The sequence below is a fragment of the Solanum verrucosum genome, unplaced genomic scaffold (assembly GCF_900185275.1).
Source record: "Solanum verrucosum unplaced genomic scaffold, falcon-dt-bn FXZP01000199.1, whole genome shotgun sequence".
In the NCBI taxonomy this organism is placed as follows: domain Eukaryota; kingdom Viridiplantae; phylum Streptophyta; class Magnoliopsida; order Solanales; family Solanaceae; genus Solanum; species Solanum verrucosum.
Genome location: NW_026020049.1, coordinates 944,302 through 1,014,974, shown reverse-complemented (window position 1 = coordinate 1,014,974; position 70,673 = coordinate 944,302). Strand labels below are relative to the sequence as shown.

At 34.0% G+C, this 70,673-nt stretch overlaps 6 protein-coding genes across 8 annotated transcripts; 3 read left to right on the top strand and 3 right to left on the bottom strand.

Annotated features, from left to right (window-relative positions):
- Positions 1 to 8,376: 8,376 nt before the first annotated feature.
- LOC125823111 (uncharacterized) lies at positions 8,377 to 9,683 on the bottom strand. Its single transcript, XM_049502535.1, has 2 exons — positions 8,762 to 9,683; positions 8,377 to 8,411 (listed from the first exon to the last, which is right to left on the bottom strand). Exons 1-2 carry the CDS (start codon positions 9,681 to 9,683, stop codon positions 8,377 to 8,379), a joined length of 957 nt encoding a protein of 318 aa, XP_049358492.1.
- Positions 9,684 to 15,500: 5,817 nt separating this feature from the next.
- LOC125823110 (uncharacterized) lies at positions 15,501 to 16,467 on the top strand. Its single transcript, XM_049502534.1, has 3 exons — positions 15,501 to 15,887; positions 16,122 to 16,352; positions 16,432 to 16,467. The coding sequence occupies exons 1-3, from the start codon at positions 15,501 to 15,503 to the stop codon at positions 16,465 to 16,467; spliced, it is 654 nt and encodes a 217-aa protein (XP_049358491.1).
- Positions 16,468 to 23,168: 6,701 nt separating this feature from the next.
- On the top strand, positions 23,169 to 26,385 carry LOC125823184 (acid phosphatase 1-like). The gene is made up of 3 exons (XM_049502604.1): positions 23,169 to 23,645; positions 23,881 to 24,090; positions 26,099 to 26,385. Exons 1-3 carry the CDS (start codon positions 23,242 to 23,244, stop codon positions 26,274 to 26,276), a joined length of 792 nt encoding a protein of 263 aa, XP_049358561.1. The 5' UTR covers positions 23,169 to 23,241; the 3' UTR covers positions 26,277 to 26,385.
- A 7,865-nt stretch (positions 26,386 to 34,250) lies between these two features.
- LOC125823183 (putative kinase-like protein TMKL1) lies at positions 34,251 to 36,585 on the top strand. The gene is made up of 2 exons (XM_049502603.1): positions 34,251 to 34,858; positions 35,717 to 36,585. Exons 1-2 carry the CDS (start codon positions 34,372 to 34,374, stop codon positions 36,307 to 36,309), a joined length of 1,080 nt encoding a protein of 359 aa, XP_049358560.1. The 5' UTR covers positions 34,251 to 34,371; the 3' UTR covers positions 36,310 to 36,585.
- A 12,697-nt stretch (positions 36,586 to 49,282) lies between these two features.
- LOC125823146 (U-box domain-containing protein 35-like) lies at positions 49,283 to 56,085 on the bottom strand. Its single transcript, XM_049502567.1, has 9 exons — positions 55,849 to 56,085; positions 54,614 to 54,735; positions 54,422 to 54,543; positions 53,529 to 53,719; positions 51,608 to 51,933; positions 51,314 to 51,415; positions 50,795 to 51,223; positions 49,879 to 50,628; positions 49,283 to 49,730 (listed from the first exon to the last, which is right to left on the bottom strand). The coding sequence occupies exons 1-9, from the start codon at positions 56,042 to 56,044 to the stop codon at positions 49,554 to 49,556; spliced, it is 2,415 nt and encodes an 804-aa protein (XP_049358524.1). The 5' UTR covers positions 56,045 to 56,085; the 3' UTR covers positions 49,283 to 49,553.
- Positions 56,086 to 63,154: 7,069 nt separating this feature from the next.
- On the bottom strand, positions 63,155 to 69,802 carry LOC125823151 (probable isoaspartyl peptidase/L-asparaginase 3). 3 transcript variants are annotated; one of them, XM_049502573.1, is made up of 7 exons: positions 69,686 to 69,802; positions 69,422 to 69,593; positions 67,897 to 67,961; positions 67,414 to 67,797; positions 67,272 to 67,330; positions 65,991 to 66,095; positions 63,155 to 63,556 (listed from the first exon to the last, which is right to left on the bottom strand). In XM_049502573.1, exons 1-7 carry the CDS (start codon positions 69,728 to 69,730, stop codon positions 63,334 to 63,336), a joined length of 1,053 nt encoding a protein of 350 aa, XP_049358530.1. In that variant the 5' UTR covers positions 69,731 to 69,802; the 3' UTR covers positions 63,155 to 63,333. The 3 variants fall into 3 exon arrangements, with proteins under 3 accessions (XP_049358530.1, XP_049358532.1, XP_049358531.1); XM_049502575.1 differs by lacking the exon at positions 69,686 to 69,802 and having other exon boundaries at positions 67,414 to 67,807; positions 69,422 to 69,555; XM_049502574.1 differs by lacking the exons at positions 69,422 to 69,593; positions 69,686 to 69,802 and adding an exon at positions 68,056 to 68,406.
- Positions 69,803 to 70,673: the final 871 nt, after the last annotated feature.

The following is a 70,673-nucleotide window of genomic DNA, read 5'->3' as shown; positions in this document are numbered from 1 at the left end:
GCATTGGGATGGAAGGCATAATATCATTCGTTTGATACAATAAACTCATTGTTTTAAAATTACTCATTTTGTCTTAGATTTACTTGTTAAATGACTTTCTATATCTATCAAAGAAAATAATATCCCCTTTATTTCAATTTATATGACTTACTTTTTTTTTCCGTCATTTTAAAAAAAATGACACATTTCTAGTAAGAATTTAACTTTAACATGTCTATTTTATCCGTAATGAAATAATTTATAGTCACACAAACAACTATGACTTATTTTATGGTAGGGGTGTACATGGCTGGGTTGGTTCGAATTTTTCAAATATCAAACCTAACTATTTGTGTTGAATTTTTAAATCTATAAACCAAACCAATAAAACTCGGATTTTTCAACTTCGGGTTTTTCCGGATTTTTTCGGGTTTTTCTGGTAAAGTATTCATACAAATATATAATCAGTGGCGGAGCCACCTTACTATTAAGGGGTTCATCCGAACCCCCTTCGGCAATGAACCCCCTTTGGCGGAAAATTATATAATATATACATGATTAAAATAACTTTTTAGGTATATATAGTAGATGTCAAACCCCCTTTGGCTACTTCATGTATCTATTTTCTCAGATTTTGAACCCCCTTACTGAAAATCCTGGCTCCGCCACTGCATATAATTTACTTGTACTTCAAATATTTCTTTAGTCCTACTAAAATACAACTATCTAAGATGTTTCTTAAGAAAATAGCACAAAATATTATATGAGTAATTAGGGGTGTACAAGTCAAACCGAACCGACGAACCAAATCAAACCGAAAAAAAAAAAAACGATTTGTGGTTTGGTTTGGCGGTTGAAAAAAAAACCGACCACTCTTGGTTTGGTTTGGTATTAAAAGAAAAAAAGTCAAATTGAATATATAAATAATTTTATTTTATTTATAGATAAAAAATATCATTTATAATCTACTTTGTTAATATATTTTTAGTTAGTTTATAGTTTTCAATGTTTATATATTTTATTTCAAATTTGGGCTTGTAAAATTTTGTAAATATTATATATATAATTTTATTTTATTTATAGATAAAAAATATTATTTATAATCTACTTTGTTAATATATTTTTAGTTAGTTTATAGTTTTCAATGTTTAGATATTTTATTTTAAATTTGGGCTTGTAAAATTTTGTAAATATTATATATATAATTTTATTTTATTTATAGATAAAAAAATATTATTTATAATCTACTTTGTTAATATATTTTTAGTTAGTTTATAGTTTTCAATGTTTATATATTTTATTTCAAATTTGGGCTTGTAAAATTTGTAAATATTTTATTTTGTATTAAGATCCGAAGTTACAATTATATTGTTATAGTTTTTCAAATTCAATGTTAACAATTTACTTTGTAAATAGTTCGTTTCGTATTCAGTTTGACTGTATCCTTTAATCTTATTAATTTAACCTAATGAACATTGATATTTCAAAAAAAAAATATTTTGCACTCATGTGAATTTTATTGTGTTTACGAAAATTTATATTCATTTAACATTTCTTAAGTTTAGCTTTTCACACAGGTAAGTGAAAATATATTTGATCTCTTTTTCAAACACCGTATAGTTGTAAAAAACCAAAAAAACTGAAAAACCGAAAAAACCCAAAAGAACCTACTAAAACCGAAAAACCGACTTTGCGTGATTTGATTTGGTTTTTAGATTTAATAAACCGACATAATTGATTTAGGTTTTTTTTAATGAAAAACCAAACCAAACCGACCTATGTACACCCCTATGAGTAATGATACTAAAATATCCAACAAAAAAATAATAATAATGAAATCGCATAAAACAAATATTGCAAATTAACAAGTCATAATGAAAATGATCATAATTTAAAAGTACTAAATCATGCTAAAATAAGTTTAATAAGTATTAGTTATATGACTAAATATTAAAAGAAATTAAAATTAGATTATGTATTTGAATAAACCAATGTAAAACCATCGAACAAATATTTAATATTATGGTCATTCTTAGTGTTGAATTGATTTTCTTTTTTGCATTAGTATTAATTTGATTTTGATTTTGATTTAAGTTTTATTATAATTACCAACATCTGCGGACTATAATCTTTATTGAACCATTTAGAATTCTAAGTTACAAACTTGAAATAATAAAAGATAAAAACTATGAAAAAGTATAAGAAATATTTAAAAATTATATCAAAGTAAATATTTTTATGTATAAAATAAAATTTTAAAATTATATATATAATGTCGGATTGGTTTGGTCTCGGGTTGTTTTTTTTAGTTAAAACCAAACCAACCCTCGGTTTTTTTTTTCCAATACCAAACCTAGTCAAACCAACCACTAGTCGGGTTTTTTTCTCGGTTTGACTCGATTTGCGGTCTGGTTCGATTTTCGATTCGGTTTTGTAAACCCCTATTTTATGGCATAAGTTTGAAAAGTCTTTTACATTTTTCAAAATAATTAATTGATGGTATAATAGTTTAAAAAAGTTATTTTTTGTTGATTTGTCAAAATGGACAAATAAAAAAGGAAAATTAAACAAGTAATTAGGGACAAACTGGAAGAACTAATAAAACAGGTAACATAGAACATTCAGTTACTGACAATGGGGAGAAGCACAGATCTTAACTTTTCTGGAAAGACCTGGGCAGAGATGGTAAATATATTAGGATCATACAAGTCTAAAATATACTACCATATTGTTCAATGATGGATCAAGTGAAATGTAATACTGATGAAGCTAGCAAAGGAAATCTTGGAGAGAGTGCTATTGGGATGTGCTTCAGGGACATGAATGGAGATATTATTTATGCTCAAGCTAAAAAAATAGGATTTGCCACTAATATAGAAGCAGAGGTGAAAGCAATCCAAGAAGCTCTAAAAATCAGCTCTAGGAAGGGGTTTCGAAATCTTTTGATTCCCTTACTCTAAGGAACATCATACAGAGGACTTGGAGAAATTATGGAAGATATAATGAAGGAGATGGGGACACAGAAGGTTTCATCAAACATATTTTTAGGGAAGGCAATCAACTAGCAGATTATTTAGCTAACCTAGCTATTAATCAAACAGAAATACAAGAGTTCAATGATTTTACAGAGCTACCAACAGCAGGCAAACGCATCACAAACATGGACAAAACACAGATTCCATCCATCAGAATAAGAAACAAGCAAATAAGGTAACATGATGACACAAGATCAGACATATAGACAGACAGGGGAGGGGAGCATCAAAGTGTATTACATAGAAGCAAATCTTAGAAAGGGGATTATTACAACTACTAAAATAATTGGTTTGCTAATCTACATTAGCACAAAAAAATAGTTGACAACAAAGCTTGAAAGCAGCATCATGGAAGACACTCAAGCAAGGAGGTCAACACAGTGTCCAAGCAGACATGAAAATGCAGCACAATATCAGCTGACACAGAATACGGAGGAGTCAGGAAAGAAGGGATAGGAAAGAACCTGGAGCTGAGCTGCATCCAAAAGAGAAGGCGAGGAACATCTGGGAGATTGAGATGGAAAGATCGAAAGGGGCGGTGGTTCTGTCCACTTTCCTAATTAAGGTTAGGTAAAGATGGGCTCTTTGGCCAGACAGATGTTTCTAAAAGAACTTTATTAATAAAATGGCCTTCAGGTTGGAAAAAAAAAAAATTAGCGACAAAAAGAGTAGTACAGTAGAAATTTATTTTGGTTCAGCTTTCTCCAAAAGACGGGAGTTAGATGATTGGACGACTCCCTTTGTTTTGGAAAAGAAAAAGAGTAGAATTATAGGGAATATAAGAGGAATGTGATTGGCCCTGCCAACACTCACGTCTCCTGCGCCTTATGACATATTCTCCATTGACTCCGTTACTTTCTTCCTTCCTCTTTTCTCATCTTTCTCTCTATCTTCTTCCCTTTTCTCCATCTGCATCGAAAATCGCAGCTCAACCATTATCTACACATTTCATTTTACTTTCTCAAAGGGCAGAAGAAAAGCAAAGAATCTCTGCAAAACTCCAAACCCCATCAAGCATCTCTTCCTATTACTTCTTTTCTTTCTGTAAATATACTCTTTTAAGCACAACCCCCTAATCCTACATGGAGGACTTTTTCTTGGAGAACTTCAAATGAGGATTTTGGGAATTTCTATTTTCTTGATTCTGTTTACTTTTGCTTTTGCAAATGAAGATTTTAATTCCCATGTGGTTGATAGGCCATTGATTGTTGAGTTTTTTTGAAAATAATGAACCCTTTTTGAAGAGAACGCTTCATTTAGAGTGTACAAGTTGGAGGTTTGCTGTGGAGGCTAATAATTTAAGCCCATGGAAGATAATTCCACAGGAATGTGCTGATTATGTGAGACAATATATTACTGGTGGGGCTTATAAGATGGAGATTGATAGAGTTTCAAGTGAAGCTGGAGCCTTTGCTGAAAGCATGAAATTGGGGGATAAATGACCAAACGTTCCAGGTGTAGAGGAAGGTGTTGGTTGCTCTAGAAAGGAAAGAGTAGGTCGTTGTAGAGAGGGATGTCTCCGGTCACGGATAAAAAGAGACGTGAATAATCACAGAATAGAGCCCATATGGTCGCCGAAGAGATAAGCGACATTAGGTTGCTTGAAAAGAAAGGAAAAGAAGAAGAAGCTAGTTTTATGCTTTGCGGTAGCTATTTTTTAGTCTCTACTAAGACTGTAGGGGTTTTGGTACTATGCGAAAAAGTATAGAAGAAGAATTCTCCCATGGGTTTAGTTGAAGTGGCAAAGGTTGAGGGACTCGTGACTTGAGTCGCACCTTTGAGCCTGTGCATGCAAGGTAAGCCTAGTATTTAAATGGAGAAGGTATTGAGCGAGTCCGTTATCCCCGAGTTTCAAAAGCTAGGGTTGGTTCTGGATGTATTTCTCAGTCATCCAAAAAGAAGTATAACGAAGAATTCTTGTGGACTTCGTTAATAGTGTTCAGGAATAGATGTTGGGGTTGCATACTGACAAAACCAGCAGCATAAGCTGCAAAACAATATACTTCCTCCATTAATGGAGGTTGAGCTTTCACCAACAATCAGAGAAGAAGAAGAGAAAAGATATTATTGAGAATGTGAAAACTAAACTGTAACCAATACAATGTATGTGTATATATACACACTGATATAGTTCTCTAACAAACTCAACTAACTATGAATTGTAAACTTGTGACTCCTAACTAACTAACTAACTAACTAATTCTGTGAATTGAACAGTACACTAAAACTAACTAATCTTATCACCCCCCCTCAAGTTGGAGGTGAATTACATACAGACAACTTGCTCAATAAATTAGTATGCTTGACTCCAGTTAAGGCTTTAGTAAAGACATCAGCTAATTGCGCATCTGTGGGAATGTATTGGAGTGTGATCAATCCTTGCTGCAGCTTATTTCTGACAAAGTGACAATCCACTTCTATATGTTTAGTTCTCTCATGGAAAACTGGATTCTTAGCAATGTGCACTGCTGCTTGACTATCACAAAAAACATGTATAGGTAAAGAACATTTTACTGATAGCTCATCAAGTAATCTTTCCAGCCATACTATTTCACCCACAACTTGTCTCACAGCTCTATACTCTGCTTCTGCTGAGGATAGTGACACTGTGGGCTGTTTCTTAGACTTCCAACTAATGGGACTATCACCCATGAGAACCAAATAGCCACTCACTGACTTCCTTGAGTCAGGACAAGAGGCCCAATCTGAGTCACAATAAGCACTGATGGTGAGGTCAGGCTTATTAGAGATGAAAACTCCTAATGTAGGGTCCTGTTGTAGATATCTGAGCACATGATAGGCTGCCTTCAAATGGGGCTCTCTAGGAGATTGCATGAACTGACTGAGGTGCTGCACACTATATGCTATATCCATCCTTGTGTTGGTGAGAAAGTCAAGTTTCCCCACTAGTTTTCTATAGTGAGTAGGATCTGATAGTGGTGTGCCTTCTGTAAGTCTCAGCTTTTCATTAGAATCCAATGGGGAAGTAGTAGTTTTGTAACCCAGAGAATCAAATTCTTTCAAGAGATCAAGAGTAAACTTCCTTTGGGATATAAGAATACCATCCTGTCTGTACAAAATTTCCAGACCAAGAAAATAATGCAGCCTGCCCAAATCTTTTATTCTGAACTGATCATGTAAGAACACCTTTAAAGAAGTGATCTCATCTATATCAGTCCCAGTTAGAATGATATCGTCAACATATACTGCAACAAAGACCAGGGAGCACCCATTCTTTCGATAAAACAATGAATAATCACTGTTAGAATGAGTGTAACCTTTTGAGTAGAGGCTGCTGGCCAGCTTGTCATACCACTGTCTGCTGGCCTGCTTTAAGCCATACAATGACTTCTTCAATTTACAAACCATATTACTACTGTCCACTGCCAGTCCCTGTGGTAATGCCATGTAAACTTCCTCATTTAAATCACCATGAAGGAAAGCGTTGTTAACATCCAATTGATACATGTTCCAGCCTCTCTTGACTGCTAAAGAAATCAGAGTCCGAACAGTGGTCATCTTTACCACAGGTGAGAATGTCTCATTATAATCTACTCCAGCCTGCTGAGTGTACCCCTTTACCACCAATCTGGCCTTGAACCTCTCTACACTACCATCTGCCTTGTGTTTAATCTTGTACACCCATCTACACCCAATAACATTCTTCCCTTTAGGCAAACCAACTAGTTCCCAAGTGTCATTTGCATACAAGGCATCAAATTCCTGTGTCATTGCCACTTGCCAGGCAGGATTCAAAATTGCCTCTTCATAAGAAGAAGGTTCAATATCATGTGAAACATTATTGATCAACTGCTGACTACTAGGACACAGACTAGTGAAACATACATGATCAGGGTAAGAAATGAAAGATGTGAGTGAGTCGTGTGGATCAGAAGTGGAAGAAGACAAGTTAGGTATTGTATAAGTGTAGTCTTTCAGGTAACTTGGGGTGTGAAGGTGCCTAGTTGATCTTCTAGGTGCAAGTGGAGCATCAACAAGGGTAGAGGTGTTAGTGATAGGTCTAGGTGGAGACATAAGGACTGTAGGTTCAGTAGTTTGTGCATTAGTATTTGTGGAGACATGGTTAGTAGTGACTTCAACTAATGTGTCATCATTCAACACTTCATCATTAACAAAATTATTTGCTTTACTAGGCATGCAAGGTAATGTATCAGAATGGCTTACAAGGGATTTCAAGACAGAACTAAAAGTGGAACCAACAGGAGCAGTAACAAAAGGAAAAACAGCTTCATGAAAAATAACATCTCTGGACACATGAATTCTCTTGGTAGCCAAGTCGAGGACCTTGTAGCCTTTTGTATTGAAAGGGTATCCAATGAAGACATGTGGTGTTGCCCTTGGTTCAAACTTGTCCTTATGAGTTTTCAAGGTAGTTGGAAAGCAAAGGCATCCAAAACTTCTAAGGTGGGAGTAAGTTGGTGTTCTTTGATATAGTAGTTCATATGGGGACTTGTTTTGTAAGAGTTTAGTAGGTAGCCTATTAATAAGATATGTGGCTGTCAGGACACACTCTCCCCAATATTTCATAGGCAGTTTTGATTGGAATAGAAGTGCCCTTGCTGTTTCAAGGAGATATTTGTGCTTCCTTTCAACCACACCATTTTGTTGTGGTGTATAAGGACATGATCTTTGGTGTATTATACCTTTTTCTTGAAAGAAATTAGTTGCTTCAGTACTTGTAAATTCCAGACCATTGTCAGATCTGATAATTTTCAATTTGGTATGGAACTGATTTTCTATAAGGGAAATGAAGGCTTTTATGGTCTGCAATGCATTACTTTTGCATCTTAGCAGTTGTGTCCAGGTTGACCTACTATAGTCATCCACCATAGTTAAGAAATAATGGTGACCATCATGGGTAGGTGTGTGGTATGGTCCCCATAAGTCAATGTGAAGCAGTTCAAAGATTGTACTGGTTGTGGTTGTACTTTCTGGGAAGGGCATCCTAGTTTGTCTAGCCATAGGACATATTGTGCAAGTGAAGGGTTGTTTACTGGAAAAGTTCAGAGGTATGGTGGAGATAGTTTTCATTTTTACAAAAGGTACATGTCCCAATCTAGCATGCCATAAAAATTCAGTGTCATGAACGTGAGTAAAGTCAGTACCAGAAGAGGAATTAACAGCAGAACATAAAATATGATCAACAACACAAGCTTCTTTATTGATGGTATGAAAGTATTTTACATTTTCAGATGGACTTTGACATTTATTTCCAACAGAAGCTATCTTACAGTAGTTAAAAGAAGAAACGGGTTGACATCTGACATGAGAACCAATATTGCCATCTGCAGGTGGACAATTGTGACATTTTGGACAGAAAAAATACAGACCATTCTTGGCCTTACCAAGTGCCAGAGGGCTCTTCAGAGAAGGGCCCTGCAGTAAACAAGAAGAGCTGTTAAAGCTAACTATTCCCTTGAGTTGAAGAGCTAAACAGTGAACAGATATCAAATTGAACTTGAAGCTAGGTATAAACAAAACTTTGTACAAAGTCAGTGTAGAAGTCAAACAAACATCACCAATTTCAGTCACTTTAACCTTGTATCCATTTGGTAATGTAATGAGGAAAGGATAGGGTAGTGTTCTAAGGTTTGTAAGGGCATCTTTTGTGTAAGTCATGTGGTGTGATGCTCCTGAATCTATGATCCAAGAGCCAGCAGTTAATCTAATACATTTACATGACAAATCACCTATCTCATTTATAGAAGAATAGCAAGCAAGTATACCTGCTAGGTTCACTGATCCACCTGCCATGCTTCCTGAGCAATCAGATCCAACTTGCAGAGTTCCAAGTAGATTAAGTAGCCGCTCATACTGACTTTTGGACAGGTTCAATGGAATTTGTCTTTCCTGCTCAGTAGTTTCCTCACACTGGCCTCTATCATCCTCAGAGGCATGCACATTTGCTGCAGATCCTGAGCCCTTTCCTCTTGGAGCTTTTGTGTTGGTTGGATAACCATGAAGCTTATAGCACCTATCCTTAGTGTGTCCAATTCGTTTGCAGTACTCACAGAACAAATTTGACCTGTTCCCAGTACTGGAATTTCCCCTGAAAGTATTAGAACTGCTGTTATTGGAACTGCTTGCACCTCTGCCTGTACCTCCTCTATTGTAGTTCGTATTAAAGCCTTTGGATCCTGCATTGTATTGTGGTGACACAGATGCATTTAGAGAGGTGGATTCCAAGGCCATGTGACTAGGAGGCTTCATTTCCCTTTGCCTTTCCTCCTGTGACAAAATGGCAAATGCTTGTGCCATAGTTGGTAGATCAGACATCATGAGGATGTTTCCACGTACAGCAGTATACATCTCATTTAGGCCCATCAAAAAATGTATAAGTCTTCTATCTTGCTCAGCCTTATGCATCTTAGTTTTTCCACCACAAATACACACACAAGTGCATTGAGAATTGATATCAAGAGTGTTCATTTCTTCCCATAACTTCTTCATCTTAGTATAGTAACCAGTGACATCCAAATTACCTTGCACAAGGTCATTTATCTCCTTCTGTAGTTGATAGAGTTTGCAGCCATTAGTTTGGTCATATCTATCCTCCAACTCCTCCCAAAGCTCCTTAGCATTATTGACATATTGCAAGCTATCTCGCAGATCTGGTGATAGAGAATTTAAAATCCAAGAGGTCACCATGTCATCACACCTTTCCCACTGCATGAAGATTGGATCTGCAGAGTTTGGCTTCACGATTTTTCCATTTATAAAAACGACACATAATCAATTTTATGCCTAATAAGCTAAGTAAAGTTATGTAGTTAAATACATCATATCTTAACATATCCTATAGCATATCTTGTTATATTTTCTTACTCAACAATGAATCTTGATATACAGACTTAGGGATATGTTCTGTTAAAGTTCTACAACTTTTGATCCTTTGTTGCTTGTGTATGTGGGTTAGGGTGGCTGGGGGATTCATAAGAATCTCCTGTTTGTTACAAATTTAACTGAAACAGAGGTTTATCGTAAATGTCAGAGTAGGTACTTTAGTTGGGTGATGTCAGTGGTTATTTGTTTCTTCCAGCATTGTTTGTCTTAATTTTGATTTATGATTTTGCTGGATGCAAGTTGCTCTGCATACAAGCAAAAATTGAAAATGTGATTGGTCATATAAGGTGTAAAAAGTGTGTTGTACTCAATAAAGGTTGTATGAGCAGAAGTAAGGTTCTTGTAGCTGTACAGATGAAAGTGCCATAAGAATTTCCAACTGTTTTGTAGTTCCCTTATTCGACTGACATTCTGTGTTTCATTAGGTTCTTTTAAAACCGATAGTGTTGCAGCTTGTAACAGACCCACCAGTTGCGCTGATGCAATACCCCAATGTGCCATCAGTGGAAGAAGTTGATGATTTATTAGTTGCATGTGTTGGTCGGATGGCTGTAACTGCTGGTTCTGACCTCCTCTGGAAGCCGCTAAACCATGAGGTGACTACTAAATTTACTTTTACAATGTTTATTGCTTACTATTATCTATTTTCAGTTTTATGATCACAGTGGATAAATTCCTGGGATTAAATATGTTTCATGTATATTTATCTATATAAACTCCTACCATAATGACTCCCTCGGAATCTCTCTGTTGAGGAGAATGAGACGAACTATAGATTCTGTTTATGATTTCTTGTTGTCCTCTCCAGCTGATATCTAAGATCAATTCGGTACTTCTCTTAATGAACTCTGCTGAGCTAAGTGGGTTGTATCATGTCAGTTGGGCCGCTATAAGATACAAAAAATTTTCTTCTATGCAATTCGTTTGAACTAATGGCATCCAAAATCTTATTCTTCAGTTGGTTAGTTCATTTATCGCATTTGAGAATAGTACTAAATACAATATGAAGGGCAAGGTAAACCCATGCTTCTATGTTGTGGGAGTTACCAAATAAATTTGAGTCTGCTTGCTCATCCTGGCAATATTTTAGGTATAGTTTCTCAATTCTGTTTAATCATCAAATTCTCCTCTTCATTGCAATTTGCACCTGATTCATTACTAGTTGTGACCTTGCCAAATTGGATAAATGCATGAAGTGGTAGTTGTTTATTTTTTGGCGTTTACACGCCTTCTACCCTACCTGTGTCTCTTCCTACTTAGATTATTCATTTGTTCTTTTGATGTGCTTCAAAAACCATGTAGTTTTTCAAAAAAGAGATTTCGACTGCTCACATTATCTATACAGGTGCTGATGCAAACTCGTAGTGAGAAGTTGCGCTCTCGAATTCTGGGTTTGAGAATTGTTAAGTATATGGTGGAGAATCTGAAAAAAGAATATGTAGCAACCCTTTCGAAAGGATACTACCACTTAAACAAGAAATCTAATTAAATACTTGCGACATTTAAAAGAGGTTAACTATGGCCATATTGATTTTAATCTAGTAGAGGGATTAGATGCATAATGACCTCCGAAAAGTAATTTGAGCAAATAACCGACGAGCTTTTCATGTATATATATTATCCTCACACTCAAGGATGAAATAACAAGAATATTACAAGCTTCCGAGTACCGAAATCAGCCTGCTCATCCTTCACACAAGCATTCATAAAGTACTAGTACATTTAGGATATTACAAGTGGGTTTACACATCCAAAAAGAACAAAACATATAGCCATATTTATATTACAACTCATGGTGACATGATCAAATTATCCCTCAAAATCCCATGTAAATATACAACACATAGAATATGTACAAGTCCCAAGGTTTATACAAAATATAGATGTCTATATGCAAATGCGATCTTCCTTAAGGCTCTCAAAACATCCATCTCCAATGGCCAGCTTCAAGCATCATCTCGAACAACCCCTACGATAGAAACAACTATCGCTAAGCATATAGCTTAGTGGTGTAAAAACTATAGGTTTGGAGCCCTCAAATTCAGCAAGTTATCATTCTCAAGTCAAGGGCAGTATAATTGAACATAATAAATAAATTAAGTAAACAATATATAAAGAGTATCAAGTTTTATATTTAAAGATCCAAATGTCAAGAACGCTCATAGCACAGTTTTCCAAGAGATTCAACAACAAGGCTCGCCCAATATATACATCATGTCGTCACACCAAGCAGAAGCAGGTATCAAGAAGGGTCAAAACCCAATAATCAAGAGAACCAAGAACCATATTAAAAATGGCTTTCTAGTTCGTACTTAAAAATGGACAACTTCCATTCTTAAGACGGACTAAAAATCCAGAGTCAAGATGGCAAATGATCCGAATCAAGAGGCATGCCAATAGTGACAAAGTCATAGCCACAAGAAGGACAAGGTTCCAACAAGAGTGCCAAGTGATCAAACAATCCGTATAAGTGGGCCAGTTACACAAGAGTCTTTAACATCTTAAAGGATACCAACACGACAATGCAAAGTGACAAGAGGTAACCAAGGTACCAAGATCAACTTTCAGATATACCAATAGTTAAAAGAGTGCAAGTACAAGTTTATACGCAAACCTCAGTTCTTTAGCACAAAAACAGTCCAACACAACTTCACGAGTTCAAATCGTAGACCAACTAGCGTATCAAAGTCTTCAACTCGTACACGAGGATATACAACCTTAAAAAATGAATTCAATAACTTATTTACTTTCTAGTAGCTCAATAATGATGGCGTAACACAGGGTTATCATCACAAGTAAGTCTAGCCTGTACAAATACGACTATACTCCAAAAACAACAATTCTACCCAATAAAAGCATTTCATGTCGCAACTTAGATTTGAAACAGAAAACGGCCAAAATGGAATTTATATCCTTCATAAAAGATGTAGGTACATCTCTTAAGCTTGCAAATAATCAAGAATCACCGCAAAATACACTTTGTACAAAAAGATATAATCAAAACACTAACAGTTAAACATATAGGATTTCAAATTCCAGAATATGGACAGAACATGTCATATGTTGCGACCCTTATTTCGCAGTCATAAAAGCTAAATTAGAGTTTACCATAAACAGAAGAGTTGTAGGTATAGGAATCAGCTTTCCAAATCATATTTATTCACCGAAAAAGGAGTTATACAGAACGAGAAATTCTAAAAGTACTAAACATGACTCAGATAAAAAAAAAAAAAGATTACTCACCAAAAGGTAGGATGTCTCGACTTCCAGCTAGAAGGACCAAGGTTTTCTCTTGTGATTTTGATGAACAACTGGTTAGAAAATGTTCTTAGGTTCTTGGACTTCAGTTCCAAACGAAAATCACAAGAGGAGGTGTGATAATATAGTCTTAAGAGTGATGCTTAGTCACATATACAACTGTCACTAAAAGGTGCTGCCCCAAATTATTGTGTGCTGCCCAAAATGTATACATATACACCTATATGTATATAATTGATACCAACACTTTCAATTCATATGAAATTTTAATTAGAAAAATTACGTAAATACCCCCATACAATACCTTAAATTATGAGCACAATTTATTTTAAGCAAGGTTGCAAATATCACAAAATTTCAAGTTCCCAAATTAAGTAGGCGTTTGGCCATGCGATACCATATCATGATATGGTATCGTGAGATGGAATCAGCGTTTGGACATGCGATTTTACGCTGATTTCATCTCGTGATTCCATATTATCCAAAAACCATGATATGGAATTATATGGTAATTCTATATCATGATTTGAGATATTTAATACAAAAATTGATCCACGAGTTTATATTTTGTTAAAACAACTCCACATTTATATCTACTAACCATTTATTTCATATGTAAATAAATTTATAATCACATCATTACTTTTTAAAATTTATTATTCTCACCGGCATAAAATTTATTATTCTCACCAACATATAGTCACTTTAACTCACACCAACCGATTGTTAAAGTGATGAAATATTTATGGTCTATAAGCATGAAAATATAGTTGCGGATGATATTGACCAACAAATGGCTCAAAGTAACAATGTTGGTTCGTCTTCTCGATCACATGATTGAGAAATGCAAGTTCAACGTGAGAAAATTATCCATACTATATGAGAGGATTATATTAAAGACTAGTACACTACAATTTATGTTCAGTTTTAAAAAAAAAATTAAAGTTAGATGAAACAATTACTTAAGTGGAGAACAAATAGCTTTGTAATAATTTATTATGCGATTTTATAAATTTTTGTTTATTTGATAAGATTGAATAAACAATTGAGGCTATTTTAATAGTTTTACAACTTATAAGATTTTTATGTTTGTGAGAAAATATACAACACAAAAATTTCATATCGCATGTCCAAATAAACCTTTAATTTCATCTCATGATTCCATATCATGATACCATATCGTATGGCCAAACGGGCCCTAAGAGTAAAACATATTGTAATAATTAAGAAATGATGCATCGACATGCAAGAGTTGGTCTAGTATTTTAGAGGTGTTACAGAATATCTGATCTTATTGGCCGAAACCATTCCCTTCCTTGGGGAGTTGCTTGAAGATGTTGAGCTTCCTGTCAAGTCAATTCTCAAGGAGATGGAATCGATGAGTGGTGAAAGCTTACGGCAATATCTCTGAGCTTAATTGTGAAAATCTATAGAAGCCTCTTCCTCAAGGGTGTGTAGCACAGGAATTTTGCCTTGTGACGCCTTGTTGTTTTGAAAGGTGTTCGTTTGTTAGCATTTTAATATTAATATTTTATTATATTAATTTGCACCTCTGTCCGTTTGGCAGAATCTATACTTACTATGTGAGGTGAGCATGTGGCATGCATTTTAGGAGTTACAATCCTCGCTCCTAATGTGACATTTCATCTACTGTCAGTTAGGCTTTATTGCCATTCTTCATTAGTGATTAATGTTGTAGATAACGTTGGGAAGTTATGGTCTTTGTGTAGCATCTTCCTTTTGTCCGTTGAGTCTTTGCACGTTGGTGGCCTTTAGTTGCCCACTTTACTTCACTCTTTATTCCCCATTATTCTTTGTAACATATGTAACTCCTAAGACCATTATCTTCACTATTTACTACACCATTATCTTCTTATTCATGGCTAGGAAGACTTCTTCTAGTATAAATAGTGGTGGTCTTCATTTGGTTTGAAAAATACAATACAACAAGAAAATATAGAGTGTATAAGGTTTGTCAAAAAGAGAGTTCTTATTAGTTGAAGGGAGGTGTTCTTTTTTGTGGAGCTTTGGACTCAACTCTTGTCCAGATTTGTTGAGTTATACTTTGTGAAGGCTGTTGTATCCTGGAGGGGACAAGTCAAGAGGACTACTGCTGGACCGGTGAAAACATTTGCTGCAGTGGGCTTGAATCTCCTTAAAGAGAGCGAGATATCCGCGCCTCAGCCTGAAGAGATTTATTTCTTCATTTTTTATTTTCAATTGTAATCTTGTATTTTTGTTATCTTGTAAGTTTTCACTAACAATTTTAAGGAGATTCATCATGGCTACAATTGAAAAAACCACGGATGTCAAGATGGGAGACCTTAACAAGCCATTTCGGTTCAATGGTAACCATTTTAAGACATGGAAGGAACTTACTCTAGTGCAAAGAAAATTTGGAAAGCGTTGCAGAGTAAGTATGATACCGAAGAGGCTGGAGCGAAAAAATATGCGGCTAGTAGATTTTTTCGTTTCCAAATGGTGGACAACAAATCAGTGGTAGACCAAGCTCAAGCCTTTATAATGATTGTTGGAGAGCTAAGGTCCGAGGAGGTAAAAATTGGAGATAACCTTATTGTTTGTGGCATAGTAGATAAACTTCCACCTTCTTGGAAGGAATTTCAAAAAACTATGCGCCACAAACAAAAGGAAACCTCTTTTGAAACCTTGATAATGAAAATTCGCATGGAAGAAGAGGTAAGGGGCCAAGATGCACTTTTACAAACAGAAGAGAACAACATCACAACGAAGGTAAATTTAATTACTTCAAATAATGCTACTCCTGAAACTCACAAAAATACTTCTTTGAAGCCTAAGAAGAAAAAATTCAAGAAAAATAATGGTAGACCTCCCAAGAAAAATAATGGTGAAAATAACCAAGCACAAAATCAACAAGTTCAAGACAAAGGACCGTGCTTTGTTTGTGGCAAGAGTGGGCATATTGCTCGATTTTGCAGATTTCGGAAACGTGGTCCTAACCCTCAGGCAAACGTTACCGAAGAACCTTTTGTGGCGGTGATTACCGACATAAACATGGTTGAGAATGTTGATGGATGGTGGGCTGATTCTGGTGCAAACCGTCATGTCTGTTATGACAAAGACTGGTTTAAGAAATATACTCATTTTGAGGAGCCCAAAACCATCATGCTTGGTGATGCTCACACTACTCAAGTGCTTGGAAAGGGAGATGTTGAATTGTGTTTTACTTCTGGAAGGGTATTAACTTTGAAAGATGTACTTTATACTCCTTCTATGAGGAAAAAATTGATGTCTAGTTTTCTTCTTAATAAAGCAGGCTTTAAACAGATTATTGAACCTGATCAATATATAATAGTGAAGAAGGGTATTTTTGTGGGAAAGGGGCATGCATGTGATGGGATGTTCAAATTGAATGTTGAAATAAATAAAACTTCTACTTCTGTTTACATGCTTTCTTCTACCAATTTTTGGCATGCTCGTTTGTGTCATATTAATGACCATTATGTTGGAATCATGAGTAGTTTAGGATTAATACCAATGATTAAAAAGAATTTTGAAAAGTGTGAGGCTTGTAGTAAAGCCAAGATCACTAAAAGGCCTCATTTTCAAGTTGAAAGAAAAACTGATTTGTTAGAATTAGTTCATACTGATATTTGTGAACTTGATGGAATTTTAACTCGTGGAGGTAATAGATATTTTATCACTTTCATAGATGATTTTTCTAAGTTTACATATGTTTACTTGATGAAAAATAAAAGTGATGCTTTTGAAAATTTCAAAACTTACCTCCATGAGGTTGAAAATCAGTTTGGAAGAAAAATAAAAAGAATTAGAAGTGATAGAGGCCGTGAATATGAGTCAAATGAGTTTAATTCTTTTGTTAGATCATTGGGAATAATTCATGAAACTACTCCTCCTTACTCTCCTTCATCTAATGGAGTAGCGGAAAGGAAAAATAGAACTTTGGTTGAATTGACTAATGTCATGCTTATTGAGTCATATGCACCTTTAAATTTTTGGAGTGAAGCTATTTTAACTGCTTGTTATGTGTTAAATCGTGTGCCTCATAAAAAGTCTAAATTGACACCTTTTGAATTGTGAAAAGGTTACAAGCCAAGTTTGGGATATCTAAGAGTTTGGGGTTGTCTAGCCTTTGTGAGGCTAATGGATCCCAAGATTACAAAGTTGGGTAAGAAAGTTACTACTTGTGCGTTCTTGGTTATGCTTCAAATAGTACAACCTATAGATTTTTTAATCTTGAAGATAATATTGTGATAGAATCGGGTGATGTTATTTTTCATGAGAATAAATTTCCTTTTGATTCTAAAAATAGTGAGGGTTAAAGGATTGAACAAAATATTTTGTCACTACCTAGTTCTTCTACTTCTACTTTGAAAAATAAAGACGTTGATGATTTTGAGTTAAGAAGAAGTAAAAGAGCTAGAGTAGAAAAAGATTTTGGTCATGATTTTTATGTGTTTAATGTTGGAGATGACCCTCTCACTTTGAAAGAAGCATTATCTTCACATGATTCTATATTTTGGAAAGAGGCTGTAAATGTTGAAATGGAATCACTAATTTCTAATAAAACTTGGAAACTAGTTGATTTACCACCGGGTTGTAAAACAATTGGTTGCAAATGTGTCTTAAGAAAAAAGTTGAAACCGGATGGTTCTATTGATAAATATAAGGCTAGACTAGTTGCAAAAGGTTTTAAACAACTAGAAGGCCTAAAATTTTTTGATACTTTTTCACCGGTAACAAGAATTACATCCATAAGACTTTTAATTGCTATGGCTGCAATTTTTGATTTGCAAATTCATCAAATGGATGTAAAAACTGCTTTTTTAAATGGAGACCTAAATGAGGAAATTTATATGGATCAACCCGAGTCTTTTGTTGAAGCAGGCCAAGAAAGCAAAGTATGTAAACTTACTAAATCCCTATATGGCTTGAAACAGGCACCTAAGCAATGGCATGAAAAATTTGATTCCTGCATGATTGAAAATGGTTTTAAAACAAATGAGTGTGATAAGTGCATATATCATAAGTCTTGAAATAATTCACATGTGATTATTTGCCTATATGTTGATGATTTATTGATCTTTAGCTCTAACATGAATGTTATTGATGAAGCTAAGAATATTCTTAGAAGTCATTTTGATATGAAAGATCTTGGTGAGGCAAATTTTATTCTTGGAATAAAAATAACAAGAACATGTAATGGAATTTTCCTTGACCAGTCAGATTATGTTGAGAAATTTTTGAAAAGATATAACTTTCTTGATTGCAAGCATAGTGCTACTCCTTTTGATTCAAGTGTTCACTTATTTCCTGTTGAAAGTGAAAATGATGTAATAAATCAAAAGGAATATGCTAGCATAATCGGAAGTTTGAGGTATGTGACTGATTGCACTAGGCCTGATATTGCATATGCAGTAGGAGTACTTGGTAGGTTTACAAGCAAGCCAGGTAATGAACATTGGCATGCTGTAACAAGAGTTATGAGATATTTAATTGGAACGAAAAATTGTGGTTTGTTCTATAAAAAATATCCTGCTGTACTTGAAGGCTTTTGTGATGCAGATTGGAACACTTTATTAGGTGATTCATGTTCTACCACTGGTTATGTCTTTACTTTAGGTGGTGGTGCTATTTGTTGGAGATCAAAAAAGCAAACTATAATTGCTAACTCTACCATGGAGGCTGAACTAATTGCTTTAGCTTCAGCTAGTGAGGAAGCGAATTGGTTAAGAGATTTATTATTTCAAACACCTTATTTTGAAAAACTAATTCCTTCTATTTTAATTCATTGTGATAGCACCGCTACGATTGGTAGAGTTCAAAATCGTTATTACAACGGTAAATCCAGACCTATGAGGAGGAAACACAGTAATGTAAGATCATATTTGACAAATGGTACCATTAATGTTGATTATGTCAAATCTTGTGATAATCTTGCAGATCCTCTTACTAAGGCCTTAACAAGAGAAAAAGTCTGGAGCACATCGAGGGGGATGGGATTGAAGCCTACAAATCCTTGAGTCATATATGAGGAAACCCAACCTGGGGACTAGAGATCCTATAACCAGGTTCAAAGGGAAAAACTAATCATATGATGACTTGTTGTGAAAAATACACTATCTTTTTATTTCCTCCCTATGATGTGAGTGCATTGTTTCCTGTAGTATGTGAAGGTTGAGTTGATAAAACTCTTAATGAATATCTGTAGCCCATATGGGTGGAGTGTTAAACTTACAGGAGCACTCTCGACAGATTTCACCTATGTGATGTGTGGAAGTAGGTCGCTTCCTATGAGAATTTGGCTTATTCTCGAAAGCACTCATGAAATCGGGATAGCACATGGCCATAACGTGTTGGCTTTAAAGCTCATGTCAACACCTTGATTATTATGTGTGAGCAATGATATTTTATTTCCCTTAAGCAGTCATAGTTCAAGTCTGAGACCACTACGACTCTGGAGTAAAAGTTATTGTTTCACTAAGTGGGGGTTCAATGCAGAGCACACCTTCATTATGCATAGTAGTCTTCCTTCAGCTGATAGACTCTCTAATATAATATTAAAATGAGTGGGGGATTGTTGGTTTGTTAGCATTTTAATATTAATATTTTATTATATTAATTTGCACCTCTGTCCGTTTGGCAGAATCTATACTTACTATGTGAGGTGAGCATGTGGCATGCATTTTAGGAGTTACAATCCTCGCTCCTAATGTGACATTTCATCTACTGTCAGTTAGGCTTTATTGCCATTCTTCATTAGTGATTAATGTTGTAGATAACGTTGGGAAGTTATGGTCTTTGTGTAGCATCTTCCTTTTGTCCGTTGAGTCTTTGCACGTTGGTGGCCTTTAGTTGCCCACTTTACTTCACTCTTTATTCCCCATTATTCTTTGTAACATATGTAACTCCTAAGACCATTATCTTCACTATTTACTACACCATTATCTTCTTATTCATGGCTAGGAAGACTTCTTCTAGTATAAATAGTGGTGGTCTTCATTTGGTTTGAAAAATACAATACAACAAGAAAATATAGAGTGTATAAGGTTTGTCAAAAAGAGAGTTCTTATTAGTTGAAGGGATGTGTTCTTTTTTGTGGAGCTTTGGACTCAACTCTTGTCCAGATTTGTTGAGTTATACTTTGTGAATGCTGTTGTATCCTGGAGGGGACAAGTCAAGAGGACTACTGCTGGACCGGTGAAAACATTTGCTGCAGTGGGCTTGAATCTCCTTAAAGAGAGCGAGATATCCGCGCCTCAGCCTGAAGAGACTTATTTCTTCATTTTTTATTTTCAATTGTAATCTTGTATTTTTGTTATCTTGTAAGTTTTCACTAACAAAAGGTAATGAGCACCTTGCAGCATTCTGCCGTTCCTAGCCCTCTATACGGAGATATCAGGGCACATATACAGCATTTGGCAGGACCGGACACTCATTGTGGGACGATACCATGTTTTCCCTACTTAAGAGTTGTGCACAGAGCTCGGAAATCTGAGAGTATTGGCGATAGTTTTGTAGCTGAGTATTTAAGGACCTTTGTAGCATAGAAAGAATAGCCTCTTGTTGAGATGTATATACATGGTGTGGCCTTACCTCTTTTTGTCCTGTAGATGGGAGGCAATTTTGTTGAAAAGGAAAGAGAAACGAGTATACTGCTATTGTCAACAGTTTAAAAGTATTTTTCTAAGCTCTCACAGTAGGAGAAGTCGTTATTGTTTTGCTACCCCAAAGTTGTCGCCTTTTATGTTTAAACCATAATTTGATGTTAAGTTAAATGAATGACTACAAATTCTCATTATATATTTACTGTTTTTGATGTTGCTAATGCTATCTCTAGTGTATTCACAATCTCTACGTTCTACCAAATTAATAATTCATAAATGAGAAGGGTGTTGTTACTAATTAACCTTTTTAATACACTCTGGATATGTTTATCCATCAGTAACAAAGATTAATAATGTAGGAATATTTGTGGAACGTTATAGTATTTGTACTTTTAAAAAGAATTGATTCAAGGGTAAAATAATTTTTTTAAAATTAATTCTATCTTTATTTGTAAATTGACAAGTAACATTGGGATGGAAGGCTTAACATTTTTTTAATTACATTTTTCATTCATTTTTACTTGTTCAATATTGTTTTGAAGAGCAATTAATAGAAGCATTCGTTTAATATAATAAACTCAATGTTTTAAAATTACTCAATTTGTCTAGATTTACTTGTTAAATTTTGACTTGCTATATTTATCAAAGGAAATAATATTCACTCTGCTCCAACTTATATGACTTATTTTTCTTTTTTGTCATTTAAAAAAAAATGACACATTTCTTCATTTGGTAAGAATTTAGCTTTAAAATGTCTATGTTACCCTCAATGAAGTGATTTACAGTCACACAAACAACTTGACTAATTATTGTGTGACTATAAATCACTTAAAGTATCATTCTTAGCAGAAAACATCCTTCAAGTATTTAAAAGTGAACAATTTTCATCCTTCTTTTTTAATTTATCAGAAAACTAACAGATCCCACAAAAATCAAGTCATTCCTTCCTAATTATTGTTCTTAGATACGCCAAAAATATTGTCGAGAACTTTTTTGATAATTGAGTTTAGTATTATGCAAAATCTTAATTTGAATGTTTTTTCATTTATTTTTCATGTATTTTGATATTTAAAATATTATTAGTTGAAATATGTTTCTTCTCAATTGAATATGCTAGAAGCGCCGTTTGTTGGAGACTTCCGCTTCTAATAATGTAGAAAGAACTCAAATGCGAGACATAATCAATATTTTGATCACTTCACTATCAGATTGGCCCAAAAAATTATTGATCTAAATACAGTTTGGCCATGAAAAAGGTAAAGATAATTAAGCTCCAGCTTCTTTCTGTTACTAAATGAGAAAAATAGCAGATCATGTACCCTCACACCTTCCAAACATTTTTTTATTTTCTTAAGCAATAATTTTTAAGATTTTAAATATTTTTTTTAGGAACTTCTTATAACAAGTAATGAAATTATGTAGGAAAACTTTTGTTGATAGTCACGTGAACTACTCATGTTTTTGTAGGTTCCCTTAGTTTTTTGACGATATCTAACAGAGGGATGAAAATTACTCACTTTTAAATACCTGAAGAATGTTTTCTGCTAAAAATGATACTTTAAGGATGTAACTTAAGTTTGAGGTATAATTGAAGGATGTTTTTGGCCAAAAACTCTATTTTCTGGCATAAGTTTTAGAAATCTTTTTTTCTTAAATTTCGTGTCAAATCAAACATAAGTCATAAATTGGGAGATAGTGAGTAATAAATATAGTGAGTTTACTATTTTATTCTTATTAATTGATATTCCATTTGTCCCTAATTACATATCCACTTTTGAATTGACACACTTATTAAGAAAACAATGATTGATATAGTGAGTTTACCATTTTACCTTTATTAATAATGAAGTGGATGAATTAAAATTTTAAAATTTTCAAGAAGCTCTATATTTTTCAAAGTAATTAATTAAGAATATAATAGTTATAATTTTTTTTGTCCTTTCATAATTTATTAAAATGAATAAATAAAAAATGAAAATTGGACAAGTAATTAGAAACAAAGGGACAATATAGTAGAATTATTTTTATTCTTTCTTGCTTTGTCAAAAATGAGAAATAAATATAGAAATCAAATTAAAATGAGTAAATTCGAAGATGATTTGAGGACTCCCTCTGTTTTGGAAAAGAAAAAGAGTAGAATTATAGGCAACATAAGAATGAGCGCGCCCAATCCAACAGAATGAAGTAATGTGATTGGCCCCGCCAACACTCACGTCTCCTGTGCCTTGTGACATATTCTCCATTGACTCCATTACTTTCTTCCTTCCTCTTCTCTCATTTTCTCTCTATCTTCTTCCCTTTTCTCCATCTGCATCGAAAATCGCAGCTGAACTATTATCTACATATTTCATTTTACTTTCTCAAAGGGAAAAAGAAAAGCAAAGAATCTCTGCAAAAACCCGAAACCCCATCAAGCATCTCTTCCTATTCCTTCTTTTTATCTCTTTAAGAACAACCCCTTAATCCTATAGGGAGGATTTTGTCTTGCAGAACTTTAAATGAGAATTTTGGGAATTTCCATTTTCTTGATTCTGTTTACTTTTGCTTTTGCAAATGAAGATTTGAATACCCATGTGGTTGATAGGCCATTGATTGTTGAGTTTTTTGAAAATAATGAACCCCATTTGAAGAGAACGCTTCATTTAGAGTGTACAAGTTGGAGGTTTGCTGTGGAGGCTAATAATTTAAGCCCATGGAAGATAATTCCACAGGAATGTGCTGATTATGTGAGACAGTATATTACTGGTGGGGCTTATAAGATGGAGATTGATAGAGTTTCCAGTGAAGCTGGAGCCTTTGCTGAAAGCATGAAATTGGGGGAAGATGGAAAAGATGTCTGGATTTTTGATGTTGATGAGACTTTGCTTTCCAATCTTCCTTATTATTCCCAACATGGTTATGGGTACGAGTCTCATTAATATTTCCATGTTTGGGCTCACCTCGACTAATTAAACACCTGGTTCAATCCACAAACACAAATGTTGAATTGGGTTGTCTTTTTACAATCAGAAATGGAACTTTGTTTATTATACTTGAAGTTATATTTCAGTTTTTTTGAGCATTGTTCAATGTGTTCTTGTATGCTACTGATCATTTTTGTTGATTTTCTGATAAGGTATTTTGGGGGTTATTTGTAGGTCGGAGGTTTTTGATAGTGTGGAATTCGATAAATGGGTTGAGAAGGGAGTGGCACCAGCAATTGGATCAAGTTTGAAGCTTTATCAAGATGTTATGAGGCTAGGATTCAAAGTTTTCTTGTTGACTGGGCGTAGCGAAAGACACAGAATTGTTACAGTGGAGAATTTGATGAATGCTGGGTTTCAGGATTGGGACAAACTCATATTGAGGTGAGTTATAAGTTATAACTGCTTCAGATTTTATATCAATGGAAATGAGTTATGAAATTTTGAAAATGGAAAATTAGCTATGAAATGAGTCATTTATAACTTGAAATTTTGAAAATGGAATTAGCTATGAGATATGAGACATCAAGACTGAATTTTGAATCTTCCCCGTTGGCATGGTATATGGTCTGTTTTGGTAATGCTTCCCATCTAGGTCATAGCCAATCGATGTCTCAATCCCAAAATAGTTAAAGATCAATTGGATGAATGATCTGCATCTATTCGGTTCCATTTGATTCTTTTTAGTTTTGTATGGGAAATCAGAGATACTTCAAAATTAGCACCCTTATTTAAGTGGTGATCTTTCTAACTTAGGAAGAATCAAACAGTTTCTCCTTAAGAATAAATTTAGTTAGAGGGAAGTTTGATGAGTACTTCATCATTTACTCAAAACAGTAGTTGCTTTTGCATTATTGCTATGCTTAGTTGGTCTTAAGTTATTGCTTTGCATATATTATACTCTCTGATCTTAATCCGGGGATTGGAGTTGAAATTTATTTGTCAGTAAAATTTTATCCAAGAATTCGACATGGCAATAATTTTCCAGGAACTTGATTAACTTTACTTGGTCTATAGAAGGTAGCTTTAAAGGCATGTTGAGGAACCAAAACTCCTGAAAGTAACAATTATAGGTCTAATAATTCCTACTTTGGAAAAATATCCACATGACAACCTCCCCACATATGTAGCCTTACCTAGATGATATAGAGGTGCTAAGATTATAAGAGTTCACGTTCAAATTGCACCAATATTCCATTTCCATCTTAAATGTCGGTATTCTCCATACTTAGTAAACTAAAGAATGCCATTTATTTTCTAGTTGGTGATATTAATATTTGATATATCTCCTTTATCAAGGACAGCAAAACATGTCTTTCGCTTGACCAAAATGAAAACAGAAATAGATAACTCCAGAACTCAAGAAGAAATAGGAACAATTCTAGCGATAATAATCCATGGAGGGTAAGGTTTTAAACAAATAAAATCAGATAGTTTTAGAGCTTGAGTAGCATGTGCAGAAGAGCTTTGCTTCTTGATACACCTAAATCATTGCTGTTAGTGTGTCTCTCTTTCCATCTCTCTCTGCATATGGAAATTCTTTTCCAGGTAGAAGTATTTGAGTATAAAAGTATTAGGGTCAAGTATTTAAAATCTGCATGAGGCCCCTTTAAGGGAGTAAGAAGTGGAGTATTTGCCTTATAATGTAATGACAGTTATCAACTAGATAGGCAAATCCATCAGAATGGTTATTGGAAGGAATATGATGAAATAAAACCAGAAAAAGTAGAAAAGTAAAAAAAACTCTTATTCATTCTATAGTTCTGAGATCTTTTGATATCTGCAACTAGTCCCCATGACTTCAAAACGGAAAAGAGACTCCAGATTTCTCAATCAAATTGCATATTATTCATCTAGGTGAACCTATAGCAAATATATTTAGTTTTGTGTTTTAATTGACAAGTTTACCATATCGCATACTACTTCATTGACAATCTGCAGATTGCAAAGGGGCAGGGCGGGGGCGAAGCAAGGCAGAGAAAAACTCAACTTACTCTAACAGAACTAGGACAGTCAACTCCAACTGTCCTTAGACCTTATAGATAGGCAAAAGTCACCCCCTCTCCTTAGAGTCAAGTGGCTTTCACTCCTTCAAATCCATTTCTGAAAATTTTAAATGGGGCAGTGCAGGTGGCATGTCATCTAGTCCATTTGTAATTTTCTTAATCAAATTTATTACTCCTAGTAGTTTATTGTTGTCCCTCAGGTTTGTGCCGTAATACAAGAAATATTTCTACCAGTTTTTTGGGCTTCACTTTACTATCTCACCTCTAAAATTCTACTGGTTTTGTTTTACGCTTGTTGATTAGTTATATAAGAAGCTTCCCTTACCTATATTTGTTAATGTAGGGTGACAACATGTTAAAATTCTGGATTAATGTTTGTTATACAGGGGATCAGAGGATCATGGCAAATCAGCCACAATTTATAAATCAGAGAAAAGGAATGAGATGGTAGAAGAGGGGTTGAGAATAGCGGGCAACTCTGGAGATCAGTGGAGTGATCTGTTAGGCTCCTCTGCATCAATTCGTTCTTTCAAGCTTCCTAACCCAATGTACTACATTCCTTGACATCCCCAATAATTTTTCTGCTGCAAATAATGGAAACATACTTCTTTGAACAAGAAAATCCATGAATTAACTAATGTAACCATGTCATAATGGGTGCAGTTGTGCACAATCCTCATCTCTCTCTGATTGCTTTATACTTCTACTAACATATATAGATTGACAAGAACAAAATATAACTTCCTCTATTGTGAAAGTTGATCCTTTTTTTAAAAAAGAAGTGAGAGACCCAAACTTGTGACTACCTTAACCCCTAATGGGAACTGGAACTAAATTGTGCCATAAAATTTTTTACTCCCTTCGTTTCAATTTGTTTGTCTGGTGTTTGACAAGTAAGCATAAATTATTGTATGAAAAACGTTTTGTATAATCTAGACAAACACTATATGAGAGTAAAGATAAAGGGTATGAATATGGGGGCAAGGATAAAGGTGGGGTGTGTTGGACACACAAAAGAGACAATTAATGTGAAATGCTATTTATTGAATTTGTTTACCTACTTTCATTACACAAGTCATTTTTACTCATATGTAAAAAACTTATTTACCTTAAAAAATATATTTTTTTCAACCAAATATGAACAAAATTTGAAAACTATTTTCCGTATTACAAAACACATCGCAAGAGTTGGTTAGATAGTATTTATTGAAATTAATTAGTGTGACAATAGGGTTATTGGTCTGGTACGTAGTGAACAAACATTGATCATATATGTCCTTTGTTTGTGCTTTCATATTCACTACCATCTTCAAATTATTTATGGTTCGTTTGATAGGATGTATTAATGATATTATTCAATTTTTTGTTCGATAAAATATATAATGTATTTATTAGTTATACATCTTGTTTAATAATATGGGGTGTATAATTAATACACTATAAATTATGATATTAGTAATATATAATGGTAATTAATACATGGATTAGTATGGTTAAATATATGACTGTTTAATACACCAAATCAAATAAGAAGAAAAAATATTTCAGTATAACTAATCAATATTATTAAAAAAGCTCTATTCAGTACTATTCTTATTCATTCTCACAAACAACCGTTTAAAATTTCTCCCATATTTCTTAATTAATTCTTTTGTGCTGCCCAATGAAGGAATCTCCGAGTTTATTTTTCAAGTTGAGGGTATCAATATCATGCCTCTTGAGAAAAAGTAAAGCTAATATAGGCTCTTAAAATTCTATTTGAGAAAGTCTTATTATTAATTATTATATGCCTTATGTACTAAACATCAAAGAAGCGTCAAACAGTTGACACTCAATTACATTACATTAATTGAATGTCGGTGTCTTTGAGTAAGGATTAAGTCAGCACCAAAAAAATAATACTAATTTATCGATGCCCAAATTTTGTGATGTAGTTGTGAAACTGCTTCATCTTTAATTAGAGGTTTTCGATTTAAACTTTGGATACAAAGAAAATTTTATTGGGAGCGTCATCCCCAAATGAACCCAATAGTACACAATTCAAATTTCGTCGAGACTCCAATATAAATTTCGAACACGGAGGAAAAAAAAAGTCAGCACCCAAAATTCTTTGAAGTCAGAGCTCAGCTCTGTTTACATTTTAATTTCAACGCTACCCAACCCATCATTTTCTCTACTATTTTTTTATCACTCTACTTCTCCAGCCAATGCACTTCATCATTATTGGCTTATTGCCAAACAATTTAATAGTAAATTACAGAGGGTAAAGAGTCAGATATATACTCGACTTTATTACTACTATTTAGATTTTATTAGTTATAAAAATGGTTTATACGTATTTTTACTATTACATATCTAACGTAAGTGAAAAAGATTAATTTTAAAATTTTATTTTAAAAAATAAAATCCATGTAAGTATATTTGATCTTTTGCAAAGTTAAGGCCTTTAAGGGTACATTTGATCCTTCTCAGTTTTCACACAATGAAATTATTTTTCTTACCTTCTTTAGTTTAACGAATAATTTGAGTTTATTATCTTGATAATCAGATTTATTTTTCACTCTTCTTCTTATGAAAATTGTTATAGATATACCAATTTTTCTTTTGCAGATACAAAAATAAAAAATTACAATATAACCACAAAAAAATAATCTTAAATTTTTCTTGCTCTTTTTTTATTTTTTTCATTCACACTTTTTTCTTTTTATTTCTCATATTTTCACACTTACAATAAAATATAAAACTCTAATATTAAAAATATGCTTCAATAATATTCATATGAATTTTCCACAAGAACTAAATTGTGTTTTAGTATGAGTATTTAAAGAAGAACAAAAGAAAATAGTCATCGCAACTCATTGTCCTTCTACTTGCTCCAACATTTGACTTTATTTTTATTCTCATTAACACTAATTATTCCAACATAAATCACTTCCATAATATAAAAAAAATAGTTATGTTATTTATAAACTTAAATTTGTTTTCTATTATTTTCTTTTTTTATTATCTTATTCAAAAATCAAATGATCCCTGAGTTCAACAATATCTCACAATAAATGTTTGTAGCATAAGCAATTATCTAGCTAGGTCAACAACATTTGCTTCCTGCTTTAAATCTAACCATAGATATATTTATTAGCCGTTTAATCATGAATGAAAATGGAAATATTTAAAAAATATTTTAAATAAGTAATTATTTATTAAATCGGCTCATTTATTTCAATTTCAAAATTCAAATTTGAAAAATACATTAAGGAGTTCTTTTTAAGTTTTTTCAATTTTTTTCCTCACATAGCTATAACTCTTGTTTTCATATTTTTAAATACAAATGACAAACTCTTAATAATCCTTTTTCAACTTGGCTAGTAGCTAGTACTTGTTTTTAAAAATAAATAAATAAATATAAGCCCATTCTTGTTCAAGTTTGATTTATATTTCCTAACAAACTCATCCTAAATCAAAATAATGTTACTTAATTAATTACTTTGATCACCTTACTAATTAGTCATCTACTGCATCCACCAAATTAATGTAGAAGTCTCTCAACAGTATGGTTCCAAATTTGGCAGGACCAGAAAAGTTGCCCAAAAAAAAAAAGTTGTAAGCTATTGGAAATAAAATAATCATCAGCTCTAAAACTTTTTTGTAAGTTAATTGTTACTAACTTCTAAGACGAAAATTATATCCCTTTTTTCTCTTGCTAGATGGTTGTGTTTTTTCTAATAATGTCTTAAATTTAATGCACTTTTAAGTCGTTAATTAATTAAGTACGTTTGTAATAAAAAACTTTTATATGTGAAAATAACAGTGTCACCATGCACAATAAATTAATTAATTACAAAAATCTTTAAGGGAAAGAATAATTATTTCACTTTTTTTTTCTGAGTTGAATTCCGAATAATATATTTTATCATAAAATTTTAAAATTCAACTTCAGAATATTCAAGAATTTGAAAAATAACAAAAACATGTTTCCATTTTTGTCACTCCAATTTACTCACAAAAAATAAAAAAATAAAAACTTCAATTTGTAAATATCACTTTTTCACTTTAAATTTTTTAATTTTTTTTTCCGATGAAACATGCCAAAACGTCCACTGGAAAGAGATTAGGTGCACCTTTCCTACGACGTACGGGGCCGGATATTAATAACTTGAGAGACCAATCCAACCAAATTGATTATCGATCAAAAAACAGCTGTACATTATTAAGGTTCAATGAGGTAGTTGTTGCAATTCATGATTTGTAATTGTAGGAGTAATTCAAGTAGTACTAGCAAAGGTTTGATCAGGAGCTCAAATTCGAATTTTGAAAATAAATTTATTTTTAGTAAAAACTGTTTTACTTCAAAAGGAAATTTTTAATCGTATTCAAATTAATTAAAGCTTGAAACGAGTGTCAAATATCAAACGAAAAATTAAAAATTAAATTGTAGGAGTAATACACAGGGGTAAAATAAAAGGATTAGGCACTATAAAGTGTTAGAAATATTTGCCTATTAAATAACCACGAAATGCTATAATTCTTACGTATAATTTCTGAATTTATACCAAAATAATTTACGAGATCAAGAATTCTCGAACAACAAACGACCCGTTCAGGCTTTTGGGTTTGCAATCATCCTCACGTGGTAGGATGGGGCCAAATCCTCTTGATTATGCTAGAAAAAGAGAATTACCAAAAAAGAAAAAAAAGCAAGATTAATAGTGGGGACAGTAACATATGATTATGAATAATAATTAAGACAAGGAACTACCACCAAATTTTAAATGAAAAAATTGACAAGTCAAATGTAGCATTCTTTCTCATAAATAACATCAAAATACATTGATATAAGGAAAATTGAGAAACTAAGACCTTGAAAAGAGAAGGTGAAGATGTCACAAATCTTTAATATTTTGAATTACATATTTTGTAACACATTTAAAATTACTAGATCATTTATTTTATTTTTTTCTACTTACAAGTTGATTAGATATCCATTGTCCAATCCAATCAAGAGTGACAACGTGGGTTATCAACTTATCATAATCATGAAAGTTCAAGGTTACCAGAAAATATTAGGTGATTCATATATATCTAAATTTTAGTGTATAAAATTATTCGATGTATTATAGGTATCATATGAAATAATCAAGATATAATAAATAAATACTAATGTTATTTATATTTATTGAATTCAACTGAACTTGAATTTAGTATTTCAACAAATATTTAAATTCGTTTACTGAATTTCTAAAAAATTTAATTATTAAATCTAAAACTATTTTGGTAACAATAGTCATGATTCTACTTCCACTTCTGAAAAGGCAATCTCAAAAAAAAAAAAATTTAAAAAAACTAGAAGTTATAGTGGCACTAAAAACATATGGTCAAAATTCAAAAATGAATAGGAAGTACCAAAAAAGTGAAAGAAGCAATAGGGAAGCATGCCACCTTGTTTCTTTGTCTCTTTGTAATGGCATTTTATACTAACCTTCTTTTTCTCCACTTTTCAAGAAACTTTTATACAACAGACAAATAATTTTGTCACTCACTACATACTATCCAATATGTAAAATGGACCATATAACATCTACTCCCTTTAATTTCCATTAGACTTCCATCACTTTTTTCCCTACAACGATATATTGCTGAACTTCATCAAAAAATTACATAGTAAATATTAAATTTTCTTGTTATATTTTATATTTTCTTATCGAGAATCCTATCTTTGTTATAACGATAACTCGTTCCTCTTAGCTACATGTATATAATTTGTTTCTTTTGGTTTAGGTATATGTTGTTGGTTGGGATTTGTCACTTGTCAAGGAAATGGTCCAAAGAGGCAAAGGATACTTCGTGGAGTCCTCTTTCGTTTTAGAAGTGTTATTCCAATTTGTGGGGGTCTTTATTCCCAACGTGCAACCACCAACAAATGCTTTAGGTATTTTTCAACAAGAAAATCCCATTAAAACATTACCCTCTTCTATATCTTTACCCTTTTCAAAGATAGGTTGAGTAACAAGTAGGTTGGGTGTTGGGCCCGAGCTTGAGTTGAGTTCGAGTTAACTCTTTAATATTTAGTTATACGTAGTGTTACACTAATAAAAAAATTTAGATTTATAATAAGTTAGTCGATCAAGAGAAATATAAGTATTAGTAGTTTAATTTGGTGATTACATATATATAGAGTCTGAAGTAGATCTTAAATTAAATGATGTTTACTTTATACTGAACAAAATAATCAATAATAAATTGTACAATATTGAATTTATTTAATTTCTGAATTCTTCAATTTAGAATATTAATTGTTTTGCACCATCCATAAAATAGTATTAAGTAACGATGTCTATAAAGAGTTTAATTACATTAAATCAAGGAAAAATGGTCAAAAATGTCCTTAAACTATGTGAAAAGAACAAAAATGCCCTCCGTTTATAATTTGGCTAAAAAATGTCCTTGCAGTCGATACTTTGGTCCATAAAATGCCCCTATAGTTACAAAATGGGTCAAAATGCCCTTTTCCGAATAAATATTTTTTTTTTCTTTTTAAACACACATCTTCTTCCTAATAAAATATTATTAAAGAACACTATTCTTGTTTTCTTTCTTCTATAATTACTTTAACCAAATAAAAATGTCGGAAATATTTTTTTTCTTCTTAATCTCATTTTATCAATATAAATAGAATAACTTCATGTACCCTTTCGACAAATATTATATGTCATATATATAAGATCATAGTATATCCATCATTAATTTATATTTATATAACGATAAAAAATAATGATAATAAAATTAGAAATATTTTCATTTTTTATTTTTTTTGAATTGAAGTAAGATAAACATTTGCTAATTTTTAAAAAAACATTATTAGAAAAAGAAATGCTTTAAAATAAAAGGGAAAAAAGACAAATTTACCCCGAACTATCGTAAATGGTATGTAGATACCTCCGTCATACTTTTGGAATATTGACGCCCCTGCCCTCCAAAAACTAGAGCATATATGCCCTTCACTCTAACGAAAGACTAAACAGGGACACGTGACACAATCTTATCCATTGATCCAATATTTAATAAATGTCGGATTGGTGGATAAGATTATGACACGTTTATGTCCTTTAGTTTAAAGGGTATATATGCTCTAGTTTTTGGACGGCAGAGACACCAATGTCCCAAAAGTATGACAGGGGTATCTACATACCATTTATGATAGTTCGAGGGTATATTTGTCCTTTTTTCCAAAAGAAAATAATAATATATTTATTTGAAAAATGAGTATTTTTGACCCATTAAATAACAATAAGAGTACTTTTTTACCAATGTATTGACGGCAAGAGCATTTTTCGACCAAACTAAAAAGGGAGGACATTTTTCGTCCTTTCGCATAGTTTAAGGACATTTTTGAACCAAAGTATTGACGGTAAAAACATTTTTTAGCCAAACTATAAACTGAAAGCATTTTTATTCCTTACACATAGTTTAAGGACATTTTGACCCTTTTCCCTTAAATCAATTAAAGAAGTACACAATTATAAATTACTAATTTTTAATAAATAATTATTATTGAATTGATGTTTTGCTAACTTAATTAAGATTAATGAATGATTTTTAAAGTAATCATTACATGACCAAAACGAGCCCCTTTTTCTCCTCTCTTCCATTTCTCCCTCTCTTTTTTATTTGACAGAGACAGAGAATATCACTCTATCAATAACAAGAAAAAAAAAGTAACTTTACCTAATCAAGTTGACTCGAGCTAAATTTTGATCAAAACTGAATTGAGCTGGGTCGAACCCAGAGTCGGCTCTGCTCGTTGCACATGCATGTATATGTAATACTTCATATGTTTTATTGTGTGTCTTAGTTTAATCAGATATGAAGTATAAGAAAGTATAAAAAACTTTTAAATTTCACGATAATAAATTAAAGATATATATAAAATATACTTCCTCCGTCCCATTTTATATGTCATCCTTTTCTATAAATAGTTGAACCACAATACTTGTCATTTTATAAAATTTATGCATAAATTACCATATTTTGCCTATTATACTCTTGATGGAGTAGTTAATAAATTTTGAAAATGTATGCATCATTTATTATAAAGTTGACTTAAGAAATCATTAAATAAGAATAGAAAGGTAAAGTTATATCATTTCTTAATGCAAGTGCAAAGTAAAAATGTGACATATAAAATGGGACGGAGAGAGTATTTTTTAAATTTTGTGCTTCTAAACCTACCACTATTTTGGTGAGGATGGAAGGAATGGGATGGAGAGGCAATTAATACAAAGAAAAATAGAGCATAAACATGAGATGAAATGAATTCCTTCCATATAAACGGCACATGCCACCATCTGTTCTCTCTTTCTCTTGCCAACTCCCTTCTCCCTCTCTCTAATCTTGACTTGTTCTCTCTCTCTCTCTCCTTTTCCCTCTCTCTGCGGCAACTTTCTTCACAAAGCCAAAGTCCTCTTCAAGATTTTGTTTTGCCACAATCTCCGCAAAAACCCCATTTCCCCTTTACACATTTCACTCCTTCCATTTCCATAAAAAATGATTGCATTTTCAAGACTTACCCTTTTCTAACCAGATCTTGAATCTTCGTTTTTTCCATTAAAATGTCATAAAGTTTCAATCTTTTTAACACCCAAGTGTCAGTTTTTTCAAGAAAATGGAACACAAGCATATGCTCATACTTATTATAGTACCATGTTCAGTAACTGCTTTAATTGTTTTGTTGTTAGTGATCTATTTATGTACAAGGAAAAGAGGGGAAATTGTTTCTAGGGATGTTGAAGCTAATTTTGAGGTAAAAGAAAGAGATGGGGTTGAAAAAGATTTGTTGATCAAGTTTCAAGATGGTGAAGATCTTACTGTGTATGAAATCTTGGATGCCCCTGGTGAAGTTATTGGGAAATCAAGTTATGGAACTTTATACAGGGCTAGTTTGCTGAGTATTGATAGACTTACATTGTTGAGGTTCTTGAGACCAGCTTGTACTGTCACAATGAAAGAAGTTGTGCCTGTAATGGAGCTTTTGGGGTCTTTAAGGCATCCTAATTTGGTGCCTTTGTGTGCATTTTATGCAGGGCAAAGAGGAGAGAAACTGATGGTACATCCTTTTTATCGTCATGGTACTTTAGCTCAATTGATTAGAGGTATGTGCTCTTGCTGTTTTTTTTAATATACAAGTATTAAAATTGTTCGTGTGGACTATACTGGATATGTTATAAGTATTAGAATTGTGTTACCATAATTTTAAAACACAATGACTTGAGTGCTAACAAATCTTTAAGCCTATGGTGTGGTGTTTATTCAAAAAAGTTTGTCTTGGAAATAGAATAAGAAAAAACAAGAGTGGTCATTTTAATGATTTGTAGCATCTGGCAGGAGATGTTGATTTTCACAATAATTTTCTGTTTTCTTCTATTGGTTAGTAATACAAAATTTTCATGACAAAAAATGGGATCTTGATTTTGCCATTTGGTGCCTTGAAAAAAGTCTCATTCAATCATTTTCTCACAACTGTAAGGGACTTCAATAATTAGATATCTATATGCAGTTTGAATTTTTAGGTCCTTTGATTGTTCCCTTTTCTTTTTCACTTTTTTTTTGGTGACATCTCAACATCACTGTTTCTGAATCTGGAAAGCACAGATGAACTTTACTTTCTTCCATTTTTTTCGAATATTTTTTGATATTATATTTCTCCATATTTTGTGTTGAAAAAGTTTGTTTTCTGGATTTAAATGGATTTTGTTTTCTTCTGCTTATTTAAAAACCTACACATGTGCAGTGCTATAGTTTAACATATCTTGCCTCAAATTTCAGTTAGTTTTCTTGTCAATTTAGAACCTAATAGTAGGTACTTTGTCAAAATTATAGTTTCATTAATAACTAATCCGTGTTAAGTTGAACCACTCTCAAGTCTAAAGTATACACATGTATTAGTTTTCAATATATGTCTCAAGTATACAAATGTATTTGTTTTAAGAACATTGTGTCTAATGATACAGACGGGAACGGTGAGGCTCATAAATGGCACATCATATGTAGGATCTCCATTGGCATTGCTCAAGGACTAGACTATCTTCACACAGACTTAGAAATTCCCATAATCCATGGAAATCTCAAGTCGAATAATATACTTTTGGATCGACACTTCATGCCATATGTGTCCGATTTTGGATTGCATCTTCTCTTGAATCCAACTGCAGGCCAAGAAATGCTTGAAGCTTCAGCAGCTCAGGGGTATAAAGCCCCTGAATTGATCAAGATGAGAGAAGTTAGCGAAGAAACTGATATTTACAGCCTTGGGGTTATCTTGTTAGAGTTATTAACAGGGAAAGAAACATTCTACAGGAAACCAAATTTTGATAAGGATATTTATTTGCCTAATGCCATTCAAAGTGCGATTCTTGATCATAGAGTTGCGGATTTTTATCATCCACAAATTCTAGTTAGCCAAACTGATGATGGCCAAAGGGTGGTTAATGAAGATCATGTCTATGAATTCCTTCAGCTTGCTGTGGCTTGTTGTTCTCCCTCACCTGCTCTTAGGCCTAATATAAAGCAGGTCCTCAGCAAGCTTGAAGAAATTGGAAAGTAAAATGGACAATCTTTATGCTTCTGCTCGAAGCATGACGTGTTTCTGACTGACTTGATCAAATCGATCGATATCAACATACTTTAGGTCATGATAAGCATGCTGATACAACACACTGACTTTTTGTGAGGAAACTGTTTTTTGAGGACATGTCTCAACTCCCTAAGTGCAATCACAGCAAGAGAATGTGGTGAAGCTTATATCAATTGGCAAGAACTATGAAGTTGGTGTTCAGTTTTTTGGCAAAGCAGAAGTTTTCACCTCAAGAATCAGAAGCAAGTTTCTGGATCCTGAAGATTAGCTTCCAATGTCATCCTCAAGATTCAAAAAAGTTGTATTTTGTGACTCACACAACTGACACTAGTCGAGTGAGACTCATTTTTGTCTCACAAAAAAATAAACCCAAAAGTGTAAGATTTGAGTCTACTTTTTCGTGAGACAAAAAGAAGCCTCACACAACTAGTATCAGTGTTGTCATAAAGAAAGGGGTTGATGGATTAGGAAGTACACATCGCGATATGACCAAGATATATTTGTAAAATACAGTCAAAGATTAGAGAGTGACATTTAATTAGTTTATCCTGTGATAGAAGAGATAACAAGCAGTGGACTTGCCTTAATTTCAGAGAAAATCTGGTTACAGTTGGAAGTTCCAAAGATATGATTACCAACAACCAGTTGTGAAGTGTTTTGTTGTTTTTGGTTAAAAGCTTTAACATTAGTTAGAAAAGACACACTGTTTCAGCAACAAGACAAAGAAGAGCCATTTCCCATTATTGAAATTATTGATCTGCCAGTTTTGTCATTGTGTGACAAAGTCTAACACCATAAGATTTATAAGCTTACTACATATAGATTTGATTACTGTATTCTCCTTTCTCTTACGTATGCATTATATCAAGATGCTCTCTCTGTTTCCCAATGCACGTGCACATACCATCACACAAAAAAATATGTAAGATAATTTCTTCTCATATGCTTAATTTCTTTATTGATCGAGAGTGTATCGTAAGGGACAGGTAAGATATGAGTTGAATTAATCAAAAGAAAAGCGGAGACTTGCCATTTGCTAACATTGTGGTTGGCAGAGTGATAAAAAACAATCAAATTCAATAGAACAAGAAATTGAACTCATACATAAAATCCTTAATTATGAACTCAAAAGAGGTTCAATTGAAGAGATACATACAATGATTCTTCCTCGAAACTCCTTCAATGAAAGGTTGATTCCATCTCATGATTACTATCTTGTGAGTAATCATCACAATTCAAAGAGTTATCTAATACATATACAAGTCAACAAATTAGTCTGTATGTGAAAATTGACTCGAATGCTATTGTTATAAACCAAATAAAAAAAAAAGACATCCCATGTAAAGGTTAGCTGGCTCTAGTTTGGTGTTTTGTGACGGGGAGAAACATTTTGATTAAACAGGTGTTAGTGTGTATTATAACCAACTCCATAAATATCTTCAAATTGCTTGTATGTCCCAATTATATATACATAAATGTTGTTTGGCTTTATGTCACGCCCCGAGCCTACACCCTGGGCGGGACCGGCACCCGGAGACCATTTCTAGCCCCAAGCGAACCCTTGGCCTGGCTTTCTTAACTCAGCGGAAACCTCAACAGAATAACTCAATGCAATGCAATATTACAAAACAACTTAACTTATAAAATATGGCCATAAAGGCAACTCGAATCTCAAAATAGAATATTTACATATATATAGATGAGAGACTCAAAACTAACTGACTGACTGTCTGTCTATGAAGCCTCTAAAATACTGAGATGGATGTTGGGACAGACCCCGCAACATCCTAATAAAACAAAAACTAAGAACACAAAATAATTGAGTCCTCCGGAATGCAAGGAGGCTCACCACTGACTCTGGAGTGCTCAGCTGGATCAACGACGTGCAGGATGCTGATCCGGGGTACCTGAATCTGCATCATCAAACGATGCAGGCCAACTGGCATCAGTACATGGAATGTACGAGTATGCATGCTGGAAAACTAAGCAACAAAGGCTAGAAGGAAAACTGGAAGAAACTGAATAGCTTACCTGGCTCAACTTAACTCAACCTGACTGACTTCTTTCAATATAAGGCAATTTAAAACAAGTGCGATATAAAGAAAGATTGCTTAAAACATGCTATGAACTCTGTGTGTATACAAGGATACAATAAGCCTGAAATGTGTATAAAAATACAATGAACTGATGTATATAAAAAATACAATAATCTCTGTGTATGAAAAAATACAATAACTGCTGTGGGAGTTTCTCTAACCGACAACCATCACATAAGAGCTATAGTGATGATACAACGATCGACCTCACGCTGCCAGAGCATCTTATACCCGGCCAAAGGTATAAGACCTGAACTGCCTAATGGATCCACTAGTCTAATCTGAAAAGGATTCATCTAAAAAGTATGATCTTTTTCTACCCATGGTGGCTAACATGGTTCTATGGGGGCTGTGGGTTCTTTGAACGCTCCCCCAATTCGGTGCTCGATACTACTCCCAAAAATGTACTGGCTCTTATGTTTTTAAAACATATTTCTTCCTGCTGATATGAGATAATTACTCAAAAACTAGCCCGAAGGCTTTTTGGAAATCTCAGTTTCCAACCTTGTTTAAATGTAAAAACATTTCTTTAAAACTTCTTTGGGAATACATAGTTCCCTAATAACTTTGAGAAAAGAACTCAACTTTAAACTCTTTACTTTACTTGAACTCTTGGCTTGATGTGAAACTCTTAACTTAACATGAAACTCTTAACTTTTGACTTGACTTGAAACTCAATACTTAACTTGGAACTTGAGCCTTAGAATGAAGTTAAAACGCTCAATGAAGACTCTTGGAAAACCTTAAAGACTTGCTTTGACTTACTTACTTCTAAGCTTGACTTCACTTGACTTGGAAACTAACTTCACTTGAATTGGAAACTAACTTCACTTGACTTGGAAACTAACTTCACTTGACTTGTAGTTTTACTTGACTTTTGGAAGTACCTTGGAGTGTTGGAAACAACTAGGAAACATAGGTATAATACCTAGGAACATGTATAAAAAAAGAAATGGTGAATGAAAGGGAAGGATTGGTGTCCTTGGCACTAGGAGAGGTGCAATAGCCCAGCCCCTTTTTCCCCAAAAATCCGACTTTTTCCCCTTGTTTCTTTCCAATTCTAAACCCTCTCAACCTCAAGGTTTCAACAGCAACACTTAGAATCATAAAGACCCTTATTATACAATAGATTCAACTCAAAAATCACAGCCAGAAATCTGTACTAAATCAGCAAGAACTTCAACACAACACCACTACAACTTCAACAACCAATAAATCTTCTCTTGGAATTAAAAACGAGTTGGTGTGTGGGGGTATGAACCAACCAACACTAAGGATCATAAAATCCCTCAATATACAATAGGTCACAACTCAAATACACAGCCCAATCCTGTCCCACAACCAACAATAACTTCAACAACACAACTAACAACATCAACAACAACTAACAACTTCAACAACTTCAACAACAAATCCAATCTCTTCTCAAATCATAAAAACGAGCTTGGTATGTGGGGGGAAAGGATAAACCCACACTAAAGACTCACATACCTTGATAGGGATCACCCCCGACGAAAATCCACAATGATCTTGACAAATCTTGTTGATCTCCTCTTTCTTCTCTTCTTCTTCTCCTTCTTCTCTTTTTCTTCTCTTGAACCCTAACTCTTTCTCTTTCAAAATGGGACAAAATGATCCAAATATCAGCCTAATACAACAATATAAGCTGAAAAGAAATTATTTGTGAAAAGACCAAAATGCCCTTAAATTTCCGGAACGGAATCCCTGCCAACTGCCCAACTTTCAAAGATCATAACTCGCTCATACGAACTCGGAATTGAGCAAACTCAGTGGAGTTGGAAAGATCGTTCCACAAGCTTCGAAACCATAACTGGAACTACTCCTAACTCATCCTGAGCTAGTAGTTATGACTGCTCAAAGTTGGCCAAAAACTCACTGATTTCCACACTTAGCCAAATTTTCCAGATTTTAAATTTTTCCAAAAATGACTATTTCCAAATTTCAAGCTTCTTCATATTCATTTTTAAATTGTCGGATGTTACAATATCTCTCCCTTGGGAACATTCGTCCTCGAATGAAGTAACTCTTACAAAGCTAAGGGTGTAACATCAACTCAACACCCAACAAACAACCATGCAAACACAACAACAATAACGACATGCTCATTATAATTTATAGAGCACTAAGAAGGAAATTAATACCTTAATCTGCGGATTCAAAGAGATATGAATATCTCTTCTTCATGTCTTCTTCGGCTTCCCAAGTTGCTTCCTCAACAAATTGGTTCCTCCATAGGACCTTAACTGAGGCTACATCTTTCGTTCTCAACCTACGAACTTGACGATCCAAAATTTGAACAGGAATCTCCTCATAAGATAAGTTATCCTTGATCTTGATACTTTCAGTCGGTAGGATCAATGAAGGATCGCCTATGCACTTCTTCAACATGGAGATGTGAAATACCGGATGAACCGCTGCTAGTTCCTGTGGTAACTCCAACTCATAAGCAACATTGCCAATCCTCTTGGCTATGCGGTAAGGTCCAATATACCGGGGACTAAGTTTCCCCTTCTTACCAAACCTCATAACGCCTTTCATGGGTGAAACCTTCAAATATACCCAATCGTCTATTTCAAATTCTAACGCCCTTCTCCTAACATCGGTGTAGGATTTCTGACGACTCTGTGCCGTTTTCAACCTCTCTTGAATCACTTTCACCTTCTCCATAGCTTGGTGAACTAAATCTGGTCCTATCAACTGTGCTTCACCAACTTCAAACCATCCAATAGGAGATCTACATCTTCTCCCATAAAGAGCTTCATATGGAGCCATCTGGATGCTAGAGTGATAACTGTTGTTGTAGGCAAACTCAATGAGAGGTAGGTGATCATCCCAACTCCCTTTGAAATCGATCACACAAGCCCTCAACATATCCTCTAAAGTCTGAATAGTGCGCTCTGCTTGCCCATCCGTCTGAGGGTGAAAGGCAGTACTTAAGTTCACCTTTGAACCCAAGCCCTTCTGAAAAGATTTCCAGAACTGTGCAGTAAACTGTGCACCTCTATCTGAAATAATGGAGATTGGGACTCCATGAAGTCTCACTATCTCTTGAACATACAACTTGGCATAATCTTCTGCTGTATTGGTAGTCTTTACCGGTAGAAAATGAGCTGACTTTGTCATTCTGTCGACAATCACCCAAATAGAATCATGTTGTCTGCGAGACCTTGGCAACCCTGTGATGAAATCCATATTGATCATCTCCCACTTCCACTCTGGAAGTTCTATCCTCTGAGCCAAACCACCGGGCCTTTGGTGTTCAACTTTCACTTGTTGGCAATTTGGACACTTAGCAACAAACTCAGCAATGCCCTTCTTCATGCCATTCCACCAATAAACTTCACGCAAATCACGATACATCTTGGTGGAACCCGGATGAATAGAATATCTGGAGCTGTGAGCTTCATCCATAATCTTCTCTTGGAGTCCATCTACCATAGGTACGCACAATCTACCTTGAAATCTCAAAACACCATCTCCCCCTTGTTCAAAAGCTAATACTCTTTGCTTTTGAACATTTTCCTTCAACTCGAGCAAAATGGGATCTTGATCTTGCTTCTCTTTCACTTCTGACATTAATGATGACTCGGCCCTGCTCGTCACCGTTATTCCTCCTTCTATGGAATCTGTAAATCTGACTCCCAGGCATGCCAGTCTGTGCACATCTTTTGCTAACTCTTTCCTTCCTTCTTCAATATGGGCGGTGCTACCCATAGACAACCTGCTCAAAGAATCAGCAACAACATTAGCCTTACCTGGGTGGTAAAGAATACTCAGGTCATAATCCTTGAGTAACTCTAACCACCTCCTCTGTCTGAGATTAAGCTCTTTCTGAGTAAGCACATATTGAAGGCTCTTGTGATCAGTGAATATGTCGACATGCACACCATACAAGTAATGACGCCATATCTTCAAAGCAAATACTACAGCAGCTAGCTCTAAGTCATGGGTTGGGTAGTTCTTCTCATGAACCTTTAACTGTCTGGAGGCATAAGCTATAACCTTGCCATTCTGCATTAAGACACAACCCAAACCAACTCTAGATGCATCACAATACATCACAAAACCTTGAGTACCTTCTGGTAGCGTCAAAACTGGAGCTGTAGTCAATCTCTTTTTCAATTCTTGAAAGTTTTTCTCACAAGCTTCAGACCATTGAAATTTCACTGTCTTCTGAGTCAACTTTGTCAAAGGAGATGCAATAGTCGAGAACCCTTCAACAAACCTTCTATAATAGCCAGCTAATCCCAAGAAACTCCTAATTTCAGTTGGAGATGTGGGTCTAGGCCAATTCTGCACTGCCTCAATTTTCCGAGTATCAACTTTAATTCCATCACCGGACACAATGTGGCCTAGGAATGCCACAGACTTAAGCCAAAACTCACACTTAGAGAACTTAGCATACAACTCCTTGTCTTTCAAAGTCTGAAGAACTGTTCTGAGATGACTAGCATGATCTTCTTCATTCCTTGAATAGACTAGTATATCATCAATAAAGACAATAACAAACATATCTAAATAAGGTTTGAAGACTCTATTCATCAAATCCATGAAAGCTGCAGGCGCATTAGTCAAACCAAAGGACATGACCAAAAACTCATAATGACCATACCTGGTTCTGAAAGCTGTCTTTGGGATATCACTTTCCTTTACCCTTAACTGATGATAGCCGGATCGGAGGTCAATCTTTGAAAAACAAGTGGCACCCTGAAGCTGATCGAAAAGATCATCAATCCTCGGAAGAGGGTACTTGTTCTTGATGGTAACCTTGTTCAACTGGCGGTAATCTATACACATTCTAAGGGAACCATCTTTCTTCTTCACAAACAAAACCGGAGCACCCCAAGGTGAGACACTCGGTCGAATGAAACCCTTTTCTAGGAGATCTTTCAACTGCTCTTTCAACTCTTTCAACTCTGCTGGTGCCATTCTATATGGCGGAATAGAGATAGGACGAGTATCTGGAATGAGATCTATGCCGAAATCTATCTCTCTCTCAGGAGGAATTCCGGGTAGATCATCAGGAAACACTTCTGGAAACTCTCTTACTATAGGAACTGACTGGAAATGAGGTATCTCAACACTAGAATCATGAACTCGGACTAAGTGATAGATACAACCCTTCGAAACTAACTTTCTTGCCTTAAGGTACGAAATAAAACGACCCTTAGGCACTGCTGAACTGCTACTCCACTCTATGACTGGCTCATTCGGAAACTGAAACTTGACTGCTCGAGTTCTACAATCTATCGATGCATAACAAGCATGAAGCCAATCCATACCTAGAATGACATCAAAATCTACCATGTCTAACTCAACCAAATCAACCATGGTGCTCTTGTGATTGATAGAAACAGGACAATCACGATAAACTCTTTCCGCTAGAATAGACTCCCCAATAGGTGTAGAAACACAAAAGGGTTCACAAAGTCTTTCAGGAAGAACCTCAAACTGATTTGCAACATAAGGAGTTACAAAAGATAAACTCGCTCCTGGGTCTAGCAAAACATACACATCAAAAGCAAAGACTTTGATCATACCAGTGACAACATTCGGAGAATTCTCTTGCTCATGGCGACTGGTGATAGCATAAAGGCGGTTTGCTCCTCCACCTACACTAGAAGTAGCTCCTCTAGGTGCCGTCCTGTCTGGTGGAACAACTGAAGAAGACTGTGCTTTATTGCTTCCATTACCCTGCCTATTCTTTGGACACTCTCGCATGAAATGTCCATTCTGACCACACCTGAAACAACCAATGGAGCCATCTCGACAAATACCTGAGTGGTTCCTACCACATTTGGCGCAAACAGGAGGCTTACTACTCCCTTGCGCCACACTACCCGAAGATTGTGCTGGTCTAGCCCTGAAGTCCTTCGAATTCTGAACATTAAATTCACCTCTGTATCTGGGTGCAGGTGCTCTAGCAAATGATGGAGCAGGTCCCTTTTGCCTTTGCTGAAAGGAGGAACGGTTTGAATTACCTCTCTGCTGCCCGGACTCGTTCCCGATCTTAGCTCTCTTATTTCTGAACTCTTCTCTGTCCCTCAGCTTCTCTTCCTCAACCTGCTGCACATAAACCATCAACCTTGATATGTCCATGTCCCCGATAAGCATTGCAGCCCTACCTTCCTTGCTCGACAACCGAGACAACCCAGCAACAAACAAGCTCATTCTATTCCTCATGTCCGCAACCATCTCCGGAGCATAGCGGGATAATTGTGTGAACTTCAAACTGTACTCATGAACACTCAAGGACTCCTGCTTAAGTGTGAGGAACTCACGTACCTTGGCCTCTCTCAATTCTCGAGGAAAGAAATGCCCCAAGAAAGCTTCCTCAAAATCGGCCCAACTTGTAGGTGGTGCATTCTCAGCTCTGCCCCCTTTCCACTGGTCGAACCAAGTTCTAGCAACATCCTTCAATTGATAAGCAGCTAGTTCAACCCGCTCAATATCTGCCACATGCATCACATCAAAAATCTTCTTCAACTCCTCAATGAAATCCTCTGGATCCTCAGTAGTGCTCAAACCCATGAAACTCGGAGGATTCATCCCCAAGAACTCACGAATCCTTGAAGTGTCAGCTCCTTCATGTCGAGCTCCTCTTTGCTGACCAATCTGATTTGCTACAGCTTGACTCAACATTCTAATTGCCTCTCTGAACTCGGCATTAGAAACTTCCCCTTGATCTTGCACTCCCGGTGCATAGGGTAACTCTTGCTCATCAACATAACGTCTAGGAAGACGCCCTCTACCAACTCTTCGTGGAGGCATGACTATCTGAAACACGCGCAAGCATGGATTAGAAAGAAACTTTTTAGAGATCAACTCTAACGCATGAAATGAGTGTGAAAGAAATGAGAAATCTTCCTAAATGTTGCAGCCTCCCAATTATAGATGTGGCGCGCTTCACACCGATAACTAGGACTCTACAGACACGGCTTCATAGACTCCCTAGGACTCCTGAACTCTGTGCTCTGATACCAAGTTTGTCACGCCCCGAGCCTACACCCTGGGCGGGACCGGCACCCGGAGACCATTTCTAGCCCCAAGCGAACCCTTGGCCTGGCTTTCTTAACTCAGCGGAAACCTCAACAGAATAACTCAATGCAATGCAATATTACAAAACAACTTAACTTATAAAATATGGCCATAAAGGCAACTCGAATCTCAAAATAGAATATTTACATATATATAGATGAGAGACTCAAAACTAACTGACTGACTGTCTGTCTATGAAGCCTCTAAAATACTGAGATGGATGTTGGGACAGACCCCGCAACATCCTAATAAAACAAAAACTAAGAACACAAAATAATTGAGTCCTCCGGAATGCAAGGAGGCTCACCACTGACTCTGGAGTGCTCAGCTGGATCAACGACGTGCAGGATGCTGATCCGGGGTACCTGAATCTGCATCATCAAACGATGCAGGCCAACTGGCATCAGTACATGGAATGTACGAGTATGCAAGCTGGAAAACTAAGCAACAAAGGCTAGAAGGAAAACTGGAAGAAACTGAATAGCTTACCTGGCTCAACTTAACTCAACCTGACTGACTTCTTTCAATATAAGGCAATTTAAAACAAGTGCGATATAAAGAAAGATTGCTTAAAACATGCTATGAACTCTGTGTGTATACAAGGATACAATAAGCCTGAAATGTGTATAAAAATACAATGAACTGATGTATATAAAAAATACAATAATCTCTGTGTATGAAAAAATACAATAACTGCTGTGGGAGTTTCTCTAACCGACAACCATCACATAAGAGCTATAGTGATGATACAACGATCGACCTCACGCTGCCAGAGCATCTTATACCCGGCCAAAGGTATAAGACCTGAACTGCCTAATGGATCCACTAGTCTAATCTGAAAAGGATTCATCTAAAAAGTATGATCTTTTTCTACCCATGGTGGCTAACATGGTTCTATGGGGGCTGTGGGTTCTTTGAACGCTCCCCCAATTCGGTGCTCGATACTACTCCCAAAAATGTACTGGCTCTTATGTTTTTAAAACATATTTCTTCCTGCTGATATGAGATAATTACTCAAAAACTAGCCCGAAGGCTTTTTGGAAATCTCAGTTTCCAACCTTGTTTAAATGTAAAAACATTTCTTTAAAACTTCTTTGGGAATACATAGTTCCCTAATAACTTTGAGAAAAGAACTCAACTTTAAACTCTTTACTTTACTTGAACTCTTGGCTTGATGTGAAACTCTTAACTTAACATGAAACTCTTAACTTTTGACTTGACTTGAAACTCAATACTTAACTTGGAACTTGAGCCTTAGAATGAAGTTAAAACGCTCAATGAAGACTCTTGGAAAACCTTAAAGACTTGCTTTGACTTACTTACTTCTAAGCTTGACTTCACTTGACTTGGAAACTAACTTCACTTGAATTGGAAACTAACTTCACTTGACTTGTAGTTTTACTTGACTTTTGGAAGTACCTTGGAGTGTTGGAAACAACTAGGAAACATAGGTATAATACCTAGGAACATGTATAAAAAAGAAATGGTGAATGAAAGGGAAGGATTGGTGTCCTTGGCACTAGGAGAGGTGCAACAGCCCAGCCCCTTTTTCCCCAAAAATCCGACTTTTTCCCCTTGTTTCTTTCCAATTCTAAACCCTCTCAACCTCAAGGTTTCAGCAGCAACACTTAGAATCATAAAGACCCTTATTATACAATAGATTCAACTCAAAAATCACAGCCAGAAATCTGTACTAAATCAGCAAGAACTTCAACACAACACCACTACAACTTCAACAACCAATAAATCTTCTCTTGGAATTAAAAACGAGTTGGTGTGTGGGGGTATGAACCAACCAACACTAAGGATCATAAAATCCCTCAATATACAATAGGTCACAACTCAAATACACAGCCCAATCCTGTCCCACAACCAACAATAACTTCAACAACACAACTAACAACATCAACAACTAACAACTTCAACAACTTCAACAACAAATCCAATCTCTTCTCAAATCATAAAAACGAGCTTGGTATGTGGGGGGGAAGGATAAACCCACACTAAAGACTCACATACCTTGATAGGGATCACCCCCGACGAAAATCCACAATGATCTTGACAAATCTTGTTGATCTCCTCTTTCTTCTCTTCTTCTTCTCCTTCTTCTCTTCTTCTTCTCTTGAACCCTAACTCTTTCTCTTTAAAAATGGGACAAAATGATCCAAATATCAGCCTAATACAACAATATAAGCTGAAAAGAAATTATTTGTGAAAAGACCAAAATGCCCTTAAATTTCCGGAACGGAATCCCTGCCAACTGCCCAACTTTCAAAGATCATAACTCGCTCATACGAACTCGGAATTGAGCAAACTCAGTGGCGTTGGAAAGATCGTTCCACAAGCTTCGAAACCATAACTGGAACTACTCCTAACTCATCCTGAGCTAGGAGTTATGACTGCTCAAAGTTGGCCAAAAACTCACTGATTTCCACACTTAGCCAAATTTTCCAGATTTTAAATTTTTCCAAAAATGACTATTTCCAAATTTCAAGCTTCTTCATATTCATTTTTAAATTGTCGGATGTTACACTTTATCTTAAAATAAGTTGATTATAATCCCCACTTTTTCCTTAAGCACTTTTCAGGCCAAGTGGAAATGCATGCTTAATGCCCAAACCAAAGAATAAAGGAAACTTTTCCACTTACAAATTTACTTAAACTATTAAAAGAGAGGAGAATTATATAATACTTAATTACTTATTGAAGAAGGATTATTATATTTAAAATGGCAAAAATGGAGATGTCCAATAAAGCACATTCAATGTAAACCCCACCATTCACCTGGCCATATTGCATAAGGCTCTTTTTCATGAACTTATCTCTTTATTTATTAATTAATATGTATATTTTCCCCATTACCTGAAAAGTTTAGATAGATTATGGATGCTAATCTACAAACCAAACAAGATAGTGGTGATCTGTTTTATTAAAAAAATAATTAAGGCCACTAATTAATTATGAAGTGAAGAAATATTATATATAAGAGGATTTTGTTGAATAAAGTGTAGATATAGAGAAAACGACATATAATGAAAATCAGAACAAAATCATGTTTTGTATGTCTAATAAATCTTCGTATTGCTCAACTTGACGTTTGAAAAAAAAAAATTTGTGCCTGACACAACTAACACTAATTTTTTCATACTCTTCTTATTATTTATTCAAGCATGTTGTCGTTAGTGACAAATTTTACATTATGGAAAATTAACCGTAATCACAAATAAAATACGAAAAAGTTAATTTATTGGTAGAGTCTTTGTTAGTATAACTTTGCGTATTAACAGCGGCTTTCCTAATGTCCTCTCTCTTGTTTAATTAACTTGAAAATGTCTTCTCTCTTGCTTGATTCTAATTGCCCCGTGTGAGTCATCTAGCCTATCGTAAAAGCAGTATATAATAAGATTGAAGTATTTAATTGGCCTTCAAAACATGTCATCTTCAACACTTGACGACCTCTTAACCCACACATAACATTATTTTACTGGCTTTGGATTTGATTGATATGTTAATGTTATTGAAATACGCTTGAACTTTATATGAAGTAAACCTTCAACTTGAAACTAACAAAAATAGACTTTTAGAGCCTGTTTGGATTGACTTTTGGCTTATGACTTATAAGCCAAAAACCATAAATTTGAGTTTATAACTTATGACTTATTTTTGTTGAGGGAATCCCAATATCTCCTGTAGATATAGGAGGCCAAGTTGGTTCTTGTGGGATTAGAATTCCCAAATCTTTTTCCATAAAATGCCAAATCTTCATACAGATTGCAAAGATCACACTGTTTAATAATTTGACCATTGCAACTCAAGTGATGACAACAGGAGTTCAAGATTGATACATAGTCTCATATGCAACTTTCTTCCACAACTCTTCTCTTACTGTCACTCATTTTTATCCTACTAACATGTTATAGGACTGTTTACTCAATCTCACAATTACAGAGAAACATTCAAATCTATCAGCTGGTTCATTGTGTTAAGGTGGTATGCTATGTTCAACTAGACTATAAGTCTAAAAAAATATCTATCCAAACAATCTAAATGTTTTCCAGCCTATCTTGATTTCCAGTCCAGAATCGCAGAAAGCAGTGCGTAATTTGGTAGAAGGTTCTTATGAGCTAATGGTAGGCTTGTCATTGGTGATATATCCTTCTCTTTTAGCCATGTTTCTATTGCGTTCCTGTCATAAGTATACCCATCAGCTGCCACACAAGGGTCCTTCATTATATCCTGCGACAAAAGAACCAACCGTGCCTTAGAAATGAAGATGAGAAACTTGGTAGTACATAACAATTGATTATTTGGTACTATTATGTGCCACATGAAACATGAATCATTATCACGATGTAAGAGTTATGGGAAGGAAAGAATGGCATACCTTGAGTAAAGGACACAAATAGTAGTTAGGAGGAGGAGATTTGGTAGTCGAGGCAGAATCTCGAGTCTTATCAGCAAATTCTTTTAATTTCTCCAATGCAGGGAGAATTTCATCTTTCAAATCCGGTCTGTCTCTTCGACAAAGCTCTGTGCATTTAAGTGCTAGCATAGCTAGTTTCTTTGTCTCTTCTAATGGCCATTTACCAGCATCTGGATCTAGTACCTTAGTTAGATTATCCTTATCGATTGCTGTTTCAACAATGTGAGGAAGTCCCATTGCTGCTTTTGCTGTTAGCAACTGCAAGAGAACCATCCCAAACGCATAAATGTCAGATGTTGGAGAGATCAATCCAGTCCTTTGGTACTCAGGGTCTATGTAGCAAAGTGTTCCCACAGGACCTGTATCTTTGTAAATGGTGGATAAGGCAGCGTCCGAATTTATCATGGTTGAGAGGCCAACATCACCAATTTTACTGACAAAATTACGATCAAGCAATATGTTTGCAGGCTTTAGATCACGATGAATAACCGGATTTGACTTGGAGTTGTGAAGGAAGGCAAGGGCAGAAGCCACTTCCCATGCAATTCGATATCTATCAAACCATGGAATTGGAGGTGTATCATGTTTCCTGAAAAGTCTCTCCTCCAAGCTACCATTCTCCATGAACTCATACACTAAGCAACCACGATCGGGGCACACACCAAGAAGGATTAGCAAATGTGGATGACTAATTTTGCTCAATATTTCCAGCTGAAACAACAAAAGAGCAGATTCTAAGAATTCTAGAATAGAGGAGACTAATATTGGTAGGTAACCTTGGTACAATGGTCTTTATGACCAGACAAAATATCACATTTTCTTTTAGATATCAAGCAAACTCATTTTGATCATTCTTTCGTTCATTAACTTGTCATACCTCTTGCTGATACTGCTTCGTAAGATGAGATCCCTCAGAGTGAAGAACTTTGACAGCCACTGTAGTATGATGCAAGCTGCACTTATAAACAGTTCCATATCCCCCCATACCAATTTTAAGATTTTCATCGAAAGAAGAGGTGGAAGATACGATTTCTTCCCAGGTGAATTCTTGGTACTGATGTGCCTTGCCTGTCAAGGCATTCTCAAGCTTGTCTTTTTCTTTTGCCTCACGTAAGGCTAGTAGTTCTGCTTCTTTTCTTTGTGCTGCCTCTCTTTCAGCACACTCCTTCACATAATCAGCTTCCCTTTTTGCAGCTTCGTACTTCTCATTCTCTTTTAGTGCCAACGCTTTTACTTCCTCTTCCTTCAAACAAATTTCCCGAAGTTTAACATCTTCCTCCAACCGGCGCTTGTGCAGCTCATTTATCTGTTCGTGGCAGGTAGGTTTATGATCACAATACAATAGGAATTAGACATAAAAGGACAAAAAATGAAAGTCATTGTTGCCTAAGCATACCTTCCTAGAAGCGTCAATTACTTCAGTTTGTGCAACTGCATACATTCCTCGAGTATGTCTTAATTCAGTTCTTAGCTTCTCTAGCTCAAAATTGATGTCCGTCTGCATTAGAAGATTGAACGGTGTTAAAAGTCTAGGCTGTCCGCTAGATTGTTTTTGACAGATACAGAAATTAAAAGACAGGAAGCATGTCTGATGTAAGTAAAATGAAATCATGTCATCATCAGTTGATCAGAACTTTGAGCTATGCCTATTTGATAAGTAATGAATATAACAACCTGAGTCAGAATATACCTCATATCTCGACGATGAATCTGTCAGAGCCCCTGAAATTGAAGCTTGATCATCTGCTATAGTGTAGTTGTCTGTTACCAAGCTCCTAAAAGTAGAAGTAAGGTCATCTCCATCAGTAAGATATGTTCCTTGGGGACAAGACCTGACATCATCCTCGCCATCACCAAAATCAAGAGATAAGCTATTATGGTGGGCTGATACATTTGAACATGCTCTTCTATGAGGAAAGTTCTGATTAATATGTGAAAGAGCTCGAAATCTTTGCATTGGCAGTGAAGGAGAACGGAAGTGACTGTATGAAGAACTTGAGTCTGGTTCTGACCTTTCTGAAAAGCAGAATACAGATAAATTGTTCAGTCCAAGAAATGATGAACTTACTCACACATAGAAAATCTCTCAAGAACATGGAATTTATCATTAGAAAATAACTAAATATGGAAACACTAAATCAATAGACAAGGCATAACAAAAGAAAGATGGAGTTTGAATGTGAAAAACTAATTGCTATGTAAGGCTTTGTTCCAAAGTATACTTCCATGCTACCTTGGTGCAAATAGCAAAGCAAAGTCCTACACGCAAGACGCAATGAACTACTCAAGAATCACCATAATGGAAGAGACATTGCAGGAGAGTGAATTAGATAGTGAACCTTCACCAATGTGCCTTTTATGAATAGACATACTCTTTAACGAAATGATGTGTTCTTAACTCATAGACATATGCTAGAGAGATAGTTTCTATTATGAATGGACAAATCTTTCACCAAAATGTTGTGTATTTTCAAGAATAGGCGTATTAAAATGAATCACATGATGATGAGAATGAATCAATGACAGTGGAATGACTACCTATTCTGTGAAGACATCTCAAGTGTTTTTTTTCTATTAGAAGGCCCAAAATATTACCTTCTTATACCATGCCTAATTAATGTACTTTAAGAACGAACTAAACTGCTTCCTTGTCTAGTGGAAGGTTTATTACAAAGACACTTCTTCAATCAAGATCCAGCACATGCTATCACAATCCTGGGACATGCTTTAATAGAGGTGCAGCATGGTATATTAACTAGTTGTTGCTGTAAATATTACGGAAAATACCTTCATCACGAACACTTGTACCGAATTCACCAAAGCTTGTAATTCACCAATAACTCTTATAGGAAATTCTCATAGCTTGAGGCGTGTTGAAAGGCACTGTCCTTAAGGATATTTCACCTGGTATGGGTGTATCCCCTAGGATTCAACAAACTCTTCTAGTATAAAACTAGGAACCAGAAACTAACAAAGATTTAAAGAACAAAACCCAGCACACCAATAGAATACAGGAGGAAAGATTTACTCTCAAAATGTATATTGTTTTATATCTTTTCTTCTTCTCCATAAGAACACAAGAGGAATATATATATACCCAAAAATAGTCATCAACCAACGGTCAAAATAATTAAGAATTATAAAGGCTGTTTTATGAAGATTAAAGGCAAAAGATTGAAGACCAATTAGAAGGAAAAAGACGTTGGCCAACTGCCATATTTAGGCCAAAATTAATAATGATTTATAAGACAATTAACTGGATATTAACACCCATTTAATATGATGAATATAGAAAATAATATGAACACTTCTTTTTGAGATACTAGAATCAGTTTTCCAACAGTTGCTACCATCCCGTTCATTTAGAGCCATCAAATACGACATCCAGACACTCAGTACTAATCAAAGTCTTCTCCATCTTAGATTAGGGGTGATGTTAATGTGAATTCATGTCATTTCTAAATCACAGGGTGCAAGAAATGGAGAAAAGAACTACATAAACCCCTTAAGAAGTAAAATGTTTCTCCAGCCGAAGGCAACAAGTTCAGCTAAGGTACGCAAAACTGGCCGACAGTTGTAGTATTTTGTTTGGTGAAACAGTTGGTTTTTACCTGTTAGTGAACTTGAAGTGTGAACTGTTGAACTGGTGATTGAGCAACTTGTGTAACTATCTCCAGCTGAACTGCTTCCATTTATCTCTGAATCAGAAGGACGTACAGATAACAATTTTCCTTTTGAAACAGCATAGATGGTACAAAAGCTTGGAGTACTGCCCGAGATTCTTGAGGATAAGCTTTGTCCCCTAAACATCAGATAAAAAGTTTGAACTTACAACAGAGAATGGCAATGATGCTAGAAAGTACCCTCTTCACATTATGTGTCTCGTATAATTTTGAATAGCTATATGATGTTGAATATTAGCTGCTTCATACTTGAGTATTGGATAATATGAACTTCTTGCATTCTTCTTTTAGTTTGACATTGTCCTAATTAATTATTGAAATTCTAAGAGTTTGTCCACATAGGAAGAAGGGTACTTGGATATTTTACATGAGTTTTAGCAAATTAAAACGAAACAACTGTATGATATAAGGAGATAAAATGTCAGGTTTGTTTCAGAGAGGGTATTTCACAGCTCATCAGAAGTGAATCCATATAAATTCCCCCTATTCTAGAATAATGTTTCTCTTGATATTACAATTTACAAGTCAATGACCACAAGGATCTTTATAAAGCTGGCATGTATGTCAAATAAATAAACTTTTTCGTCAATATTGGGTGTCATCCCTCTCTTCTAGCTGCATTGTATCTTCTAAGATACCCACAGGTTGTTGCATTTCTCGAGTATCGCAACTTTGAGGTGTGGCAATAAGGATTAATGACTACATATATGAGTTGAGGCAAATATATATACCTTGGTAATTATTGTAAAAAAATAAAGAGATTGCCACCTAGAGTGTCAGCAGTTCATCATTAAAATTTGTAACAGCATAAATATTATTACCTAGAAAATATGCTACGAGATGAAGCACCTATCACAAGCTTGATGCTATTAAGCTTGGTGATCTCCTGTGCTATTGCGTTCACGATATCATCTGATTCAAGTTGTAAAACTTCTACTTGGACCTGCATGTATTTTGGATGATCAGAGGTATAACTTAAGGAGATTTTCCACTTATCTGAGATATATATTTACCTTTCGATTAGTACATAACATCTTGTAAGGAAGCAGATTTTCACTTGTTTGCCACTCCACATCCTTTCGGAAAGCAGCCACTACATCCTCCCGCACTTGTGAAATAGGTATAAAGCTTCCCACTAAAGAAAGGAAGGATTATAAATAAAGCAGTCATAGTCCTGACATATCATAGTCCCAAAACTTAATTCTTGTTTCCAGATTTTTGAATTAATGACAACTGATGTGTACAAAGAAAAATTGGCAGCTTTCTCAAGGAAATAGCATATGAACCATGTTAGATGGACTCATTCACATGACATATCCAGTAAGTGTGTATAAGCATCTTTGCAGTGATACGTGCAGCTTTATGATAATATTTAGTGTATTTTCGACATATATTTGGCACGGGTACGTTAAGGCAAATGAAGGGCTCGTGTGACATAATATATGAGAAGGAAGGTTTAGCATCTTCAAGATTTTGTTAGATATTGTCTTTTCTATTTTCCTCACTTTCCCTTCTCCTTGCCTTTTGTTTCTGAAGTTGAAGCTTATATCGTCACAAAGTTAAGAGTGCACGTAAATAAGAAAGGTTACATGCCATGCTCCAGCAAGAAAAGGCCTAAAGACCCCATCACCCAGAAAGAAAATCACATTGTTCCAGGATTTGGAAGCAAATTTATCTAGTGTAAAGGGTGTGCAACCAAAGTTCTTTCTTATTCTTCCTTTTTCTTTTTGTGGGTGGAGGTGAAAGATAGTTAAGCTACAAAGTTGCAATGATGTTCCTTCTCCACTAAACCACAGCATCAGATATTTATGTATTACTCCCTCCGTTTCAATTTTGTTTGTCTTAGTTTGACTTGCACGGAGTTTAAGAAGATCTTTGAACCTTGCAGTCTTAAGCTAAAGATATGTATAATATGGATGTTGAAATTAATGAGTTGTCAAAAAAATTAAGAAAGAGACCTCCTTTTTTAAACAAACTAAAAAATAAAGTAAGACGAACAAATTGAAACAGATGGAGTACATAACACCTATCAACTGTCATCATAGACTAAAGCACCAAACTAGAAGGATGTTCTATTCTCTGGCCTAACTTACACTCTAGTAGTTCATCAATTTAGTGAAGTCTATAATCATCTTACATTAATCACAATTACTAGCCTATGGAAGCCCTCTGCAAACAAATTTTCTACTCCAGAAAGCTTTCGAATAAGTAACAATTAAACACAACAGAGTGCAGATAAACAACTTACTGGGGGTTGGCACACCAGTTATGCGTGGACGGACATGTAACAGCTTGAAGCAAACCTTTCCTTCAGGAACAAATTTGTCCAAAGCCCACTTGACTACATATTTGCTCTTTTTCTTACCATTGATAGCTACAGCAATGGTTGGAGAGTTTAATAAAGGCAGAGCACTTAAGCCTTCCACTTTAATTTCTTCCATCATCTAACCACTTACTGTCAAGGCTCTATTACACAAAAGAGAAACTCATGTTTAGCACACAGATATGTTTTTACAAAATTTGATATTTAGTAATCAGGAAAAATCATGATTATAAGTATTGTTTTCACTCCAACAAAAACATTGCAGAAACCAAGAAGTTGAAAGTTTCAAATATATAGCAAGAATTCAATTTACCTAACCAATCAAGACAAGATATAAACAGAGAAATTAACCCCAAAAAAAAAAACAGTATAAATTTCATCTCATTTGGTAAGCAATTTATAATCTTTAGACTAATTTATAAAGATGGAATTAAAATGATTCCAAAATTAGATGGGAATAGGCTGCTTATCCCGGGATTAAGCCTGAGATTGGTTTAAGGTATAAATTTATATGTCAACTTATTGCGCCAACTCTTCACTTTTGATGCCACACCCAGGTTGAAATATACTATTTTTGGAGAATCTGACGCGCAACCACTGACATTTTTGAATAGTTCGAACAACATAGAACTAAACACCATATAAATTTTATCTCAGACTTAATTTTGAAATATTTCACCATATCCCGCAAACCAAAAAAAACAATTCTGAATACCATTTGAAGTCATATATCATGTGCTTAGCTCAATCAACAGATACACAATTCTTGAAAATGGCTATGAATTTTTCTTCAAAGAAAACCAGAAAGGATTCATAATTCAGAAACTTAGAGAGAAAATTACCAATTCTTAGAGGCAGAAGAAGAAAGAGAGAGAGAGTCAAATGAAGATAGTTTTGGTTAGTGAGGAATCAGAATGTATGAAAATAAAGAATATTTAGTTGGTTTGAGTAATTAAAGGTATGAGAATTTATCAGAAGGGCTTAAGCATGCCACAAATCCATTTGCTCATACATTGCATCATAACTAGAATTTGTGTTTTTGCACAATAATGACACAATAATGACAACTTCTCACTTTAGTCAATCCTAGAGTAATCCAATTATTTTATTTCTAATTATTTTTTTATTTTTTAATCCAATTATTTTATTTATAATTGCATAGTAGAAGATCAATTTTTGGCATCTTCTTCTTCTCTTGTCCACAAACAAAGGCTTTTCTCAACTAGATTTTAGGTGCGTATGATCCGACTAATTTCTAACCAAAACAAACCTTCTTACCTTAAATGGTCACATCATTTGGTTTATCTATCAAAGGCTGCACTATCAAACTTAAACCTGTCTTCATGTAAATCGCATTAGGTAAATCAAAGCTAAATGAGTGGCATCAAAAATATTTTGATAAGGAAAATTGATCTCTACTCATCCTTATCTTGAATTTTATTTATCCAGTATTAACTTAGCATATTCTTAGTACATTCACTTTTAGTTGTCATATAGAGTTTTTTCAAAAATCAATTTGACTAATTTTCAAAGTTAAATTAGATTACATTAATTTGATATACTAAACAAAAAAATTAGATATTCAAAAACTATACGAAAAATACTATAAATTGCAATTTTTTGCATAGCAATATGATGAATACATCATAAAATATTAGTCAAAGTTCTTCTCGTTTGACTCTAAAAAAAGGAAATCATGACAACTAAAAGTAGACGGAGAGATTAATACATAAAAATAATGATTTTTACTATATTATTCTTTGAATATAATAGATTTAATGTTTTAAAAAATAACCATAGTTAATAGACGAAGGAAGTACAAATAAATTAACAATTTATTACGTTCACAGTTAATTAGGGTAGTTTGGTAGTTGTTGACCTTGTAGCTTATTGCCAGGATATAGGAATCATATTCCTTTTCTTTTTACGCAAAAATAACAATTTGACGTTTAAAATGGGATTCTGTTTACCAAACATATATCCAGGCACTATGATCTTTCAATTAAATCAAATCACTATTCACCTAATACATTCTTTCCTTGTATTTTATATTAAAAATATTAATAGTCCCAAATTATGTGAAACTCTTCGGAATACCAAATTAAAATCACTCATTTTTTTACCATTTAATTTTGAAATAAAATATACTAATATATATTTAAAAGCTACACGAAAAGCTATTACAAATCAAGATAGCTATTGATTCAATTTTGAGAAAATTATAATTAAAAAAATTGTATGACTACTGAAATAATATTACCATTATATAAATGAAGACGAAGAAAGTAATTAAATAATTTTTATTTTTTTTGGTTGACTGTTCTATGGGAAGGGAACAGTGAGTAAATGGAAAAGGCAAAGTTGAAGTTTCAAAGTCAAAAATTAATTAAATGCAAATCACAGCTTTATATACAAGTAAGTGACAACACATGAGTATTTTTTTGTATCTACTAAAGGACATGTATGTGACCCCACATTTTCCATGGCTCATCACTGCCAATATAACCTTTACCACGGAAATTTGCAGCTGTTATTCTTTAGACGCACACCGAATAAATTTTGCTTTCATTAGCAAAAGGAATTTTGTATTTAAGACCTTTAATATGAAAGTCTCAAGCTTAAATCATTGGGTCATATCAAAGGGTGTCACACATAATTTCACCGTTCACTTTTACTTGCAAATTAATTTATTATTTTACTTTTAATATTATTTATTTATTTATTAAGATTTATATTACGTATTAATTAATATAAATATTATAATAAGTATTATATCCATCATTATTTTCTAAGAAATTATGTATATATTTATAATAATGAAATAAAAGTGAACAGAGAAAATGTTAATTTATTCATCTTAGTTGGTTCAAATTCAGAGTATAGTTGTTAGATGAGTAAAAGTTATTCTTTTTATTTTATTTTAAAATAACCATCTAAAGGGTAATATAGAAATTGCCAACCAGACATTATAATTTATAGTCATCGACTTTTACTCCCTCAGTCGGACGTTTTACTTGTTTAATTGGTATTCCCGTCGTGCTTTTTTATTTGTCAATTTTTATATGATACCGAAATTATTAAAAAAATATTGTTTGGTATATTAAATTTTATTATTTTATTTTTATTAATTGATAGTTTTTTAAATGTATTTATTCACTATTTTTCAAAGATAATAAGTGAATGTTAAAATAAATAGTCATGGATAAGAAAATAGTAATGTGATAAAAAAATTGTGTCTGGTTGATTGTCATATTTGGAATAACTTACCCACTATTGGGATAAATTATCTCATATATAATCCTGACATAACTTGTTTCCAACCAAATGACCCCATGATATAATAGAAAAAGATAAATTATTATTTTTTGATTTGTCAAAAATGACAAATAAAAAAGGGACATCAAATTAGGAGTTATTTGACATTTAATAGGGACAGAGGGAGTACAATTTAATTTTGTCTTCCTACTTAGTGCTCATTTGAATTAACTTATTTGTAGGTGTTTTTGACTTTTAAGTACTCCTTATGTTTCAATTTATGTGGCATTTTTTCGTTTTTTGAAAGTCAAACTGTTTAAGTTTGATCGGAAATTTGCGCATGGAATCTTCAATTTTAAAAAAATGAAATTTATATATTTGTAAACTACGTAAAAAGTACTATAAGTCACAATAATTGAATATTCAAAATGTTAAAAAGATCTATGAAAAATATACGGTCAAAGATAGACTTGTTTGAATCTCGAAATTCAAAAAGTGCAATATAAAATGGGACGGAGGGAATAGTTTTTTTTTTAGTTTAGGAGGTGTTTGAAAAAATTATAAAGTGCTTTTCAACACTCATTTTTAGGCCAATAAAGTTTATAAATAAGTCAGACGTCAAAGTAGGGTACCATCTAGTTATGACTTTTGATTTATAAGTTACCTTTTATAAGTTCATCCAAACATGTCCTTACTCTCTATTTACTTGTCAAATATTTGCTAATTTGCTTTCGCTTTTACTTTTAAAACTCTATCAATTTTAGGAGTAAAATGATAAACTCACTATACCAGTCATTGCTTTCTTAATAGGTGTACCAAATCAAAATTTGACAAATAAAAAAAAAGATACTTAATAAAGAATGGTGACATTTTACGTGGTTATCAAGGTTGTAAATAAGTGAACAATGAGAGAATTACAAGGCAGAGAATTAAATTCTCATTTTTTAAGATTTTCTCATTTTACGCGGTTACACCAATAAATATGTGTACAATTTTTTAAATTTTTTTTTGCTGAAATGTGTACAAATTTTATGAATGAATAACATCAACAATTGTGATAAAAGTTAAGTAGGTATGAAAAGAGAGAGCGAGTACCTTGGCAACTACGTTGAAGACTCAAAGTAGACAAATGCCCCTATCGTTTTCTTCACATTGACAACGACTTACAATTAACACTCTCTCTATGCCTTGAATTGACATCAACTTTTCTTGTAGATTGGTAAGTGTTTAAAAATATTTATTCGCATTGATCAATTAAAAGGGTTGTTACACATTATCTGTTGTTTTAATATTCTTCTAGTAGTAGGTCACTTGGTAGGTCTCATATTTCTTATAAAATTTTTTATATTGTGTCTCACGCAATTAACAATAGTTGTGTAAGATTTTTATTTTTTATTTTTTTATCTTATAAGTAAATGGTACCCAAATCTTATATTTTGAATTATCATACTTAATTATAAGATAAAATGAAATCTCACACACTTATTTCAATTGTGAGAGACACAAAATATTTTGTTTCCTTACGAAAAATCTACTCATTCTATTTAAGGTAAGATAAAGGGCAAGCCATGGTAGAATAAAAACATTTAATTAGCAATCTTTTTGGTTTAATGTAAACGTAGTTGCTAATTAATCTTAATGACTTTAATCACTTGGGAGTCAAATGCATGCCTGGCTATACTAGCTTAATGTTGATTTTAACCATTTGGGAGTTTAATTTGTGTGTCTTTTGGCTCAAAGAGTGCGACACTAAACAATAAATATAGCCTATAGTTTCTTATTCATTAATGAATATATATACTAGGAATGAGGAACTAATAATTTAGTATAAGAAAGCGTGTCACTAATCAAACCTGAATTAAAAACTTTAAATTGCATCTTTGCACATTATCAGAAATTTTTAATTCTTATATTTCACATAATAAATATAGTTTTTTATTAAACAAATAATATTGAGAGAGGACTTGGTGCTTTTCTTCACTTTTCAGTTTTCACGTGTGATAACACTGAAAGAAAAAGACGATATCTCTCACCACTCTTCATTAAAAAAGAAATCCAGAAAAGGGGATTTTTGGCTTCACCTTTTCAACTTTTAAGGAGCCGCTTCGACATTAAAAGAAATCTTTTTTATTTTCAGAAAATATTTTCATATTGTTTTGTTAATTTTGAAATGATTTTTTGATTTGTTTTTAAAGATGAATTTTCCCAGTCACAAGGTTTCAACCTTTTATTTTATTTTAGGTGGAATACATGTTAAAAACAACTACAATTTTTAAATAGTGCCATTTTTCAATTTCAAGAACCCTTTTTCTCAAATTTCAATCAAATCTACGTCCAACCACTCATTCGGTGCTATGGATAAAGAAAAATAATTTCGAAATAAGTTTTTAATATCCCTCAATTCTTTATTTGTTTACGAAGTGTGGATAACTTATCCCAGGATTAATAATTATGACTAGGATAAGTTATCACTACTTGTGGGTGGAATATTAATCCCAAAATAAGTAAAAATATAAAATAACAAAAGTATCCATAAACCTTTTTTTATAAACAAACAACTTATTCTTAGAGGGTATTTTTGTAAACAAATAACTTATTCTTAGAAATTATGTCATGCATATGCGACAAACCATCAACATGGATTGTGGTGCACTGATGGGAGTGTTTCACCTTTAACCAGAGGTCTCGGGTTCGAGCCCTGGATATGGAGAAAATCTTGTTGGGAGCGTCACCCCGAATGGGCCCTGTAGAACGCGATCCGAATTTAGTCGGAGCTCCAATGTGGGCTCCGAACACCGAGTGGGAAACCAAAAAAAAAATATGTGACAAACCAAACAACCAATAAAAAATAGAGTAAATTTTAGGTTTAGTAAGCATAAAAATCTTATTTGTATGCTATAGCTATAGTTTGTATAATTGCGCTCCATAACAAACTTTATGTTTGCTATGCCTATTAATCTGTATATTTCGGTATACTTATACATAAAAACCTGCCATGTCTTGATCTGTATATTTCGATAATCTGTATATTGATCTGTATATTTCGATAATCTATATATTGATCTGTATACAAACTAAAACATAGTAATTGTATATAAACAAAATTACTACATGTATACATAAAGAGATTATACAAACATGTCTTGTTATGTATAACTATGGAAAATATACAAACAACAAATTGAATATGTATAAATAAGCTAAATCATAGTAATTGTATATAAACAAAATTACTATTTATATACATAAAGAGATCATACATACATGTCTTGTTATGTATAACTATGACACATATACAAACAACAAATTATATACAAATAAATGCTATATATATACAATTAATTTTTATACAACACATTTGTATAAAGGGAATTCACATATACAAATATACCTTCCGATTGGGGTCTTGCCAGATGACAAAAAACATGAATGTTTGTTGCGAATTGCAAAAAAACAAACTATGACTATAACATTTAATTTGAATTAATAATTTGCTATTTCATACAATTTTCCCTAAAAAATAATCTCAACATAACTAATCTCATCATAACTTATCTCAACATAACTTATCCCATCAAAATTAATTTCATCATAAGTTTGTTTGAATGAGCTTAGGACTATATTTTGTTGTTTTCACCTTAAATTTTCTTTCCTTTATTTTTTTACTCAAACACTACAAAACTACTTTTTAAAAACACTTGAAATAAGCAAATCCAACTCAACTTTTTTCATAGTTCCCTTATAGAACTAATCAATGTTGAAACAGATCCATGTCCAATCAGCAAAATAATCTTTACACTTCAACAATAAACTCAGGATTGACCCTAAATTAGGTTCCTTAGTCCACAAAACAGGAAGAAAGAAAAAAAAAATAGTCTAGTGCACTAAGTTTCCACAATTTAAAAGATCTAGAAAAGGATCGGACAACATATATATTGTATGCATATAAATCTAAAATTTGCCAAACAAGCAAATATTAGAAGCTTAATAGGATAGTCATTGCAAATAGTCAAATTTGAACTTGCTATATCAATGACAAATTTTATGGTTCACGATATGGAAGGACATATCTCTTCTGCAATATGCAAAAGAGACTAAGAATGCGGCTTTATGGAAGAGAAAGAACTTCAATAGAATCGGGGTATGCTAAAGGGATCACTGGGGGTGAACAGTAAAAACCTTAACGTCGTTCATCCCAGGATTTCTGACAGAGTACTGAAAAGTCCAACCATGGCATGCACCTGCATGAGTTCCATTTCGGTTGACTGCAAATAGAGCGCCAATAAAGTTTGGATATTTCCTTGCAATTCGTGATATAGCATCTTTTGCAGCAAGTTTGGGTTCCATTCCTAATCTCATATTCTCCACAGCCTGATAACTGATATCCAGCAAAGAAAAATGTTATGTATCTCCTTTTAAATTATGTATACATTTTGTATCAACAACAGGAAGCAATAGTAGGAGAAATACGTGCTGATCAAGATGGGAACTTTACATTCAGAAGATTACTTAATGAATTGGGGATTGATTGGTTAAGGTTAAAAGAGTTCTACAACACCTTGGCAATTGGAACAATTTAAGTGGATCAGTAACTCTGAAGACTACTTGAATTGGAATGGGAATAAGCAAGTGAAGTTTTCTGTCAATTTAGCCTATAAGGAGTTCAATTTATCAAAGGGAAAAGGGACTGATAAACCCTTCAACTTTGCCATTTGGAGCTGATATGTCTCTCGTTATGAAAGTGGCTCATATATACCCTTACCGTTATACAAACGGCTCACATATACCCCTACCGTTACAAAATAAGCTCACATATACCCTTCATTTAACGGAAGTGAAAATATTAATTTTAAATTTATATTTTTGACTTTTAATTTTCTTAAAAATTATTTAGGGATATATATGATTTTTCTAGCAAAGTTCAAGGTATATTTTAATCTTTTTCATACATAAATTATTTTTTAACTTCTTTTATTATAATTATTTGAGTTTCTCATTCTTATTTTATTTTTCTCTTTCATTCCTTAGTGTAAAGAAAAAAAATTTAAAACTATTTTTTTGTGGCTATATTATAATTTAAAACTAATTTTTTTTTGTCTATATTGTAATTTAATTTTTGTATTTGAAGAAAAAAAATTGGTCATCTATAATAAGTTTTACAAGAATATTAGTGAAACATAAATAAATTTGACCATCAAAATAATAAATCTAAATTAGTCATTGAAACAAAAAGAAAAAGTCAAAAAATATATATATGTTTGAGGAGGATTAAATATACTCATATGAGATTATATTTTTAAAAAATAAAAAAATAAAAAAAATTAAACAATTTTTTTTTTCATTTCCGTTAGAGAAAAAGGGTATATGTGAGCCATTTGTATATAAGTAGGGGTATATATGAGCCACTTTCATAACGAGGGGTATATCAACTCTAAATGACAAAGTTGAGGGGTATATAAGACCCTTTTCCCTTTATCAAATAATGAGATTGGTTGTTGGTCATGGAATTTGATTTGGAAAGTGAAAATTCCTTATGAAGTTGCCTGCTTCACGTGCCTTTTAGCAAAAGAGGGAGTTCGGACACAAGATAATTTAATCAAGAGAGGCTATCATCTATGCTCAAGATGCTATTTATGTAGAGAGGAGTCAAAGACAATCAATCATCCCTTTTTTTTTGCACTGTAAGTTGACTATACAGTTATGGAGGATTTTCATCAGCTTAAGAGGCATCATGTGGGTTATTCCAGGAAAAATATCTGAACTCTTAACTTGCTGGAACAATTAAGGTAATCAATCCAGTCAAGAAGAGAGATGGAAGATTGTCCCAGCTTGCACTGGTGGACAATCTGGGAAGAAAGAATTGAAAGTGATTTGAAGATAAATCGAGCCACATTCAGAAGATGAAATGACGTGTCTAGTTTTTTCTATTTTTGGTGTAAAGGGAAGTATTTAGAGGACCATGAATCTATTTTTGATGTTTTAGATTCCTTGTGAGAAAACTAAGCGTATAAGAGCTTTTATGCAGTCCTTGTAATTGTGGGTGACTACATAGTTTTTGGTGTAGTCTTTATATAAATATACAAATATGTTGCCTTCTCAAAAAAATAAGAAAAGGAAATTAAGCTTAAAAACATGAATTTGGTTCAGCTAGAAACTTTTAAATTCCCTATTAAGTGTAAGAGGAAACAAAAAAGAAGACATATCCAAGCACTAATCAATCAGGGGAACGAATCTAAAACTTTATCCAGAGCTTGTGATTCCTGCAAGAGAATCTGGAGAGCCAGCAATATCAACTATAAACTAGGTATACTGACTATTAATTTAGACGCTTATAGCACAAATTTTCTATTCCTAGGATGAGAAGTGGGGTTCATGCGAAGTTATGAACTAACTGTGATAAGCTAGATTTATTCAAGGGGCTTTAGCTTCTTACTTCCAGGATAACTGATTCAGGAACCAAACCAGACCTTTAAAATGCTTGTTTGGCACAAGCAAAATCTTTTGTACAAGCCATATGGCAATATGCTGCCAACCTTCATATGTTAATGATTTAACATTCACAGAATACCATCTGCAGGTTTGACCGTGTAAAAGACCGAGGAACGCTTCACTATTTATTCTCATGCCACATTTTTATGTATAATCCCCAACCTTCAAAACCCTTCCTTCGGACTTTACCAGGTTAGATACTCTAAACAGTCTCTGTATCATATTTACCTATTTCATTCGAAAGCTAATGTTACTTAGTTTCTAAATGAAATTCTGCTGTACATGATGGCACAAAAAAATCAGAGGAAGTTCTTGCAAAATACCACGGAAGGAAGCGCATCATAATATCACCATCCCCAGTGGCTCCACAAGCACCAACTTCAGCATCCGCATATGCTGAAGACCCTGCTATAGGTCCATCACCAACCCTACAATTGCGTTTAAAAGGGAAAGAAGAAGTAAAAGGAAACTGTTAAAGATAGAAAACCACAAGAAAAATAACAAAACCAGTTTGATAAAATATTGTGGTTGCATCACCACGGTAATGCTTTATATGTTTTCTGAAAAAAAGGTAAAGGAAGTAATGGCTTTATTCTGTGATAGAAGTAAATTTCTACTGTAGAGGCAAGTATACTCGATGCAAAATCTACCACCGATCAAATATCGAAGCAAGTGGACATTCTACAAATTGATTAAGAGAATGAGAAAGTTATTCAAAAAATCTAATCTAAGTATCAAGAAATGCTCCCTCATTCTGTAATTAAATTTCCACCTTTCCTTCACTTGATGCAAAAACACGGTCCAGCTCCCTTCAATGAGATTAAAGGTTTCCCATATATAAGAGCCACTTTTAGACACTTCAACTTAAATTTTCCCATTCTATTATAAGAAATTCCTCCTCTGCCTATAAACCATGAATAGTGAAAAGGGAAAAGTTAAACATAGACAGCTTTGGACAAAAGAGATAGCTATCATGAACCTATATTTTTGTGGATTAGTGTTATCTGCAGAATATATCAAGCATTTACAAAGTTCCAAATTCTTCTTTATGATGGCAATGTCCGAGCCAGCTTGCGTGACCTCGACTATTCTGCTGGGTACCTGCTTAACAAAGTTCCAAAACTTACAAACGCAGATTGACAGAACCTCAGAAGTCGACAATGTGAAATGTTTAATCTTTTGATACCTTAGTGACCACCTGTAAAGGATTATTTTTTTCTTTCCATCCAAAATAGATAGATCAAGCCGTAAACTCTTCATAACAATTTTTGAAATGTTTATAAATTGTTTCACCTTTTTCAGACACCCCTGAATAAATGGCATATCCCTCCACAACATTATGTAATTTGTCTCTACTTCTTCCCTTTTAAGATGAGAATGGTCCCTCTAGGGAAGAGACAGTAAACTTGATAACAACATTTGCAACTTCCTTGATATAATCAGCAGGTTGCAAAGTACTTTGTTTTACTAAAGCAAAAATAAAAGTGTGTGGCATATGCACAACAATTCTAAAAAGGTCATTGAAGTTCTTTTTTGGCTTCATGGTAAAGCGTTGAAAGATCACACAATGTTTTCTCATAGCATAAACAAGTAAAGATCATCACCTTCCGGGAATCTTGAATGTGGCTCCATTAGTTGATGTTCCAACGGCAATCCGTCCAATCTAAAAAAGAAAGGAATAAACAATTTATAGTGAAAGAAGCCAACAAGCTAAGCAAAATAAAGTAGAACACACCAACAACTTACTTGGTCGATGACAGCCATGGATATTGTATCATGGCTATGTAAACCTACATTAACTGATCCAAATTCATTAGGCCTGAGCTCGTTATCCATCAGGCATCTTCTCATTGAAGGCCCATTGGGATGGAATGGACCACAACTATCTCTAGGGATAACATTTTTCCGGAAATTAGGTTGGCAAGAACTATCTTTCCATTTTGTCCACTTCTCTATTGACTCAACTGAGCTTAGGTTTGTAGGCCCCGGAAGGCCCATTGAAATGGCAAAAGCTGAAGCTTGATCCCCGACAAGCATAGTATGTTTAGTATACTCCAACACTAACTTCGCAGCTTTAATTCCCTCTGGCACATATCTCATAGCAGCAACAGCGCCAACCTCCATTGTGACCTATGAATGTCTTAGCAAATCCGAAATAAATTTTAATTATGTTTGTCTTCATCACAGTGATCATGAAGCAACATCCAAGAATAAACAGAAAACTATTACCCCATCCATCACCATGGCATCAAGTGTAGTTTCTCCATTCTCGTCTGGACTTCCACCAGGCCCAACTGACATGAAAATAATACTTATGAACTGCTATAGTAATTCAAGTATCATATTGTATAAACCATCAGCAAGATGCTCAACTGCATCAACTTTTACCTTACAACTGGCTGACTTTTCTGTCATCAATATTCTTCTTTAGGACAAAATTGTACTAATTTCCCATATCTGAACTAAAAGTATTTAATTTTATTTTGACAACAGACAGTCAATGGTAGGACTAACTTGTCAACTGTTCAACCTTCTTTTACATTGAAATAGGTCAACTAAAATGTGGTAGATGAAGCGGTATGATTGGAAGCCTAGAGAACTACTAAGCATAATATACTTAATGTTCATGTTACTGTTGAAAGTCGAGGATATTTTAATGATAATGCAACAATTTGGAATTCAATAAATTAGGCAAATTCTCTTCTTTCATGTAACTCAAAATCCTATATAAGAAATCCTTCTTGTATCCTGTAAACCAACTCATTCAACAAGAGTCCCCCTCCCCCCCCCTATATATCATGGTATTGGTAATCTCTAGGATCTTGGTGGAGACTTTTTGTTGTTCCTACTTTTGGCAGCCAGCCTTACACTTGTATACCTGGCTAATTTTTTCTTGTTTTTATAATTTTTTTGTTTCTTTCTGGTAAATGTCTTGGAAGTACTCTTTCTCTTTCTAATAATTATACTGGTAACACTATGCCTTTCTGGGCGAACCATTTGGTGGTAGCGTTTGTCTTTTTGATACTGCACTCAAGTTAGTTCACTACTTTCTGTTTGAGGGCGTGTGTAAAGTCGAGAGAAGTATAAAAGGAATCATTATAAATATTGTTCAGAAGCTTAATGATTATGTCACAATACATTTAGATACCCAAGAATTAGAAAGCTTTTTCCTTATTTCATGTAGCTCAAAACTCCTGTGGTGAAGACATTTTTGACAAGGAACTTCTGTGGTGTAGAGCGTTGCATAGATCTTTGCTGGATGTTGTACTCACTTGGGGATTTCAATGAGTTTTCTAGTTTAGCTATTTCAATATTTAGTATGGGGGTGGTACAATGGTACCTCCACTATGAACTCTTCAACTTTGGAAATATTCTTGGACAGTATCAGTTTGAGGACTAAAAAGTGATCACTACAATTATTGCCATCAAAATCCTTGGAACAGAACACCACTTTAGATGTAGAAATTGAACTACTTTATGAATGACCAAGACAACTTTTTTGTTCATTATATTTGCTTTAAATTCACATATTTCCTAGCATCCAATTCGATGTGAAATAATCTGAGCGAAGATCTTCAATGTGCAATTAAAAGAGTTGCAAGAGTATGCTAATGGATTCACCTCTTCAAAAAAATTTAAAATATTATACAGACACAAATCTCCTCAATACTAACTCCCGTTACAAAATTTACTTCAATTAATCAATCATGAAGAAAGAGGAAACAATTAGTATAAAATGAGAATGAGCATATACCTGTACCATCACATCTTAGTTTTTCACAAGCAGAACAACCTTCCACAACTGCATCCACCGCAGAAAAACCACCGTCAACAGCGTTCCAGGCAGCTCTAACGGCTTCCAAAAAAGGCCAAGTGCTTACAACTACTGGATATAGCAAGGAAGCCCTAACTTCATTCACCAGTGCCTATTCTCATACAGTAATAAATTTATAAATCAGACGAAATTGCTTGGAAGCAATGTTTTGATAATAATTGTATTGATGAATTTTGGTTATACCTTGGAGAAGATGAGTATTGTGAAGAGGAAGAGATGCTTCTTCATGCTCAATGTTCAATTAGCTTCTTTTTTCACTCTGCAATTCTTTAGCCCCCAAAAAAATTCATAATGTTTAACTATACATTTTTATTTTTCTGTGTACTCCCGTTGAAAGAGCAATAAGATTTATATTTGATTTCATTTTCACTGAAACAAATAATTGCCTTTTTCCATACTGACATTGCTTTTCTACTACATTTTTTTTCTTTTTTAGTATTCTAAGCATTTGGCCGTGCGATATCACATTATGTTGATTTCATCTCATGTGAAGTAAAATTTTATATTCCTTAAAAATCATGATTTAGGAATTTCATATTCTCATATTCTGATTTGAGATTTTTTAAATATAAAAATTAACCTATAAGTTTATATTTTGTTAAAATAACCCTACATTTATATCCATATAACCATTTATGTCATATGTAAATAAAATTTATAATCACGTCATTACTTTTTAAAATTTATTTTTCTCACCAACATAAAAAGTTATTATTACTTTTAATTTGATGAATATAAATGATAAAGTAGAAATTGATTTGGTGAATATAAATAAGAACAGAGGGTGTGATACTTTTTTGGCTTTTCATAATTAAAAAAAATTCTCTTTCAGCTACATATGCAAATATTTAAAGCAATTTAATATGAAAAAGGACAAAATTGATGATGTATCACTACTTCCAATATGTTAGATTTTTAGTACGAAATTAATGCACTGAAAATGTGTAATTGCACACAAGTGAAACAAGGCATGTACTATTATAATATTGACACACAAGTGAAAATTGTCATAGCTTGTATATTGTTACATAATTATTTGCAAGAATACCAATTGAGTGATGAAATATTTATGATCTATGAGCATGAAATTATAGTTGCTAATGATATTGACCAACAAATGGCTCAAAGTAATAATGTTGGTTCGTCTTCTAGGTTATATGATCGAGAAATG

Bases quoted from the DNA above. Each gene is read 5' to 3' on its own strand.
- LOC125823146 (XM_049502567.1), bottom strand. From the start codon at position 56,044: ATGATGGAAGAAATTAAAGTGGAAGGCTTAAGTGCTCTGCCTTTATTA. The intron at 53,720-54,421 runs GTAATAATATTT...TCTGATGTTTAG, and splicing joins TCTCGTAGCATATTTTCTAG to GGGACAAAGCTTATCCTCAA. The intron at 51,224-51,313 runs GTATGCTTAGGC...TGCCACGAACAG, and splicing joins TAATTGACGCTTCTAGGAAG to ATAAATGAGCTGCACAAGCG.
- LOC125823183 (XM_049502603.1), top strand. From the start codon at position 34,372: ATGGAACACAAGCATATGCTCATACTTATTATAGTACCATGTTCAGTA. The intron at 34,859-35,716 runs GTATGTGCTCTT...CTAATGATACAG, and splicing joins TTTAGCTCAATTGATTAGAG to ACGGGAACGGTGAGGCTCAT.
- LOC125823184 (XM_049502604.1), top strand. From the start codon at position 23,242: ATGAGAATTTTGGGAATTTCCATTTTCTTGATTCTGTTTACTTTTGCT. The intron at 23,646-23,880 runs GTACGAGTCTCA...GGTTATTTGTAG, and splicing joins TATTCCCAACATGGTTATGG to GTCGGAGGTTTTTGATAGTG. The intron at 24,091-26,098 runs GTGAGTTATAAG...TTTGTTATACAG, and splicing joins TGGGACAAACTCATATTGAG to GGGATCAGAGGATCATGGCA.
- LOC125823110 (XM_049502534.1), top strand. From the start codon at position 15,501: ATGGAAGGAACTTACTCTAGTGCAAAGAAAATTTGGAAAGCGTTGCAG. The intron at 15,888-16,121 runs GTAAATTTAATT...CCTAACCCTCAG, and splicing joins AGAACAACATCACAACGAAG to GCAAACGTTACCGAAGAACC. The intron at 16,353-16,431 runs GTATTAACTTTG...TTAATAAAGCAG, and splicing joins TGTGTTTTACTTCTGGAAGG to GCTTTAAACAGATTATTGAA.
- LOC125823151 (XM_049502573.1), bottom strand. From the start codon at position 69,730: ATGAAGAAGCATCTCTTCCTCTTCACAATACTCATCTTCTCCAAG. The intron at 67,798-67,896 runs GTAATAGTTTTC...AGACATTCATAG, and splicing joins ATGCCATGGTGATGGATGGG to GTCACAATGGAGGTTGGCGC. The intron at 67,331-67,413 runs GTAAGTTGTTGG...TTTCTTTTTTAG, and splicing joins CCATGGCTGTCATCGACCAA to ATTGGACGGATTGCCGTTGG.
- LOC125823111 (XM_049502535.1), bottom strand. From the start codon at position 9,683: ATGGTGACCTCTTGGATTTTAAATTCTCTATCACCAGATCTGCGAGAT. The intron at 8,412-8,761 runs GTATACTTGCTT...TGTTTACTGCAG, and splicing joins TGGATCAGTGAACCTAGCAG to GGCCCTTCTCTGAAGAGCCC.